The 67,214-nt window shown below is 43.7% G+C and overlaps 5 protein-coding genes and 2 long non-coding RNA genes across 9 annotated transcripts in view; 3 read left to right on the top strand and 4 right to left on the bottom strand.

The window, feature by feature from the left end:
* Positions 1–2,756: 2,756 nt before the first annotated feature.
* On the bottom strand, positions 2,757–5,268 carry adra2a (adrenoceptor alpha 2A). Its single transcript, XM_047043793.1, has 2 exons — positions 4,906–5,268; positions 2,757–4,768 (listed from the first exon to the last, which is right to left on the bottom strand). The coding sequence occupies exon 2, from the start codon at positions 4,567–4,569 to the stop codon at positions 3,286–3,288; it is 1,284 nt and encodes a 427-aa protein (XP_046899749.1). The 5' UTR covers positions 4,570–4,768; positions 4,906–5,268; the 3' UTR covers positions 2,757–3,285.
* A 1,651-nt stretch (positions 5,269–6,919) lies between these two features.
* Positions 6,920–18,163, bottom strand: shoc2 (SHOC2 leucine rich repeat scaffold protein). The gene is made up of 9 exons (XM_047043778.1): positions 18,074–18,163; positions 14,091–15,207; positions 13,571–13,708; positions 13,101–13,231; positions 12,723–12,911; positions 12,243–12,365; positions 11,509–11,646; positions 10,553–10,670; positions 6,920–10,329 (listed from the first exon to the last, which is right to left on the bottom strand). The coding sequence occupies exons 2-9, from the start codon at positions 14,803–14,805 to the stop codon at positions 10,121–10,123; spliced, it is 1,761 nt and encodes a 586-aa protein (XP_046899734.1). The 5' UTR covers positions 14,806–15,207; positions 18,074–18,163; the 3' UTR covers positions 6,920–10,120.
* A 1,960-nt stretch (positions 18,164–20,123) lies between these two features.
* Positions 20,124–29,986, bottom strand: pdcd4b (programmed cell death 4b). Of its 2 annotated transcripts, none has more exons than XM_047044000.1 (12): positions 29,898–29,986; positions 29,167–29,282; positions 28,331–28,654; positions 26,244–26,338; positions 25,694–25,807; positions 25,341–25,562; positions 23,368–23,465; positions 22,392–22,506; positions 21,989–22,096; positions 21,729–21,839; positions 21,448–21,587; positions 20,124–21,313 (listed from the first exon to the last, which is right to left on the bottom strand). In XM_047044000.1, the coding sequence occupies exons 2-12, from the start codon at positions 29,207–29,209 to the stop codon at positions 21,253–21,255; spliced, it is 1,431 nt and encodes a 476-aa protein (XP_046899956.1). In that variant the 5' UTR covers positions 29,210–29,282; positions 29,898–29,986; the 3' UTR covers positions 20,124–21,252. The 2 variants fall into 2 exon arrangements, with proteins under 2 accessions (XP_046899956.1, XP_046899955.1); XM_047043999.1 differs by lacking the exon at positions 29,898–29,986 and adding an exon at positions 29,861–29,884.
* Positions 28,659–35,487, top strand: LOC124483511. The gene is made up of 4 exons (XR_006957849.1): positions 28,659–28,740; positions 30,419–30,667; positions 31,270–31,372; positions 35,244–35,487. It is a non-coding gene; the product is annotated as an uncharacterized LOC124483511 (long non-coding RNA).
* A 5,596-nt stretch (positions 35,488–41,083) lies between these two features.
* Positions 41,084–42,583, top strand: LOC124483692 (D(5)-like dopamine receptor). The gene has a single exon (XM_047044232.1). The coding sequence runs from the start codon at positions 41,366–41,368 to the stop codon at positions 42,581–42,583; it is 1,218 nt and encodes a 405-aa protein (XP_046900188.1). The 5' UTR covers positions 41,084–41,365.
* A 3,440-nt stretch (positions 42,584–46,023) lies between these two features.
* LOC124483509 lies at positions 46,024–50,619 on the top strand. Of its 2 annotated transcripts, none has more exons than XR_006957848.1 (4): positions 46,024–46,062; positions 49,760–49,871; positions 49,973–50,072; positions 50,292–50,619. It is a non-coding gene; the product is annotated as an uncharacterized LOC124483509 (long non-coding RNA). The 2 variants fall into 2 exon arrangements; XR_006957847.1 differs by lacking the exon at positions 46,024–46,062 and adding an exon at positions 48,089–49,155.
* A 5,925-nt stretch (positions 50,620–56,544) lies between these two features.
* The window catches only part of rbm20 (RNA binding motif protein 20), a 30,875-nt gene continuing 20,205 nt past the window's right edge, over positions 56,545–67,214 (bottom strand). The window contains exons 7-15 of the mRNA XM_047044231.1: positions 62,431–62,577; positions 61,650–61,781; positions 61,376–61,455; positions 60,427–61,183; positions 60,129–60,227; positions 59,391–60,018; positions 59,200–59,307; positions 58,319–58,440; positions 56,545–57,978 (exon numbers count right to left, since the gene is read on the bottom strand). Coding sequence (XP_046900187.1) covers positions 57,916–57,978; positions 58,319–58,440; positions 59,200–59,307; positions 59,391–60,018; positions 60,129–60,227; positions 60,427–61,183; positions 61,376–61,455; positions 61,650–61,781; positions 62,431–62,577 — 2,136 coding nt within the window. The 3' untranslated portion in view covers positions 56,545–57,915. The remainder of the gene's footprint in view (positions 57,979–58,318; positions 58,441–59,199; positions 59,308–59,390; positions 60,019–60,128; positions 60,228–60,426; positions 61,184–61,375; positions 61,456–61,649; positions 61,782–62,430; positions 62,578–67,214) is intronic.

The raw sequence follows: 67,214 nt of genomic DNA, 5'->3' as shown, positions 1-67,214 counted from the left end.
TAGATGTAATCTCCTTCACTCTCTCCAACCCTCAGTCATTATCCACTAGACTGATGATGAGAGACATTACAGCTTGCCACTCCACCTCTCTCTCTCCCCCTGGCCTTCTCCAACTGTCTCTCTCTCTCTCTCTCTCTCTCTCTCTCTCTCTCTCACATGTACACCTACTCACACATGCAGCGAGACAGACAGACACAAAACACACTCCCACGCAAACAAACAGTGTTCTCACGTCCATGATCACGTACATAATCACCCCCCTTTGGGAGCGATGGTAGGTCTTGAGTTTCTGACTGCCGGACCCTGGATGGAATAAGTGTCAGTCCACATCCTTCTAACCGTCCATCATAATTACCCACAGTGCAGGAAAATGATCCTCACAGATAAAAATACAGCACTGGACTTGGTTTCTCTCCGGCTTCTCAAGGGGATTACTGCGGCTTTTTGTCCATGGGAAAAAAAATCTTTTGTTCGGTTGCAGCTTTGTTATTTGGTTTTTTTTTTTTTTTTTTTTTTTGAAGAAGAAGAAGAAGAAGAAGAAGAAGAAGAAGAAGAAGAAAAAGATGGGTGGGTGGGATGATGAGGGGGGGGTCAAGGGGGGGAGGGTCACTGCAAGATTAAATAATCACATCCCATAATGGGCTCTGTTGTCTAGGTGAGAATGATGGGTAATTGTTATCGTTCTCGTGGGCTTGCCTGAAAAATACATTTGCCTCTATACATTTTCCTTGGTGGATTCTCTAATTGGTTTTCAGTGTGTCTACTCATTCCAGGAGGCTGTGGGCGTAATGGTCTTAGACGATAACATGAGCATGAAACTTGATTACTTTTTGCTTAGGGTCTTATTCATCTATGATTGATCAGTAAATATCACAGGTTGGTTCATATCTAAAGTGACTGGTGAGATATTGGCCAGTAGGGTCATCATGGGTTTATGTGGGTACAGAGAGAGCTGAGATGATTCAGTCACTAGGTTGTTTACTTTCTTAATGTTTTATCACAAAAATAGTATGCTGCTTCGTGTCACAATTGACCCAGAAGAACACTCTGCACCTGATAAATTGCCGGTGAGTCACAGCTTTAAACAATGTCAGTCATCACATTTCCCATGATGATATTTCCAGTTAGAGGTGTGTGTCATGCTGAAGGAGGGCACAGGTTGTCATACGTGGGCTTTCCGGTGTGTTAGTCATTTTCAACCACCTCACTATGCAGAAAAACACATAACAAACACACACACACACAAACTTGTGCATACACCTACACTCACACACATGTACATACACGCTCGAGTAGGAACACACGTGCACACACACATGCACACACACATGCACACACACATGCGGGGAAACGCAACATCAAAAGGCAGCTGGGTCAAGCAACGCCCACTTCCCCAACTTCAATTCATGTGTCAAATATTGCAGTGGAAGGTAACATTGATCTCTGTGTTTGAACTGAGGCCATAGAGAACCCCTGCTATAACTGGTCAAGGCTGCATCTGAAGACTGCAAAATGCAGTCTTGATTCCTACCTTGAGGTCTTCCCTGACCTCTGACCCCTCCCGGCTTGAAGGACCTGAAAGGAGGAGTCGGGTGCTTCTCTCCACAGCTGGTCTCAGGCACGTCTGACCCAATGGATGGATGGAAGGATGAAAGGAAGAAAGGAAGAAAGAGAGGAAGGAAGGAAGGAAGGAAGGAAGGAAGGAAGGAAGGAAGGAAGGAAGAGAGGAAAGAAGGGAGGAAGGAAGGAAGGAAGGAAGGAAGAGAGGAAGGGAGGAAGAGAGGAAGGAAGGAAAAGAGGAAGGAAGAGAGGAAGGAAGAGAGGAAGAGAGGAAGGAGAAGAGGAAGGGTGTGTGTGTGTGTGTGTGTGTGTGTGTGTGTGTGTGTTTGTGTGTGTGTGTGTGTGTGTGTGTGTGTGTGTGTGTGTGTGAGAGAGAGAAAGAGAGACAGAACAATAAATGATTTTTTAAATTTTGGTGGAGGGAAGAAAAAAAACTGGATCAGCAACGCCACAACCTCTCCCTCGGAGGGAGGGAGAAAGGAAGGGAGGGAGAGAGGGAGAGACCAGTCGATGAGGTTCTAGTCCCATATCCTCCGTATGGTGGCTCATCACGGAACACGGAACACGTGGACGGAACACAGAGTCGTAAGTGAACTGTTACTTCATCACAGTCCACGCAGTGGCACCAATACTCCGGATCTTTCCACACCGAGGCCTTTCTCCCTCTCTTTCTCTGTCACTCACAGCCTCTGTACTCCATCAGCATCTGGTTTGCTTCAATCCATAAGAGGTCTGCCGTTTTTTCCCTGTTTTCATCCGACAAAATAATTCAACGGTGTTGTTTAGTGAGTCATTTTTCAGTGAGTTGTTATCCCATTCACTGTGACATGCTCTTTATGTCGCCAGTCACCCTCTCATACAGGTGCTCTTGATAAAGCTGACACTGAATTTGAATTTGTTTGATTACATTTCGGAGTGCCAGCGTGACTGTCTCGTTCTAGTGCTTTCTCTGTCTCGCTCCCTCCCTGTATCTCTCTCTCCTCACCCTCTCTCCTGTCCCCTTCTCTACCTTTGGCTTCCAGTCATTCTGTGAGCTTCTGTTTGTTCATCTGCCAGTCTGTTTCCACGGACGCCAATGAATACTTAGATTTTGTTTCACCTGACCTCACAACAGCATCTGTGAGGCGTGTGAGTGTTTGTGTGACATCGTCACTAGATGACCTTCATAAGGATATGAGAGAACAGTGAAATGGTCAAAGGGAGATGTTTATTCTGTACAAAACTCCAGTCCTTTCCCCTCAAACCTCTTGATATTATATAAAATGGCACATTATCGATGAACAATGAAAATATAGACACATATTCAAAGACTGCAATATATTACATATATAACCTCATAAGGAACGACATATACCACAAATCTCACCCACATTAAAGTCTCCACTGAGATTCATACATGAGTTTAACTACATAAAATCACAAAAGTGGAATGTGGCTTTGTAAAGTGGGCCTTTTAAAGTTGTTTTGTGTTCAAGCTATGGTATGTGAGCCAGCCTCTTGGAAAAAAGGGTGATTTGGTGACTGGCTGCATGGACTGCCATTCTTTCTGAAAGAAGCCCAGATTAGCCATAGCAGCGCGATTACATTTAGATGTCTTCACAGGAACGCAACTGATACACCACAGATCCATGCACAAAGCACTATAAACAACTTATATATATATATATACATACTTAAAGTTGTACGACATGGTATTACGTAGCATGAATAGAATGGCTGGCCCCCTCATACCCATCTTCTGTTTTCGCGCTTGCAGAGAATCTTCTTGAAAGACCTCCTGAAGTCATTGTTGAAGATGGTGTAGATGATGGGGTTCAAGGCACTGTTGCAATAGCCAAACCAGAAGAAGAACTTGAACAGGGTGTTGGGGACGGAGCAGGACTCAGAGCAGAGGGCCATGAGCGTGTAGGTGAAGAAGAACGGGAACCAGCAGACGACGAACACTCCGATGACCACGGCCAGGACGAAGGTGAAGCGCTTCTCCCGGTTCTGCCTCCCCTTCCAGCGGCTCCCCTTGGTGCTCTGGGAGTGTTTGGGAAGACCCTCCCCCGGTTTGATCTGGCTCAGCTTGGTCTTTCCCTTGGTCCTCTTCTTCTTGATGGAACAAGGGTTGCTCATCTTGTGGTCGGAGGACGAGGACTCCTCCATGTCCACGCCGTTCGCCTCTCCCTTCTCCCCTTTCTCCCCTTTCTCCCCTGCTCCTCCTTCCTCTCCCTCCATGTCCACTTCCTGTTCTCCGTTGAGCTTCTCGTGGCAGTTCCCGTCGCCGACTCCTCCTTCGGCGCCGGCGACGCCGTTCTCCTTCCTGTCGGTGGCCACGACGACCGCCCCTATCTTCTCGTTCTTCTTCCGGTCTCCCGGCGGCGGCCGCGTCCTCTTCTTGGCGATCTGGTAGATCCGGATGTAAACGAGCACCATGATGACGCAGGGGAGGAAGAAAGATCCGATGCAGGAGGAAATGATGTACCACTTGTCCTCGTTGATCTTGCACACCAGCGCCTGCTCCATGTAGCTCTCCTTCTGCATGGTGATGAGTGGCGGGAAGGAGATGACCGCGGCGATGACCCACACGATGAAGATGATGCACTTGATCCGACGTGGCGTCCGCTTCAGGTTATACTCGATGGCCTGCGTGATGGACCAATAGCGGTCCAGGCTGATGGCGCACAGGTGGGCGATGGAGGCGGTGCAGAAGAGGACGTCTAACGCCAGGTAAATCTCGCACCACTCTTTTCCAAAGTACCAGAAGCCCATCAGCTCGTTGGCCAGCGAGAAGGGCATCACCAGCGTGGCGACCAAAATGTCCGCCGACGCCAGAGACACCAGGAACAAGTTCTGAGGGGCCTTGAGAGCCCGGCTGGTAAACACGGCAATGACCACTAAGATGTTGCCAAACACTGTTAACAGGATGAGTATTCCCACCAGAATGGTGAGGGGGAGGGAGATCTGGAGAGGGTAGGGGGGGCTCCAAAGGGAGAGAGTCTCGTTGGTCGTATTAACGATCTCCATTGGAGAATCTACTGCACCTATATTGGTCCCTGGAGATCACGTGAGGTGAAAGTGGGTCGTCCACTACAAGACTGGCTTAGCTCCGCTGCAGCAGGTGGTTTGAAGGGGCGTGTCAGTGGTATTCGTGGATCTTTCGCTCCATTTCTTGGGAGTCGGAGAGTCCATGAGGTTCTGGACTGGTGCGAGGATATCACTTCACCTGTGAGATAGGAAGGGGAGAAGCAATATTTTTTTTGAAGTTTGATGTAGTTAGAGGCTCCACAGAACCAACCTATTTATCATACTGTAAACACAACATTAACAAAGAACATCGTTTGAATGAGTGAAACATCTTACCTAAATGATTGTACCGGGTCACAAGTTCTCAGATTAGCAACGGCCAATGCGTAACTTCTTTACGCACACCAGTGCCCAGAAAACCAACTGGCTTCTCGCGCATCTCCTCGGCGGAACAGCAGTGATGTGAGCTTTCACAGTTGTCTGTGTCCCTCTCTCTCTCCCTTCACAGAATTATCCCTCCCGTAGCATCTAGGTCTGCCTCTCTAGCGGGCTAATAAAGCGGTAATCACGTTACTCCGAGTGCTGCCGTGCAGTCTGTGTTCGGAGTCTCTCTCTCTAGTACTGCCCAGTCCGCCACTCCCTCTTTATAGCCCCTACCTACTAGACCGCGTTGCTTAGCAGCACCAGGAGCCACACCACGTGGAAATGGATGGGGGCCCTCTTTTTTATTACTTCGTTTTGCTTCGAACTGTCAGGCTCCAGGTCCCTTTTATGCTCGGCGATGATCCCTCGTCCAAGGCACGCACACGGGGGCCTTAGTAAAACTCTTGAGTATATAAATGATAACCAAGAAGCCGGCATAACATCTCCTACGTTTTTGCGTCAGGCAGCAAAATACAGTTTTACATTTAGTCATTTAGCAAACGCTCTTATTCAGAGCGACTTACAGTCAGTACAGGGACATTCCCCCCGAGGCGAGTAGGGTGAAGTGCCTTGCCCAAGCTACACAGCGTCATTGAGCACGCCGGGGAATCGATCCGGCAACCTTCTGATTACTAGCCCGACTCCCTCACCGCTCAGCCATCTGACTCCCAGTTTTGGGGCATTCATGCTATGCCAGGGTCTTGGCGGGCAGAAGCAACTTTACGATATTAGTAAAAAGTAAGCTAGTTCCGATGAGTTTAAGTCAAGCAAACGTCAATACAATAAGGTTAAGGTGTAACTATTTGGAAAAAATATTGTTAGTTTGCTTTTTTCAAAATCAAGCGCTTTCTTCATAATTTAATGGTCACATTTCTCCATTGAATCCTCGGTTAAAGTAAGTCATATATGATTTCATACAACCATATTCAACCATTTAGAAACAAAACATACAGGACTTTGCTGTCACAGCATGACACCTACTTCAGGTGTTTTGTGTCAACATTGGCCTACTGGTGGTTATGCTGCACGCATGAGCGTGTGGATACAGTGACACCTGTCGTTTTCTAGAAAATCTGAAACTGAAACTTTCCTGACATTATCAAGAAGGGCGAAAATGGAAAGCACCATCCTTAGAAAGCCAATCTTTAAATCATCACGATGCGTCGAAGACGTTTGTAAATGATCAGAATAGGACACCATCGTCATTTCAGCTTCAAGCCTCAGTGTTTATTGCCTGGATGACGTATTCGATTGGGGCACTACAAAAGCACTGGAGTATACATTTATATCATACTATTAATATTCTGGAGGGCAAACAGGTCTGCCTCAAAATGTATCAAGTATAAAAGTGATGTTTGTTGGAATAAAGAAGCAAGGCAGTCCAAATTAGCAGGCAGAGTTTATTTGTCTGGACCGTCGAGGAATCATGACGCCAATCTACCGGCTGGGGGCACTGTTGTACTGGAACCGTACGGAACAGGGGGCGACAACAAAATGCCAGGATCGGAGTAATATTTTTAAGCACATCTGATACTTTAATACAATCTTCAGTTGTTAAAAGGAATGCCACCATTTAGGTTTATTCAGACTATAATCAACTGATAAGCACCATATATTTCTCCACTGTTGTACTTCATTTTTTTTAAATCAGAACTCCAAATGGAGTCCAGCTAGGCCCGTGAATGTCGAGACTGCCCACGTTTGAATCCTCGAATATGTCATCTTTTTAACATCCTACCTCTCTGAAATGAGACCATTGGATTAGTCAAAACTAACATGTTCCTCCCAACACATATCTGTCCTTTTTTCTCCTGTCTCAGCACCGATCCAAGGAAGGGAACGGTTTGGAATATCAGAGAATCCAAAAAGGGAGTAGCAAACTATTTGAACAGGAAAACTTGGCCTTTAGTGAAGCAAGTCTGATCAGTTATGTCTCAGTTTTCTTTATTTCAGACATAAGCGAACATTATCCATGTCCCTCCCTCCCCGCCCCTCTTCCCAACTTGCAAATGGCACATATATGAAAAAGATTCAAACAAATTAAAGACTGGAGGGTTATACAGGTATAGCACAGCCTTTTGGCTACAATACCCAATGCACATCTCACGTTTAGGTACTCGTCGAAGGCATTTTCACATAATTCAATTTGTTTACAGCTAAACGTAAAATACACAAATCAAAATCATGTAGTACATTTTTCTTTTTTCCCCAAAGCTTATATGTTTGTAATATATATATATATATAAAACCAGGAATGCAATGCCTCCAGTGTATCGTTTGAGCGTGTAACAGAGAAAGCCCTTTTTACATTATTTTTGTATTTTTCGAAGTCTCGAGCGTAGTAACTGTTTCTACGGTAGGTTCAAATATGCACCTTGGGTTTTCCACGTCGTCGAAGAGTCCAAACGATTTGATCGGTTTGAGGGGGAAAAGGGGGACCTGAAGACCCCAACTGTCAAGGTCCGCCTGTGGATTTGTCCCAATCAAGCTACGAGTCTGTATTTGTGTAGCCTCTGCCCCCCACACCCCCCCCCCCCCACCCTATTCTTTACAGCATGTTTCCAACGTTTCAGTTCAGAAAGCAACAACAGGTTCTGCTGGTAGTGAAAAGCAGCGATACATTTAGTCATCTCGACTTCCACGCCCTTCCCACTGTCGCAGGCTGAGTTAACGCGTGTGCTGACCCGAGTCTCCTGAGATCAGTGCACACCCACCAAGAAAACCTTGCCGTACGTTTCTGACGCAAAAAATAGATACACACTCAAAAAAAAACAAAAAAATCATGATTGGGTATACAAAGTTTGGACGCAACACTTTTTTTCCATTTTTTTTTTTTTTCTTCCTTTTTTTCCAAAAGAAAAAAAATATATAAAAAGATTTGGTTTGATTACCTTAATTGGGATTTTAATATACAGTCACTTGATATAATACTAACTGAATACACATTTCATTATTTAGAAAAGTCAAAGAAAAAAGAAAATTTATTAAAACATAAGGATTAAAAATGTACATTGTAGATCTGAATTGCAATCAATTAAAATAACCATTTTGCTTGCAAAAATAAAAAGCAAGATACGGGCATTTTAATACATCTAAACATTTCCATAAACCCTTTAACTTGACAGTTACAACTGACATGAGCATGTTGCTTTACAGATTGATGTGACAAAATAGGCCATTTAACATTTGAATTGTCCTCCCCGAAAAAGTAAAAAACTTTGCGCTCATGGAAACAGATATCCTTTATATTCATTTGACACAATTGTCAATTTACACAAGAATGTTCATATCATATTTACTTCACCGTTTGACCCCCCCCCCCCCCCCCCCCCCCCCCCCCCCCATCTCCTCAACACAACTGATAGGAGATGTTATCTTCTGTTTAAATTTAAAGAGGACGCCAATATAATTGTAAAAAGTGCATAATACCAGCAGCGTTGCTGGAACAGTGTGGGACACAAGAGAGCCAAGGAACTTTTTTTGTAACTGTCTAGATTGTTAGAATCTTCTTAGATGGTAAAAGGTAAAATTAAAGTAAAAATAAAAAATAAAAAAATAAGGATAAACCATTTTTTTTCCTCAAAAGGTTTTAAAGAAAATTGTGGATTTGAAAACAAGTTATAAAAAAAGGGATGTGAAATGCCTTGGTTTCTGGAGAAGATAGGGTGTTCATCCCTGCTTCACCAGTAGCCTCAACGCCGATCATCACTAGACAACAGTGAACCTCCTTCGATGCTCTTGATATGTTGGTTGTGAATCGTTTCCAATTTGTTTTTCCACAATTCTGTACGACAGCTCTGTAGCCCAACACTGAAGATATAGCAAAAAAGTAAACATTACAATAACTAGAATTGCACTCAAGGCAATGATCAATGTGTGTGTGTGTGTTATATTACAGACCAATCACTGCCCCCCCGCAACACCCATGTCTTTTTACAGTTGTCAATACTTTTTTTTCCACCAAAAGAATTGTCTAACATGTTAGGCCACCACTGTGCCCAGTTTGTGAAGTCCAAAACTCGCTTGGTCCTTTTTAAAGCATTTATGATTTTTGCATTTCTTGTATATATTAAGTTTGTTTCACAACTACTGCCTTTTCAATTAAAACTAGTATATTTTATAACTTAAAATTTTCTTTTGTTTCTTCCCACAGTTAGAAGAAGGCGCGTATTTATATATAAGAAATGTAAAATAAAAACTGTAAAAAGATCATTATTATAAAAAGCATTCTTTTAAATTATACCTTTGTATAATCATGGACAAATGTGTGTTTCAGACAGACCAGTGGACTGTACTGGGTATAGGCACAGTTTTACAATGTAAAATCAAAAACACAAAAACTGACATTAGACCTTTTTTGTTCTCCTACGGTCAAATGATTTATCCTAACAATAACACAAGAAACAAATCTAATATTTTGTCAACCTGTGGTAAAAATAAGAGGGAATGCAGAGGAGAAAAAATATATATAATGTAGAAGAATAAAGTTGACCAAAAAATTTGACACTATGGGGTTACGGCAGCAGCAGTGAAATAGATTTTTTTTGTTTGTCGTTTCGTTTAGTTCTTTTTTGCATACAACTGTAAAGCCTCACCTAACTGAAATTTATACTTAATTACTGTAAATAGGTTGGCATTAGGAGTACGGTAGGTTTATACGGTTAAAAGAGTTTTTTTTTTGCCACTTTTGCTTACGGTAGCTAAAATATACATAATCAGTTTTGGCAAACGAGTTACATATTTCTTTTCATCATTTTACATGATTGGGAAAGAAGTGAACAGGTTGGAGGATGGGCTCTCTCAGATGGCTAGGAATCCTCTTAGGAAAACATGTAATAGTCGCAATATATTCTCCTCCCCCCTCTCTCTCTCTCGCTCTCTCACCCTCTCTCTCCCAATACATAATGGATCAAACCGGTCATCTCTTCTTCCTCTTCCCCCGCATCTACACTCAACTGTTAAGTTTCTATTTTCTTTCTTTCTGTACAGCGTATGAGACACTGTCACACAGAATGGTTGATGGACGGGCCAGAGCACGAGCGGGCCAGGTTCGGTATTGGTTTGGAACCCCACCCCACTCCAACTCCACCACCACCACTTCCTCCTCCACCACTTCCTCCTCCTCTTCTCAGACCATGGCACGGTAGGGTCCTTGCATCTTGAGGAACTGGATGATGAAGGAAGGCCCCCCTGCGACGATCTGCGGGGGAAGGTGGCTGAGTGGACAGTTCTCTATGCTCATGATGGACAGCTTGCTGCACAGCGCCAGCTCAAAGGGGAGGCTGTGCAGGTTGGGGTTGTCATTGAGGTACAGCTCCTCCAAGTTCTCCAGTGTACCTGAAAAGGGGGAGGGGGCATACAAGGGAGGGAGGAGTAGGGGAGTGATGTGGGGGGGGGGGGGGGGGGGGGGGGGGGAAATAAGATGAGTTGTGTGGTCTTCCTTGAGGTATGACGCGACCGTTATTACGAGAGCAGGCGCAGGTGTGACAATCCATTGTCTATGCCAATGACAAAGGTAACATTGGATTTAAGGCATTGTTCCATTTGAAGGAAGACCTACCGATCTCCTCAGGCAGGTGCTGGAGCAGGTTCTCCCCCAGCCCCAGGTGCGTCAGATTGGTGAGGTGACCGATCCCCCTTGGCAACGTGGTCAGCTGATTATTGGTCAACACAAGTTTCTGAGGGGAAAGACAACCCATTTCACAGGCACTGTGTGACAAACTGGGGGGGAGGGCAGAATGTCACACTTATGACGAGAAGTCTTAGGCCGAATCCCAATACTCGGTCTTACCCCTACCCCTTACCCCTAGCCCTTAGTTTTGTGCGTTCCCGTGAGAGTAAGTAGTGTCCCAGTGAGCTAGGGCTGGGATTAAGGGGTATACACCCCTTAAAACCAAGTAAGCTCGAGAGCTTACTTGAAACCAAGGGGTATGTGAATACTGCGCTACCTGCAACAATGGCAGACAGATCATCCAGAGTCCCATAAATGTAATATTTTCTGCTTAAATAATTGATTAAAATATATGAAATGTTAAAATTAATTGAAATGTTTAAAAAAATCGGTAGTTTGCTTCGCTAACGTTACATTGCTGATTTGCACAACAGTCCCACATTTCTCTGATTAGCCTTGAATGGACTCCATGCATGTCTAAAGTTTGAATTAATTTCAAACGAATTTCGTTTGATATCAGTGCATAACACTACTTGCTTTGGAGACATCGATGTACGTAACCGTAACCAAGTGGTGACTCATTTCATTGGGATATGTAGCCCTTACCCCTCAGTTTTCGAGATACAAGGGCTAGGGGTACACTAAGGGTTAGGGGTAAGGGGTAAGGGCTAGGGGTAAGGGGTAAGGGCTAGGGGTAAGGGCTAAGGGTAAGGGTTAGGGGTAAGGGCTAGGGGTAAGGGGTAAGGGCTAGGGGTAAGGGGTAAGGGCTAGGGGTAAGGGGTAAGGGCTAGGGGTAAGACAGAGTATTGGGATTCAGCCTTAATAAGGGAACAAGGGTGTCCAACCTGTAAATCTTTAAGATAAGCGATTTCATTGGGGAGGGATTCCAACTTGTTCTCTTCCAAATCCAACTCTCGCAGCTTTCTCAGATTCCCAATACCATGAGGCAACTTCTTCAGGAGGTTGTTGGACAAAATCAACACCTAAAACAGCCAAGACACAACAAAGATCATCACAAATGACGGCAAGAAACATGCAGGGATGTTTATCATTTAAGCAGCATCACAGGAGAGTGAGGGCATTGTTGCTGACTATCAGCACAGGGGTTCAGTCATAGCTGTAAGACCGCTGCAATATTAATTCATATTATTAGTATTAGTAGCTTGCACTTGCAACCAAACGTTCAGTCAATGATGGAATTGCTAACAAACAGGCTTGCATCATGTATAAGCTAATTATTACCATACCAGTAATTTAAATACAAAGTAGTCTACTTAACAACTAGATACTAAGCAAGTACTCTGTGTAAGCTTTTTATAGTACTTGGTTGTGGTTACCCCCCCCCCCCTCCCCCCCCCGCATTAGTCTATCAAACAAACTAGCCCCCCCCCCCCCGGTCTGACAACAAACCCAACCCTACGACCTTTAACCACATTTTCTGCGGGATACCCTGATAGTAATGTAGTAATTACAGTACAAGAACTAGCTCAACGCTCCGTGTGGGTTTTGACAAAGTTGGAATCTACATGCAGCTAGCTTTATATAGCTAGCTGCGTTCCTTCAACGCTCAAATCCTCACCTCTATGGACACCAATCCGCAGACGTCCTCCGGGATCTTGGTCAGTTGATTGGTCGCCAGGTTCAGCTCCACCATGCTGGTCCACGTGCCAAAGTCAAGGGGCAAAGACGTCAACTGGTTGTCCTGAGGGAAAACGGCTGGGGGGTCAGGTGGCTGAGAGGTTAGGGAGTTGGGCTATTAATCAGAAGGTTGCTGGTTCGATTCCCGGCCGTGACAAAATGACATGTCCTTGGGCAAGGCACTTCACCCTACTTGCTTCGGGGGGAATGTCCCTGTACTTACTGTAAATCGCTCTGGATAAGAGCATCTGCTAAATGACTAAATGTAAATAACAATAACAACAACAGGCAGATTCAGGAGAATCTTGGTGCAGTTCTACGTCACCCTGGCGCCATGGTCTTCCAGACAAACGGATCCCCAAACCAAGATGGGTATTGGAAACGTTCCCCTAGTCTTAAGAACCATTCCAGGCATCTGTACCTTCATGTTGAGCTTGCTGAGCACCTTAGCCCTGGAAAAGATCCCGAAGGGGATCTTGTTGATCCGATTGTGCTCCATGTTCAGGGAGTAGATGGTGGAGAACTGAGAGGGCCCGCCCACCGGGTACGACTGGAAGCAGTTCCTGGCCAACGTGAGGCTCGTCAGGTTCACCAGGCTGGAAAGGAGGCCCTGGAGAACCGCAGAACCACAGGTTACATGCCTAGATATGGTCAAGCCAGACAAAAAACTAAAAAAAGTTTTGCCTTTCGTCTAGAAAAAAAATCATCACGCTCCACACACAGACTGGGGAACGTAAAACTTCATTTACAATGAAGGGGGGGGGGGGTGATCGTTACAACAAGACATCGTCCCTCTTACCTCTGGTAACACCGAGATGTTGTTATTCTCCAGGTTCAGCTCCTCCAGCTCCCGGCACTTGGCTAACGACCGCGGTATGGCGGACAGACGGTTGTATCGGAGGCCCAAGCGGTTGATGCTCAACAAGTTACCTGCAGTCGGCACAACACACGGCAATGACTGACATTTAGGGTCAACCTTTACATGACGTATTGCTGTTAGTTCCAAAGCAGCAATGACGGCACCGTTTGTCATGTTCTCAGCTCGTGGATGTGTGCAGGTACGCTTGTCAGGTCAGGGAATAGAAGCAAGAGCTCTCGATTTGCACAACTGGGAAAAATAGGAATGAGCCTTTCGTGAGTGTGAAAAATGCAGAGTGAGAGGGAAGGGGGGCTAGAGACAGAGAAAGTGTGCGAGTGGGGAAAAAGTGAACTAGAGACGGAGAGGGAGAGACAGGGAGAGAGAACAGGGCTGCGGTCTCCGTTCCTCACCTATGGTTTCGGGGAGGTCCAGGAGCTCGTTGTGCTGTAGGTCTAGGTTGGTGATCTGTGTGCAGTTGCCAATCTCCTTGGGAAGGTGTTCCAGCTGGTTGTGGGCCACGTCCAGAGTGATGAGGTTACAGAGTTCCCCTACACACACACACACACACACACACTTTAGAACATCCACAACAGTAACCATTCCCTACCACGTGCATTCCGTTCCCATCAACCCTTTTCCCTCTCTCAGTGCATCTCTCCCACCCACAAGCCCACCCCCCTCCTAACCAATAACCCCCAGCCCTGCTTCATCTCTCCCTCCTCATCCGCATCCAAGTCTCCCCTCCATCATTCCTTTCCACGCCTGCCCCCTCCCCCCTCACCCATGCCCCCCTGATCTCACCATACATTACCCCCTCACCATGGCTCCCCCCTCACCCCCTCCTCCCGCTTACCTCGTCCCTCCCTCCCCATTCCCCATTCCAGACACGCCCCCCCCCCCACGCCTCCCTCCTCGACCACCCCCCCTCACCTATCTCAGCGGGCAGCTGTTTGATCTTGTTCTCGCGGATGCTCAGCATGGTGAGCTTGGACAGGTTCCGGATGTCCCTCTCTACAGCCGTGATGCGGTTGAAGCGCAGGTACAGCGTGGTGAGCGACGTCACCCGGTACACCACCGCCGGGATCTCCCGCAGCTTGTTGTGGCGTAGGTCCAGCATCCTCAGCTTCTTCAGAGAGTCCAGAGAGTCCGGCAAGCTGGTCAGAGAGTTCTCGCTCAGCGCTAGCGTGACCAGGCCGGACAGACAGCCCACCTCCCCAGGAAGGCTCTGCAGCTTGTTGCTGTACAGGTAGAGTTCGGCCAGTTGGGTCAGCTCCTTGATGGAGGTGGGCAGCATGTGGATGGACCTCTTGGACAGGTCAAGCCTCATGGAGTTCTCCTCACGGCACTTGTTCAGCTCTTTGATCACCTCGGCATTGCTCGACTTCTTGCGCGTGCCCGGCGCCGGGTTGGGCCGCTTTATCTTGTCGTCGACGGAGAAGGCGACTGCCGGCGGCGCGCTCCCGGCATCCTTCTTTCCTTCTTTGGCATCTTTCCCTTTGGTCTTGGGCTCCTTGCCTCCGTCCTTACCTCCTCCGAAGCCGGCAAGGGTCGCCTTGGCCTCTTTGTCCCTTTCTCTCCCTACCGCCAGACCTCCCTTCGGGTCCTTCTCTTTCAAGTCTTTGTCTTTGCCTAAAGTACTACTCATGACGACGCGGTCCACCTCCCTACGGAGTCGCTCATGGGAGTCTCTCGAGGTCGGGATTTGTATTCCAAAAAATAAAATACAAATAATATAGTAAGGAAGGAGCAGTTGGACAGGCAGCCTTTACGTCCTCATGCGTTGATACCGTAGGCCGCACGGACGTAGACAAGAAGGCTTATCTCCCTACCCCCCGAAAAATGGCCCACGATTCAGATAGTAGGTCTGGCTTTTGTTTATTTTTGTCGTCCTTCGGTTAAACCGCCAGGGCAGGTAAAACTCTTTGAAGTATCTGGAGAAGGGTGGCAGCCATACTTGTTTGAAGGGCACGCTGTCTGTGGGTCATGGGTGGACGGGGGTGCAGGCTGAAAAGCTTGCCAAAGTTGTCATCTTAGGGTAAGGTTGATGCTGAAATTAGGAAAAACTTGTTTTTAAAAAGGGTGCTAGGCCTACCTTCAATACCACAACGAATTGTCAAATCACAACCAATGAGTTAGGTCTAGGTTATTTTCCAAAACTACAACCTTCAGGCAAGATTTGTTTGCTACCAATCTGGTTTGGTTAGTTGGCTGCAGCCATTGTCTCAGAGCCGATAGCTTCTTCATGGCTCTATTGGGCTAAGCGTACCAACAGCCACCTACACAACGTGGAAAATAAACCCTATGAAACACTGGCTTCTAAGTTTTAATAACAATCATTAACAAAAGACATCAGAACACTAACACAGTACACATGACCTCAGACTGAGATAGAAACATCCTCCGACATACTGTCAACTGTTCTGTCCCACCAGTGCTAAGCCGGCCTACTCTGAATCCACTGGAAGAAAAAACGTCTATCTTCACTCCAGATCAGAGCCAGGAGAAAAGGTTAGCACCTCTGAGTGTGAGCTTTGGGGAGCGGTCTTCAAAGCCTTGGCTCCCTGGGGGGTCACACAGGTCAGGGGACCTTTTAAAAAAAGGTTTAAAAAAGGGGGTTGATCATGGTATCCCACTATTGGACAAAGCGAGGGAACTATGTCTGGTCCAGGGTAGCTGTAGGTATACTGTTCCAGTCAGAACACTGCTAAGCATCACTAACACTACCTTTCACCACCTGTCGCTTGTTGATCAAAAGGGACTTCAACACAGGAGAGAGAAAGCCTGTGACACCCACAGACATGCTCCCTCACTTGTGAGCTATCTTATTCCATCATCTTCTGGCTAATAGCCTAGGCTACAATGTTGCACATGCACAGCTTCGCTAAAGGAAGAAGGGCAAGAAAAAAAACACTAAACTTCAGCCAACTTGTCTGTGCCATGTTTGGCATGGAAAATAAAAGATCTAGACACAAGCTCTAAAGTTTATTCTTCTATTTCTTCTTTCAAATGCTGCCCAGAGGTTTGGACGACAACAAACCCGTTTATTATGTAGGTGACTGAGGAATAAATTCAAATTATAAATCTTTTTTTTTTTTTTTTAAGTGTGAATGAATATGAACAGGGTCAGAGATCAAAAAAAGTCCCCCTTGTGTCTCTTCAATAACACAACAAAATGACATGCCAAACTTTCCTTCTTGGATGCACAGAGATAGAATTTGACCAAATCTTTAACAATAAGCTTCAGATAAAAGGTGAGTAAAAAAAACAAACTGCTACATTTTATTACGCTTGGAGGCTTAGGCTATTTGTGCCTACTCACTGCCTACGAGTTGTTTCAGGCCTAATCTATACTTGAGCTTTACTATCCTACCTGACCCTTGTTGAGCCTTTGCTCTGCTAGGGCAGGAGTGTATGTGTCCTAGGAGGAATATCTATATATAAGGTCGTGACTTTCTATATATGGAGTATGTTCATTATGTGGTTCGTCTTGGTCCTCCTCCTTATGGAATTTCAGCTTTTCTACAGTGATATATTTAGGATATTAATTGTGGATTTTCAATTTAGCATTGCCCACCATCGAAATTAGAAAACGGATTTATGTGAGGAGAGTAGTCCTATGTTTGGAACTAAGTTGGATTGGTTAACCAGTACCTATCTACGTGTATGTGCGTTGAATGCTTCAGAAATATGTTGCCTGTGTAAAATAGTTCCAAACAGACAACAAAAAAACGAAGAAATAAATGGTGTTCATATTGGTGTTGATGCCAATAATCTGTTGATGAGGTGGCAGACTGGTTCCATACTAGCTCCGCAAAAGCACACAGGATGAACTAGCTACTGTCCATGTCACAGATCCGAGATTATCGATCAAAACTCTGCTTCGAAGAATTCAAGAAGTTTGCCATCATTTGCATAGTGCAAAAACGCAAGATGTGATCATGTTTCAGCCGCAGATGATAATCTTCCAGGCTTAGTTCTGAAACAGAACATTTTCGTGCTAGCAGGAGCTTTCTTAAATAGTAGTAACTAGCAAACTTACTTCCTAACAATTGCGCTTCCCACATCGCATATGATCTTCAACAAATGCTTAACACTTAAATGACCTCGCTGGGTCATGAAATCAAAAAGCGATAAACGTCGCTCAACGTTATTTAGCCAGCTACATACGTCGTCAAACGTCAGATGCTAGCTGACTAGCCACATTTTAGCAATCGTGCCAAGTCAAGAATCAACAATCATGAGCAACATTCAAAAATGTTCATCATGATCTCGTACACCGTCTAATACCTGTGATATAGATAGATGTATCTCCCTGTTAGTTTACAGTATTGGAAATGTTATTTAAGAAACATGACATATGACTAAATGCTTTCAAATGCTCAAGGAAATGTACAGTGATTGCTCGAACCCTGCTAGCAAGCTAAGTAGCTACCCTACACCCGCGACTGTGCAGTTCCCGTAGGCCCAAGCAGAGCAGCTGTCAAACGTGGAACACCTTCCCGTTCATTGCGAGCTGAAATGGGGAAACAAGCTGCTCTCTCGTTCAATTTGCAACCATGGCTTGCCGTGCGTAATCAGTCTTCTATCAAGTTGACACGCAAAAAACGGCTACATAATCATTAAATTCTTTAGAATACAGTTTGACAGTCGGGTAGACAAGGCGTGACTGAATACAATTTCGCAGCACCCTTCTTCGCTCCCATACTGAATATGAGAAAAAAGAAAACACATTCTCAAAACAGCGGCCATTCCTAAGCTGAACAAAAGAGTCCGTTCTCACCCTACAAAAGGACATTACTGCGTCACCTACAACGCTATATCGTTGACAAAGGGGTCGTTTAAAAGCTATGCTATTAAATAAGAGCATGCCACCGGGAAATATTGATAGGTATGTGAGAATTTAACTGTTTTACCTTCAGAGGTGTGACTCCGCCATCCTTGCTTCCTCCTCTTTCCTACACTGTTGTTGCTGATGGTCCCCTCCTCTACCACCAAATTGCGTCACACGCACGCATTACCAATGTATCACGAGAGTTTCTTGGGCAGAAAAAGGTTGTTTAGGATGAAATAAGTGAGTGATAAAGTGACGAAAAAGAAAATTACAGTTATTTAGGTGAGTTTTTTGGGGCATTTTGTATACCTGAAAGCCCAGTACTAGCTCCAGTTGTAGCAGTCATCAGTGATAGCTAGTCACATTTGAGAACACTGAACAAACAGAAATGATCAATTGAAAAAACATGAAATGGTATCCCAATCACCATTAATAATCAAATAATTTAAGAGACGTTTTCTATTGCCTAGTTATGTGCAAACTCTGCCACTAATTTAAAACCAGACACTACAATGTCCTGTGTAACGCATGTCTTAGGTATTTTCCTGTACTTTTTTTCTCTTCATCAAGTATTTTATTTAGTATGACTGATGATGCACAATTCATAATGTGCTTAGTACTATGTCCTCTAGATGGCAACCAAGCAAACTGATCTGGTCATTCGAACCGTAGAAGCAGAAATCGCCAGCTGACAGTCACGGAAGTGAACACGAAGCTTGAGTGTTGGCTTGGTGACCTGTTCAAGAGGTAAACGAACTATCTAATGTGTCTAGACACATTTCATAAATGTATTGTGTTGCTAGATAACATATTAAAGTACCCCTTACATGTTGTTGAATCGCAGCAACATTGCCAAGTGAATAGTATCTTGTGTGCAAGGTCGTTGCTTGTGTTGTTGGACTGCTACTGTAGAAAAGCTTATTAGCTGGCGTCTTGATAACAAATAAGCCAGCAACATTTTAATTCTTGTAGCTAACTTGAATAGACTATGCTTTGGTGTTTGACCATTTTGTTTGATAATGTCAAGTCTTGTATTGTTTGTTTTTCTGCAGTTAGTACAACGCGAAGGACAAAATGCCTGAAGTCAAATCGATATTTAGAGAAGTGTTGCCCAAACAAGGTCAGTAGGCCTATCAACGATATAGCTACTACGTCCGACGTGCAGCATGAACCCACCCACATACACTTAACGCTATGTTAACTCTCCCGTGTCACTGTGATTTCCACTGAAAACGTTTGCAAGTGAATTTCAGATAAGTGATTTTTAGGGGGAACATTGTGAAATGCTTGTTTTGCCAAAGCAGGTTGTGTCTCTACAAGTCTCGCCCACGTCAGATACTTATTTGCCACCGGTTGTTGAACACCTACACATTATTCCTCAGTCTCCAAGCATAGGAGCCGTTTACTCTTCTTACAGTTGACAATGGAGTACTCTTTAAGGTGCAAAACTCGCATGTATTAACCACTGTTATTGTGATGGATGGTCTCCATCAGAAAGTTTGCTTAGTATAATATGATTTAATGGAAAACAAGCATGAAAGCAAAGCTACATAGCTGGAACCTTTCTGCAGCCGTCACTAGAGACCATGAATAACTCCTTTGTTTACCAGAATCTTAGTTATCAGTACATAATATGGTCAAGTAATTATAACTATACTTAGTATTGTCAGTGTCTGGTTAATTGTACAGTCTTTGTTTGGATCATAACTACATTCTAGGTCCAAGTTGCCAACCCTTCTCCTGTGTTTACATTTTATGAGACAACTTAATCCAAAATGGACCAAAGCTCTTTCATCCTAATTCTCCTAATCTGTCTTGTTTGGGTTTGATCTCTGCAGGGCAGTTGTCGATCGAGGACGTCCCCACCATGGTGCTGTGTAAGCCCAAGCTGCTGCCTCTGAAGTCGGTCACCCTGGAGAAGCTGGAGAAGATGCAGCTGGAGGCCCAGGAAGCCATCAAGCAGCAGGAGCTGGCCCTCAAGGAACAGCAGCGTTAGACACAAAATGGAGGCGACACAGAGAGCCGAGCTTTGGGGTAGATCCAAAATGGATGACAGTCAAAGTAGGATGGATGGCGACCGGCCGGAAAATGTTCAGACATTCCGGTCGGAAAAGAAACCTAATATTGCAACATATCACATTGGCTTGTTTTTCTGCTAACAGCTGGACACAGTTAAATGGCTAGGTGTATTTATGGAGTGTGATTGTCGTTAGTGGTTTGAAGTTCTTCCTGAGGAAGTATTTTGTGTATAGGATTGTTTGTGATATTTTATCTTATACAGAAGTGGGCCTGTAGTTGCTGCATAGTGGCTTGTTGGCTTCAGTTTCACATAGCGTTTCAACAGCAGACCTTTAAGATCAAACTACATTCTGTTTATGCTTTCCTCGCACCTCTTGGGAAGAAATGTTGAATGTTACATTGCAACTTTTCCATTATCATCTTTTTTAGTTGTTTGTTTTAAATTAAAGTGTATAACCCAATTTCTTCCCCCCAAAAATTCTTAATACAACTACAACACACACACACACACAATCTTTCAGTTGTATTTGTCAGTTACATATTTCATTAGATTTTACTAATCACAAATTATTTGTATTTTTATAGCAATTTATTGAACAAATAAGGAGCAAGACTTGGTACATTTCACACACCAGTGTTCCCCACATATAAAAATATATCACTCTGGACACCATTTTGTGAAATGATCCCAACTGGTTTTCTTTGCATTGTACGATCGTCTTGGTTACATAGTTGCCTTCGGTAAATGACATCTTTGTGATATATTTTTCATAAAGGGGAGCATGACAAAAAGAATAAAAGGGGAGGTATTGCTTTAAACCAACTTTGAACCCTTTTTTCATAATTACATAATTACAATACACAAGACAAGTAATTCCAGTACAAACACTGCTTTTTTTTCCTTCTTTTTTTTTGCACGAAAGAGGGAGTGGCAGTGAAAAGAAAAACCTGAAGTAATACTAAACATGGAATGAGTCATAGCTGATAGGCTTGGTGGCACTTTCTGTGTTAGCTTATATAGTCAATCACCTCCTTACAGGAGGAGTGTCGTCCATTTCTTTTTGTTTCTTTTTACAAAGTGCCATATTTAAGATCCTACCACCTTTTTTACATTTTCAGAAATATACATTCTTTTGACAGGTAAAAGGAAATCTTTTTTTGTTGTTCTACCCAACCATTATGACAAAATATTGAATAAAAAGTATCTTCAGTACTCAGAACTTCTGGCACAAAATGGGCTCCTCAGTAGCTTTCAAGTTTAAAACGACCACCGTCTCCCTCGCTCACAAATCTCTTTCGCCCTCTGAGAAAAACAGAAAACAGGTAGTGAATAACTTTAGTGAAACATGCGTTAATCTTTTTTTGTCTTACGAAAAAGTCTACAATACAGAAATCAAGAAAGTACACACAACTTTAAAAAATGTACTTTGTTCTTACCGACTGGGACAGATATCTCTAAGTCTTTCACTGATCAGTCCAGCGCTGAAACTATTATCCACAAATTGCTCCAATATGAAATATGCACGAGGAACATCAATGTTGATTTCAGCAATGTCCATGTAAACTCTTTCATAGCCCTGGCAATCAGATAAACATATTATGGAAAACAATCTAATTAAAAGTGCATCACATTATTATTATAAAATACAGTAACAGACTTCTTCAAATGTAGAAAAGAGTGCAGTACTACAGAGTGACCACCAGGTGGTACACCGTACCCTTCTCATTTGGTCTGCTGTGATGACTGTGGACACCCACAGGAACTTCAGCAGCTGCAGAACCATTTTGAAGGTTCTCTCTCCTTTGGATTCCAGGACCATCACTATAGCCTGACCAACAACGAACACATGAGGATAGCTCGATAAGCTTCCAAGGACAACCAAGGAGCAACCTGAACATCCAAACTGAGGAGGGGCCCTGGTCAGTGCTTTGTAGACCTGGAGGGGATGGGATCGCCCTGCCATCCGGACCAACTCACCTCGTAGACAAACTCGTGGTGGAAGTGAGGCACTTCTAGCTCTCTCAGACACCTCTCTGCCTCCTGGGAGTCTCTTGACAGCAGGTACTCCTTCAGAAGTAGGACCATCTAGTAGCGAGAGAGAAAGAGAGAGCGCCAGAGAGAGAGAGAGAGAGAGAGCGAACGCAAGACAGAGAGAGAGTGCATGCGAAAAGGGAGTGGGAGAGAGAGAGAGAGGCATTCATATATGCAACACACACATACATAATGCACTGTCCCATTTGGTCCCAATGAGGGGGTCATAGACCTATCTCAAGGTGTGAAGGGTGATGATCTGATTTGTCAATACAAATGAATTCGGATTGTGTGTGTTGTCCTGTGTGTTTGCCTTAGGCTGAGCGGTGTGTGTGTGTGTCCTCCTCACCTCTTTGATGAGCTGTGTGACAGGTCTCTGGCCCCCGCCTGCGCCCCACAGGTTGTCTATACGGAGACCCCCCATGCTCATCCTCAGTAGCACCACAGCTCGGTCCAGGGCCGCCCTGTGGTACGCAAACAAATACACCCCACGTTAGAGGGAACAGGTGACATGTCTGTGACATAGTACCATCCAGCAGAAACAATGTTATTTGTAGTTGAGATGTTATCTCTGCACTGTGGTCGAGATGTCATTATATGTTCACCATGTCTGGGAGATGCGGTTCCTTTGCACTGAACTTGATAAATACAGACCTTTCCTTGACTCTGTTAAACTATCCACTTCTGATCCTTGATATTCTGCTGTGCTTTCAGTTTGCACCATTTGGTACATTCACAAAATTTATAATTCAACCCCTTTTCCCCATTCCAGCCCCTCTCCTCCCTTCTGCAACTCTAACTCTCTCAGTACTACCCTTGTTCAGCTAGCTTGCCTGTGTGTAGATTCTCCTTCACACTGTGTCCTGATGCAATACAAAAGACAGGGTCATTTTATGACATAACCCTCCACACTCCACGGCAGTTAACCTGTAGACTCAGGCCGCCCCACCCCTACACAGCATCTTCAGGCCCCTCCCTAAACACCACGCACTCCACAAACACCGTCAAACACTGTGACGCAATCTCAAAAACATTTCCATGATCCTACCACACAGAAATGTTTATGTGAGATAGAGAGAGAAATAGAGGAAGAAAGAGAGACACGGAGACAGAGAGAGGGAGGTAGAGAGAGAGATAACAGAAAGTGAGAGAGACACAGAGAGAGAGAGGAAGTGAGAGAGAAAGTGAGAGAGAGAGACACACACAGAGAGAGAGAGAGAGAGAGAGAGAAAGAGACAGACAGACAGACAGACAGACAGAGAGAGAGTGTAAGGGAACAAGGGGGTTTGGTTTGCGTTGGGCAAACATCACGGGTGCTGGCGTACCTTGCGTGTTCACAGTCGACTTTGCCTTTGTATCCCTCAATGTAACTTTTGGACAGGATCCGGTCCATGACGGCTCTGGCAATGAATTGGCCAACCAGCTAAAAGACAAACAAAAACAACACACACATTGTAACAAAGTTCCTAGTCCAAGAAGAGGTCTTTTTTTTTTTTGCTGCTGCTGCTGCTGTCAAATTTCAAATAAGACGAGGTGAGCCATTTGGACTGACCAGTCCAACTTAAGAGTAAGGCTGGAGATAACTAATGATCCTTTAGGACTCAAGGACAATAATCCCTGTCTAACAAGTTTACAAAAAGTGCAATGTAAACAAAACCAAAAAGCGCAACGTCAATAACAAAGTGTATTTGGCTTTTTGAAACACTGCTGGCTGTTAGGGACAAGTGACAAACACTGGCCTTGTGATACGCTTGTTGACAGAGAGAGTATGATACAAACAGAGAGAGAGAGTGCAAGAGAGAGCGCGAGAGAGAGACAGACAGAGAGAGAGACAGAGCGAGAGACAGAGAGAGGGGTTATACAGTTCTACTGCATACAAAGCCTTTGTTTGCTTTTGATTCTGAGCCATCAAGACTATTGACACTCACTCTTGATTCAAGAGGGAGGTTTAAATCATACGTCAGGGGCAGACTGGTGGAGAGGAAAAGCAAGCAAGGGACAGAGAAAGAGAAATGAGAAGTAAATAGAAATGAAAAACAACAGAAAATGAGGGGTGAGAAAGAGATAAAAGGAGACAGCGAGAACTGGCATAGTGAGAAAAGAATGCAGAGAGAGAGAGAGAGAGACAGAGGGAGAGTGAGAGAATAACTCTTTTTAGCCTCCTACGCTGAGCTAGCAGTTTGGTAGTGGAGAAAGACAATGGAGAGATCTCTCGTGAGAGATCAGAAACACACACCCCTGCTACAGCCCCTGCCCCTGCTACAGCCCCTGCCCCTGCTACAGCCACTGCTACAGCCCCTGCCCCTGCTACAGCCCCTGCTACAGCCCCTGCCCCTGCTACAGCCCCTGCCCCTGCTACAGCCCCTGCCCTGCCCCTGCTACAGCCCCTGCTACAGCCCCTGCCCCTGCTACAGCCCCTGCCCCTGCTACAGCCCCTGCCCCTGCCACAGCCCCTGCCACATCCCCTGCTACAGCCCCTGCCCCTGCTACAGCACCTGCCCCTGCCACAGCCCCAGCCCCTGCCCCTGCTACAGCCCCTGCCACTGCTACAGCCCCTGCTACAGCCCCTGCCACTGCTACAGCCCCTGCTACAGCCCCTGCCCCTGCTACAGCCCCTGCTACAGCCCCTGCTACTGCTACAGCCCCTGCTACAGCCCCTTACCCTTCTACAGCCCCTGCCACTGCTACAGCCCCTGCTACAGCCCCTGCCCCTGCTACAGCCCCTGCCCCTGCTACAGCCCCTGCCACTGCTACAGCCCCTGCACCAGCGGCAATGTTGTCGGGACGTCGGATATTTATTTCTGAACAGCATGTGCTTTTGGTAGTAGCTGGTAGGATAGGTTGGTTTTTTTTGGGGTCGCAGCCCAAAAGTTATGTTATGGAACATGGTGTTCTGTTATGTAATGCTACAGTGTGCCTCTGGAACATACGTCTCAGACACAAACACACCCCCAATGTACACTGGCTTTGCTAGTTTGTGTAAGAACACACACTCACATATCATGCATGCAGGAGGACAGTCACATTTGCTTGCCTAGAACATACTGTACATACTGAGACCCCCCCCCCCCCACACACACACACACTAAACATCCAGATCACCCCCCTCCCCCCACAGACTCTCCACCTCCCTTCCCAGACCCCCCTCCCCTCCCTCCCCAGACTCTGCACCTCCTTCCAACCCTCCCCTTTCCCAGACTCACCCCGCCCTCCCCTCCCCACTACCCCCCCCCCCCCCACCCCACCCTCCCTCCCCAGACCCCGCCCCCCCCCTCCCTCCACCCCTCCCCAGGCTCACCTGCGGGGCTCCCGGGGTGTCCAGCACCAGGTCGGGCAGCTCCCGTAGCAGCTTGTCGAAGGACTCCTCCACGTCCCCCCGGGTGAGCACCGGGCCGCACAGGTCGGCCAACAGCCTGGAGGTCAGCTCCCGGTGGCTGGCCTTGGCCTCCAGGGCCAGGGACACAGCCAGCATGGGCACCCCGCTCCGCATGGGGCCCAGGTTCAGCTCACCCAGCAGCTCCTGGAGACCAAGGGGAAGGGGGGGGGGCTCATGTGTCAAGAGGTTGTAGGGACGGTGTGTTTCTGTGTGTCCGAGCGATATGGGCGTGTGTGTGTGTCTGTGTGTTGAGGTTTTCGTCTCGGCCCGCTCACCGCTACTTCGTTGGTGTCTCCATGCTCAAAGTACTCCTGCACGATGGGAGTGAGCGTCTTCTCAAAGTCACCCTCCTCCAGGGGAGGAACCAGAGCCTCGTAAACGCAGCTCTCCTGGCGCCCCGCAACAACAGCAGAAACAGCAAGCACAGGCACACAATCAGCCACACAGTCCGACAGGTCAAAGCTCACATTTGAAAGTTTGTTTTCAAATGTGAGTGGGACAGCTTTTAAAAATATATATATTTTAACGGCTGCGTATTTATAACTAAATACGCAGCCGTTCAAATTTTCTAGGGGTGGGGGGGTTAACAGATTTACCGTTTTCAAAAACGAAATAATAGCACGGCAAAAAAACCTACACCCCGGACTCAAAGGTCGAATTGCTTTCCTTGGTTTCAACCTCATTGTTCACTTAATCTATGCCTTGCACAGCATTCGCTGCACATTCCTATGCAAACACGGCAGGAAGCCGGCCGCCCGTACAAACGCTGGTACGTGTGGTTCCCCTCGGGAGGCAGACGGGCAAACAGCCGCGTGGGTTCAGTACCTGCGCTTCGTCGTAGTTGGGGTCTTTCACGTCCACCTCCTCCAGGTCGTACACTTCTCCAGGTGGGCCCCACACACCTTTGCCGCCCGCCCCACCTACAGACAAACCACAAGGGCAAAGGTTAGGGTTAGGGACTGGGGCAGGGCTGTAACCCTTTGGACAATAACAACAACAACATCAATGGTAGTCTGGATGCCTTGTATTCAACAGATGAATATGACCTTTCTACTGTATGTGTTCCCCTGGAACTAGAAACTGGATTTAGAAAGCCTCTGTGCCTGAGTTTCAGTACGAAACGTGCTGCGCTGAAAATGCTCACGGTCGGCTGTGCCCTGAGAACCGAGAGGTGCTCTCTCACACACAGTACTGTATACATAACATAGCACTCTATAGACTCTTGACAGGATGTCTTCAACACACTGAAACCTCAGACCACAGAGAACTGTCTACCCAGATAGACATGCAAGGGTAAGATAAGAGAGAGAGAGAGACAGAGAGAAAAAGAGAGAGTGTGTTTTTCTTTTTGTGTACACAGCGTCAACTTCGATACCGAAGAAGCGATGCAAGCTACAGACCTGTTCAAGGCCTGAACACAGTCAGCAATCACTTGGCGAGCTTCTCTAGTCAACAATATAACAGTGCACCCACTTTGGGGCTCATGTGGCCGGCTTAAGCCCCAGATTAAGCAGAGAGGGGTGGGAGTCACAAGTGTTATACAGAGCCACATCTGTCGGTGTCTGACGGGGGGGGGGGGTGGAAAAAACAGACTGCTGACTATGTAAGATGCCCCCTTGCCCACCCACATGCTGGATGGCATGTTACAGCTTCTCACTAAGCCCCACCCATCATGTGACATCACGCTTAGTCCTCTTTATTTTTACCGCGCCCCCTCCCCTCCCCTCCAGCCCCCTTGAGCCTATATTACTGTACAGCTCCTGCACGGAACATAGTGTACCTCTCCACCTCCGTCGCCTTTGGAGATTCCAACCGCCCCCCTAACGCGCCCCGCCCCGTCCCCCCCCACCACCCCCACCACCACCGCCGCAAAATCCTAAACATACTTCTGTTACAGTACAAAATCCACTCAGGGCTTTTTCTCATTCCTTGCAAGGAAGGACAGAGGGCAGACAGACGGCTCCAGCAGGGCTGGGGATCTGTGCGTCAGTCAAGGCAGTATAGAGAGGTTACACAACCAAGCCCTGACTGCAGAAGAGTGCCAAGGGAGAGGGGCGTTCGACATTTCCCACTGACCCAGTAACGATTGCACAACTTACATTACACGTCCAGTTTACTGACGTGTCAGCGTTATTTATAAAAAGGTGATTAGGAAGGAGGATTCTGTTTGTAAACAGAAGGTGCCTTGGAGCTTATTTTCAGTTTCAAACAAGTCCACGTGCAAAGTAAACATGGTCGTGGCGGAACTAAACTCACTGGGTGAATGTTGACAGCTCAAGGTCACAAAAAAGGCAAAGCAATTCTCAGAAGACACAGACACAGTCTATTAAGACACTGTTTCCAACAGGGAGCATCGTCTCTGTTATGAATGCCCAGCTTGAGCAAACCACACGAGCAACTGGTTAGAAATGAATAACCAAAGATGCCAGTGGGGAGATATTTTTACAATTGTGTCGTCAGCCCCACAGTCTCAGTCAGTGTCTTCATCAAAACACACATGGACATTTCCAGAAAAGCACAGCAGATTCCAAAATGAGTTAAGAGTGCTTTTAAGTAGGCATGGCCATTTGTTTGTATGCTAATTGGATTAGCACTGGCCAGTAGGTCACACACACACAATGACTCGTTTGTATATGTCATTGTTAATATCACAATACAGTGTGGATATGTAGGTTACATGTGATTAGAAGCCCAGATTGGTCTACATGTGAATGCTACATGTTGTTGCAAGCTCTTGACCGTTGGAGTGATTGATTAACGACAGAAAGTAACCGACATCCTTAAAACACAAAACAATGCCAACAAACAAAGTTCTATTACATAACATAATTTTTTTTTTTTTTTTAAAGGTCTCCCAAATCAAAATAACCGACATTGGCAAAAACAACCAGTTTCCTATAAACTGTGTTTACCTTTCTTGGGCAAACCTCTGCCCTTGCCAAGACGAGACTTCCTGTCCAACAGCTTGCTTTTGGGGCTGGTGGGGGGCGCGGCCGACCCCCGGGAAGGGTCCCCGTTGTCGCTGAAGGAGTCGCCACGGCCCGAGTCCCTAGAAGAGGTCTTCCTCAGCCTCCGCTTGGCCTTGGCCTTCAGACGAGCCTCGTGGAGGCTGGAGGTCGGAGCCAAGTTGCCGTTGATCTCGTTGATTTTTTCGTTGTTTTTGGTGCCTTTGGAGGCCGTCCTGTTTTCACCGTTCTCCTCGCCGGACAGGAAGGAGTCACTCAGGTCATCAGCCTCTGACGATGGGTGAAGTAAATGGGATATTAAATGAGGGAAGAATTTGACAACATTATGGCCTAAATGACTGATTCAACATAGTTAGGTAGGCCTATGTATCAATCTTTGGACACTTGTGTGGTTAGGCTGGAAAAATAAGTGAGGATGCATGTAAAGTCTGAGTCCACAAAGCTATGTTACACTAATTTAATTGTTGATTGTTTTTCTGACTAACTGTGAAAAACCGTAATAAGGATTTTCAGATGTTTACAATGTGACCCTCACTTTATCGCACCCTGCACTTATGGCGAACTGATTTGAGTATTCACTGGATTATTAAAATTGTACCATCACGCTGAATCAAAACATGACATCACGTTTGTTGTCGAATCAATACGTGAGCTACTGCAAATGAGTTTCAACAACACTGCAGCATTTTTCTTCCGCAACAAAAATCGAATGGGTCTGACTGCAGAAATGTAGCTAGACAGCTGATGAAGCATTTAAACTCTGACTGTTTCAAAACACTTACCCACGGGGTTTGCGTTCAACCATGTCTCGCAGTCAGTTGCCATTGTGTTTTTTTCAAAAGGGCAAATAAGAACTTGCAGCGGAAATGCTTGCAATTTATAGAATTTCTGCCGATATCTGAAATGATAAATGAATTAACATGCATCCCCATGATACACGACATGCCCCGACATGCAGACCGAGCTAGCTCACACACACACCTCCTTCCCCCAAGCATACATTGATATTCAACAACAGCCTGTTTGACACTCAATATGCTAATATGGTTGAACATATGCTTGACTAATATAGCTAGCTAGTTAGATGCAGTGTTGTGTAGCTGCATTAATGTACAGGCAACAACGCTGCGCTGCAGACAAGACGTCGTTGTTGTTGAGTACTAGTATGCACAAATGAATGGCAACGAATCACACAAATACTTAGCGTTAAATTGGTAAAGTAAGCTGACGAAAACGACGTCAAATTAATTTACGATAATGCATAAGCGAGTGAAGGAGTAAATAATTTGCATTGTTGGACCGATATGACAAAAGTTTGCTGACTATGGCTGTATTGTTTTTGTCTCGCAACCAAGCGACAGGAAAATGCACAACAAAAACCAAGATGATTTTTTCAAAAAAACTCCTGATAAATTTCAGAAGTGCAGAGCAATATACGTATTTAAACTAGTCTACCCGTCGTTGCCAGCTTCATACCTCATGCTTTTGAATGACCAACAGGAAAATCACTGACCGTGTCTGTCTGAGTTCCAGTCCAAGTTGATGTGAGTGCTGTTGTTTTGGTGTGATCTACCCAGCAACATTGTCACGTAGGATGATATTGACTATGTCTGATTGGTTCACTTGGCGGTGGTACCACCAATGGAAATTAAGAACTACGTTTGGCTTCTCGCATTTTCTGTTTGGTTGAAACGCAACCACAATGTGCTGCCCCCTTTCGTTCGTGCAGAGGGACATAATTGACTTTTATGTAACGAAAATGTACATTACTGTACCATAAGAAGAACTCATATTTATGCAGTTATGAAATGGAGATGAATTAACATGATGTATTTTTGTTGTTCACAACACCGTATACATACAAATATAATGTGTACATATATGTACATCTATTTGAGATCCTGCAACACATTTGAACATTTTGTTCACTTTCCAAAGCCTTTTAACTGAACATTATGTCCAGGACAGTATGTGAGTTGGAAGTCTACCAGCCCACACGTAATGAATAACGACACGTCATTGTACTTCTTATAGTTACAGTCAGGGGCGGTTCTACACATGGGCCTAAAGCGGAACTAATGGGACTCAGCGTTCTACACGGATTAATTACAACGACGCATCCAAAGACTACCTTGCCAAATGAGAGATGAGAACGGCAGCAACAAGTCAAGAGAGAAGTCAAAAGAGGAGCTACTAATGTATTGTTGCAAGAAGAGGTTGCACGTAACCTTGTTACTGTTCCTATCTAAGCAAACTCATCGAAGCAGAAGTAAATATCCGAATGTCAGTATCCTAGCTAGTTCTACACAATGTTGTAACGTTAACCACGTAACTTTATCAGTCTTTGCTGTTGCATTTCGATAAATAATACATTTATTGAATAAAATAATAAACAGTATATGCCCGTGTCAAGTAGGGAGGGATGGTTACTTGTGAAATGAGACGTAGGCCTATGCCTCTACGTTGCTTTTCTTCTTCCAGTAGTCATCATCATGAAACGAAGAAAGGAACTTTGCAACCTTTTTTGCCCCAGTAAATAAAAAAGTGAGAGAAACATGTCAAGGTATTGAGAGAGCTGAAGAGCTGGAAAAGCTGAAGAGCGAGAGCCAGAGGTGTTGGTGGAGGTTGGAGAATAAGGCAGGTGATGAAAGTGAGAACACTGACACAGAGAGGGACACTCCAGAGGATGAGGACATTTAGTCATTTAGCAGACGCTCTTATCCAGAGCGACTTACAGTAAGTACAGGGACATTTCCCCCCGAGGCAAGTAGGGTAAAGTGCCTTGCCCAAGGACACAACGTCATTTGGCACGGCCAGGAATCGAACCGGCCACCTTCTGATTAATAGCCAGATTCCCTAACCGCTCAGCCAATCTCACCCCCCAGGATGAAGAAGAGGGCGAGGAGGAAGAAAACACATAGGGACAGTGAGAGGAGCAGCTAGAGGGACAGCAAGTGGATCCATGTGGATCAAGTACTGCACCATCAGGTTTGTGATGTAGAGAAGGTGTTCTTGTACATGCCATTTGCAAAGCAGTGTCATTACAATTCATAGTAAAGTATGTCCATAAAGTGGTGCTCTCTGCCATAAATTTTTTTTTTTCATTGAGATGTGATTCTTATGTTAAAAAAACATAAACGAATACTTGGCCTACATTTTAAAATACATGCATACATAAGTAAATACATGTTGTTTATAGTTGTGCCCTATGTTTACGTTGCATCTTTCCACAAATATCAGCAAGTCCAAGAACGATGTAGCAGTACAGCCCAAGTTGAACACATTCAACCACTTTGATGGGGGACAGATGACGGAGCTTTAGGCCAAAGTGGTTAGACCTTCATCCATGGCTTGAATATTCTGACATGATGGACCCCACTTATTGTTATGCATGCAGACATTTTAGCATCCCAAATGCCCCAGACACTGTTTTTGTCTCAACACCTGGCTTTAGGAACTGGAAAAAAAGCAACTGAGTGAGATGCAGGGTACATGCAAAATCTGATCGCACAAGAAGGCCTATGCAATGATAGCATGGAGGGATTATCAAAGGGCTGTTATGTCAAATGCTGACCACAGATACTTACTTACTTTGATACTTTGCTAGCACAGTATTTGTTGAAGTACAGTATTAGTCCAAGGACAAAGAAAATGAGTATTAGAACACTACATTGATTTGTTCGGGTTAGAAATTGAACCATTTATTGTCCACACAGTGAAATAAGGATTTGTAAATATTTGTCAACACACATTTATTGAGCACCTTTATATGCTTCCACTGTAAGATTAAAAAACAATAGTAAGGACAGATCCTCCCTGCATTTCAGGGAGTCTTTGTTATCTAGTAGGCGACTAATGGTGTAATTATGGATAATTGCCCCATAGGCACTTATGTGCCATTAAGAACCCGCAGGTGGTTCTTCAATAACCACTCCATGATTGAAGATCACTGGTTTGCAAAATAATACTACAAGCAGAGCATTTGCCATATTTGAGATATCCTACTGTACTTCAAAGTAAATTAAATGAATTCTCAATTGGCTGGCGACAACCAGCACTAAGCGTCGCTATCCAACCATGAAGAGCCATGTGAAATACTTTGAACCTGGTACACGAAATACATTTCCTTTGGTAATTATAGCTGAGGTATTTCCTCAAAATGCGATGTCGTGGAGTAAGAATGGTTCGCGTTTGTTACTACTATTGGTTACATCTGTTACTTACATAGGTAACCGACATTCTTCTCTTGAATTTTACAACAAAGAATAAATGTGAGACTTCAGTCTCCACTCCGGTTGGTTGCGAATTTAAGACGAAATATTTCACTTTTTGATTCCGAGTGGTTCCAAAGAGCCGTGCATCGAATGGCACAACACCGGTGTTGCACCGAAAGCTGTGACCCATCAGAAACTGTGACCGCAGCTGCACATCGTCTGCCCCAATATTTTGAAGTTTAACTCCTTTAGTAAGCAGTTACAATGGGGTCACATATTCCAACAACTTATCTAATGTGCTGGTCCATTAAATATTGTGTTCTTTTTTCTTTACAGAAGAATATGATATTTTAAAGTTTTAAATGTAGGACTATAGTTCAAGTTCAAGTCTTTTATTTGTCAGGTACACAGAATAACACAAGGTTAGACTGGGCACTGAAATTCTTAAGACAAGACAACGCAAGCACCTGGCATAACATAACATATAAGTACACGGAACACAATTTACATCTATACTGAGCTTAAATAAGTGAAACTTCCTAAATATACAGATAGCAATAAATAATCGACTATACTAACCCTAATACTAAAACTTCCTAGTGTAAGGTTTTAGGTAAGTTATTACAAATCTAGTGCATGCAGTCAGAAATAAATATGACAGGTTTAGTGATGAGGAAACTCCCACTGTTAGCAAAACTAGACTGACAGCTGCTCCACGCAGACAAAACAAACTGTATGTTGAGGCCAGTCATAGATATGTAGCGCTATTTGTGCGCACAAACCCATTACTTTCAATGCAGGAGCGCGTCATGCTCCCACACTACCAGCAGAGGGCACCAACCGCGCCACGTCATACATCCGTTTAGTGCTTGGGGGGCGGCACCCCTTTTTGCGCTCCCGGGTGGGGGGGTGGGGGGGTGAGGGTGCTGGTGATAAATACTGCTTGAGTTGATACACACACACACACAGAGAGTTACACGGACCTGAAACGGCCTGCATTTGACTTCTGTGATCTGACTTCTGTATCAAAGACTCTGTAGCAGTGGTGAGTATTATTCACATGCTTTTGTTGGTTACTGGATGTGTTTAAACAAGAGTTGATTAATTTTTCAACCTGGTGATGATGATATTTAACAAACATTGTGTGCAAAGATAATTGCTGTAATTCCTTATTTCCTAAAGGTTCTAATGTTCATTTTTTGTTAAAACTATTTCGGAGAGGTGTTCTAATATTTAGACTCAGTATAACACACAATAATTAAATTACAATAAATACTGTATTTTTACAAAAATAATTTTAAAATAATTTGTTGTGACTGATATCCTTAAGGATCACAACCTACAAGTTGATGACTCTTTAGTTACAGAAATCATCACAGCAGTCAGCTCATCTAACCCTGTTTCTATTGAAAAAGGTGGCCCTCTTAGTACTTCATATCAACGTAAACAATATTTTGACAAAAAAAAACAGATACTTACATACTTGATCCAAAAAAGAAACACTTGTTGAAATCTTTGCAGCAAATTTTAAATACTAAGGCCATTCTTGATAAGGTGATTAAAAATCAAAGAAGACAGAAGGACATAGAACTTGACCTATCACTGGAATTCAGGTCCCCTGAAGATGAAAATGGTTTTCATTTGAAGGAAAACAGCTGCCTAAATATATCAGAATCAGATTTATTCACCATGAAAAATTTGCACAGACAAGGAATTTACTTTGGCAGGAAGGTGTATAAGGTTATGTAACAAACCTAGTCTTGCAAGCTCTGTAAGAGATATCTGGCTAATGTTCACCCCCACGGGGAGTCGAACCTGCCACCTCTCGACTTCCAAGCGCAACCACTACCAACTACACCACTACCAACTACGTCAAAGAAAAGCTAGCTATAATTGCCACGGGTGGCCAAATACATAACTGAGGAGCGAGTTTCACCAGTTCACACCGGTTACAGGTGCATACAATAAACATATAGGAATCTTACATTTAAATATGTGGTCTAACTACACTAAGGGTACATAAGCTAGCAATACTAAGTGGAATAGAATTACAAATAAGATTTACAATAAAATACAATATAAGTTGCCATAATTTACAATATAAAATACAAGTATTACAGAAGATACAAATGGTACAGATACAGTTTTGAATGTAGTGCAAAATGCAAAGGAGTCACAGATATCGCTGCGTCTGTATATGTGGATGATTATGAGACCTGCAACCCTCTCGGCACTTCTAGGAAAAATCACAAGCTTAGTGGTGTTTATTTGATTCTAGGTAACCTGCCACCAGGTTCATGTTGCTTAATTTGTCATTTGTTTAACTACATGCTCTCATGTTTCTTCCCATTGGCACTTATTTGCTCATCACAATGTATGCTCATGTTTTGGCTACCTGCAATGTTTTTGGGGCTATCTCGTTGTTTATGATTATTGACCTTTGCACTTTTTGTAAAGTTTTATCTTGGAAGTCGCTTTGGATAAAAGCGTCTGCTAAATGAATAAATGTAATGTAAGCAATTATTCTGTTTTGTACATACAAGTTTGGTAATTTGGAGAGTATCATCACATTTATTTTGTCTCCACACTGGCTGAAAGATAAGCATTCTGTTTTTTTCTCAATGTCACTTTTTTTCTCTTCACAGACTGAGACGTAGAAAGATGAAGGCCCCAGCATTTCTCAAAGTCATTCTAGGTGACAGCTGCCAAAGGATGACTTTCCAACATGGACTTCCTAGATCTGTTAATGAACTTGTTAGCGAGGTACAAAGATAGCGTGGACTTGACTTTAACTACAGACTTCAGTTTATGGATGCACTATTTGAATTGAATTGAATTGATGTTTATTGGCCATGAAAGTTTGCACAGACACAGAATTTACTTTAGCAGGAGAGCCTACCTAGGCAGCCATTAGAGGCGCCAACCAGAAAGATTACAGCAAAGCATAACATGAGGAGAGAAGAGGAGAGAAAAAGGCAACCCCCATACAATGCTCTTTGGAAATGAGTTCATGAATCTCACTTCAATGGATGAAGTACAGGATAGAGGGACAATCAGAGTCAGAATCATAGTTAGACGTGTTTAAACTTACACCACTTATTTAAGATGTATATGTTGAGTGTATGCACCTTCCTGCCAAAGTAAATTATTTGTCTGTGCAAACTTTCATGGCGATTAAAACCCTTTCTGATTTCTGATTTCTGATACTGAAACACACATACATACATAAATTTACTTACATGCATACACACACAAACACATACATACTTATATACATACAGCATATTTTCAACACTGCTTTTATAAACTACATCCTTACAGGTGTACCCCAGTTTATATCAGTGTGCAATGTTCTGTTTTAATAAACTAGAATTAACATTTTGAATTAAGTCGTGTCATTTTTCCACTGAGTAGTCAATGTGATGTGATTTACTGTACATATTAGATGACCCAGGTGGTACACAGCAAGTTGGGAGTCAGATGGCTGAGCGGTGAGGGAGTCGGGCTAGTAATCAGAAGGTTGCCGGATCGATTCCCCACCGTGTCAATGAAGTTGTGTCCCTGGGCAAGGCACTTCACCCTACTTGCCTCGAGCGGAATGTCCCTGTACTTACTGTAAGTCGCTCTGGATAAGAGCGTCTGCTAACTTACTAAAATGTAAGTTGTATTTTAGTAGCTATCATGGCTCTGGGAACTTGGGTAGCTGATGGTGCTGCAGAACCCCCTGACAGCACGAGAATTTAACAAGTTTCCTAAACTCTTAACACAACATCCGTTTGTGTACGCTGTACAATTAACACATTTCTTGTTGCTTTGACACAAAGTGCACAGAGTAAACACAAACTTTAAATGCTTGAACTTCTTTTACACACACGCTCAACCAAGACCAAAACAATCGATTTTTACTGCCCAATTTAACAATGCTTTCACACTGTCAGCAAAACAGATAACATCATGTTCAAAACCTAAATTATTGGCTAAAGTCAAAGTGAACAGCTGTTTATATTGTGAATTGAAACACAAATATATCTCCTGTATTTTACTGTATTCCATTGCTACTGAGAAACAGCTGAAGTTATGAAAATACTGTACATCACAGCTGATTCCTAACTAGGAAACACTCAGGTGTTGAGGTTCTTTCAATTGTATGACCATATTGTATAGACAGTAAAGAGGACCTCTTTGGGCTGATCTGGTGTGTAAAAAGAACAATATAGATATACAGTAATATACACGAAGAAAGTACGAATACAGTAATGCCTGCATAAGGGAGAGGGAGAAAAGTACCAGGACAAGGAGAGGAAGACAAGTACCAGGACAAGGAGAGGAAGACAAGTACCAGGACAAGGGAGAGGAAGACAAGTACCAGGACAAGGAGAGGAAGACAAGTACCAGGACAAGGGAGAGGAAGACATGTACCAGGACAAGGAGAGGAAGACAAGTACCAGGACAAGGGAGAGGAAGACATGTACCAGGACAAGGAGAGGAAGAAAAGTACCAGGACAAGGGAGAGGCGTGGGAAAAGGGAGAGGAGTTAGAATGTGTGGTGGCGCTCAGAGAAGGGCCAGAGCTAGGGTAATACTGTAAATGGCAGCTATATTGCATATTTCTTGCGGTAATGTCCTGTTGCAAATGAAGACTTTACTCCAGCAATTATGTTTCTGTCTTCTTTTTTTCAATACAGTAACCGTACATTCTATAATGCTATTGTGAGATGGGTCATTCTTTTTTGTTCTGAATTTCTGCAGCAAAAGAAACTAAATGCGTGCATTTACTAAACCCAACAAAACAAAAATGTAGAGAGGCTTCAAAAGAAACTGCATCGCAAACACAAACCATAATCTATATACTGTGAGACCTGACACATAAAGTAATGTAGTTTCTGTAATTCCATCTGTTTTTTATGACATTGTGCCATGAATGATTAAATGTTCCTGTTGAAACAGATTCTGTGTTAGTGTTTTGGTAGACATGGTGTAATGTTTACTGTATTTTTGTGTTACTATGACAATTAGTGTTTGAGTTTAGTTTATATTGTGTAATTTTGAGCATGAAATTAACTGTTTTGCCAATTGTGTGTCGTAGGTGTGTTGGCGCATTAAGAGTTTAGGAAACTTGTTAGAAGTATTGAAAAAAGTATCATAGCGATTGTAAAATAACTGTAATTGTAGTAAATGTAGGTAAAAGCGGGGAGAGGGTTGAATTACAAACCAGTAATTTACTTTGATTCATTTAGCAGATGCTTTTATCTGTAGGGTTGTTTTGGCAGCCCCTTTGTCACTGGTCACCCAGACACTCGTCTGGGACAGTTGTTGATTTGCATGAATGCTAAAATGACAATCACACCTTAATGACACACCTCTGGAGAGGTGGTCTCAACAGTTGAAGAGGAAGGTGGACAGAGGAAGACTCTGACTTCCAAGAAAGAGCTTTACAAAAAGTGCATAGGTCAATTATCATAAACAACTAGATAGACCCAAAAACATTGTAGGTAGCCAAAATATGAGCATACATTGTGATGAGCAAATAAGTGCCAATGGGAAGAAAACACAAGAGCCTCAAAAGTGCAAGAGTGTACCTGTAAGAAAGCAAGCAACAACAATATATTTTACAGCGAGAACAAGTAGTTAAAGCCATGACAACTAACCAAGAAATTGCAACAAGTCCATCAATAAGTGTCATCGTGTTCCTGGAGGAAAATAAATTAACGTTCGATCCAACAAATCTTTCTTACAGTAGGTACCGTTGTACTAGCTTACGTTGTACGTAGCTTTTTCTTGAAGGTGGGGAGACAGTCAGTGTCCCTGATGGAGGCGGGGAGAGGATTCCACCATGGGGAGGCTTGAGCTTGGGTTGGGGGCAGGCGCTATTAAGAGCCACAAGATGGTTTTCATAAAAACGTGTTTGGAAGACTGCAGGAGGGACTGGATTTAGGCTGGTGCAATCTGCTCGGAAGGTGAGTACTAGGGTCTTGAATCTGATTTAATTTAGATTTAATTTGTTTTTTACAATCACTATGACACTGTAATAGTCAATACTTCTAACAAGTTTCCTAAACTCTTAACGCGCCAACACACCTACGACACACAATTGGCAAAACAGTTCATTTCATGCTCAAAATCACACAAAAACATAGGTAAAAACAGTTCTAACAGCATGCATCTGTAGTAAACACAGTGATTTACCATGTAATGTTTTTTGTCTACTTTACTGTTGTTTTTTGTCACGGCCACAGCCGTGCCCCCCTATTGTTTTTGGTTTTGCCCTGCCCTAGTGTTTCCCTGTCATTGTCGTCACCTGTCTCGTTCAGTTGTCGTTAGTTTCATTGTGTTCACCTGTGTCTTGTTTGTTTCTGTGTATTTAGGTTCCTGCTTTGTGTCCAGTCTTTGTCTTAGCATTACCCTTTGTCCCTGCGTGTACCCTGTCTGTTTCCCGTTTTGAGAATTAAACCTGTGTTCCTCGCTATGCCTCGGTACGCCCCTGCATTTGGGTCCAACCCTACCTCACGTCGTGACAGTTTTTATGGTAAAATAGGCCTAATATAATTTTTACAAAGCAATGCTGCAAAGTTAATCAAACTTTCTTGTATTTACATTTACAGAACGTGTGTGTGAATTCAACAGTTAATACATGTTTTATAATGAGCAGTTTTTTACTGTTGCTACTTTAGTGTTTCACCGTTAAAATTGTTTTTTACAGTGAAATAATGTAGTTTTTACAAAGCAGTAATGCAAAAGTTATCAAACTTTCTTGTATTTACAATCACTGTACGTATCTGTGAATTCAACGATTAATTCATGTTTTATAATTAACAGTTTTTTACTGTTGCTAATTTACAGTCTTTCACCGTTAAAGCTACAGATTTTTTTTACAGTGTGTAAATGGCTGCTATATTGCATATATCTTGCAGTAATGTCCTGTTGCAAATTAAGCCTTTACTGCAGCAATTATGTTTCTGTCTTCTTTTTTTCAACACAGTAACCGTACATTCTATAAAGCTACTGTGAGATGGGTCATCTATGATCCAAATACATTTACATTTATTCATTTAGCAGATGCTTTTATCCAAAGCGACTTCCAAGAGAGAGCATTACAAAGTGCATAGGTCACTGATAATAACAACAAGATAACCCCAAAGCATTGCGGGTAGTCAAAAACAAAAAGCACACATTGTGAACAACCAAAAAATAAGTGCCAAAGAACCATAAGAACATGTAGTTAAGCAAGTTACAATTAAACAACATGAATCTCTAAGTGCAAGTATACCTGTAGAAAAGCAAGCAACAGTAAAAAATAAAATAAAGAATAAGATTAACTAAAATAGAATATTTCGCAGCGAATACAACAGTTTAAATCAGTTACCACTAACCAACAAGAGCAACAAGTCTCTAAGCAAGAGTCATTGTGATCCTTGAGGAAACTAGCATTGGGTTCAGCAAACCATTCCTAAGTACTGTTGTACTATCGGAACAAGTGCGTCTTGACCCTTCTCTTGAATGTGGAGAGACAGTATATGTGTCTGATGGAGGTGGGGAGTTGATTCCACCACTGGGGGGCCAGGCAGGAGAAGAGCTTGTGTTGGGACCGGGCTTCTGTAGCCTTCTCTTGAAGGTGGAGAGACAGTCTGTGTCTCTGATGGAGGTGGGGAGTTGCGGGCCGTGATGGGTAGCCAGTGAAGGGAGATGAGGAGCGGGGTAACGTGGGAGCGTCTGGGTAGATTGTAGACCAGGCAGGCCGCTGCGTTCTGAATCCTCTGAAGAGGGCGGGTTGCACATGCTGGGAGACCGTTGCTGTTTTTGGACGCTTTTATATAGGCCTTAGTGGTTCCCTATTTCTGTATCTGCAGTATCTTTCCCGAAATTCAGCCTTGCATAATTACAGCCACTACCAGCATTCCCACAATGAGCTTTCCTCAAAACGCTGTTTCTGTGTCTGTAGCACCCCAAATGCCCCAGACACTGTTTTGGTCTCAACACCTGGCTTTAGGAACTGGAAAAAAAGCAACTGAGAGAGATGCAGGGTTTTCACTACAGGAAAAATCTGATCGGCACAAGTACTGTATGCAATGATAGCATGGAGGGATTATCAAAGGTCTGTTACAACTGATGCAACACTGGCAGAAATCCAAAACAAAGAACACACTAACCAAGTACTGTTACTTACAGTTACACAAAACATAGCGCAAAGAGTACATGATGAATCTGAGAAGTCCAATAACAAAGGGAACTTCAGGGAAATTCTTAGCACAGTTCATAACCATGATGACAATTAGTGTTTGAGTTTGGGTTACATTGTGTAAATTTGAGCATAAAATTCACTGTTTTGCCAATTGTGTGTTGTAAGTGTGTTGGCAGGTTAAGAGTTTCGGAAACGTGTTAGAAGTATAGGAAAAATTGTCATAACGATTGTAAAACACTAACTGTTTTGCCAATTGTGTGTGGTAGGTGTGTTAGTGCATTAGAGTTTAGGAAACTTGTTATATGTATTGAAAACATTGTCATAGCTATTGTAAAAAAAACTGTAAAGAAAAGCATTCATTTAACATAAAAAAAATCATGTTAGTTTAGCAAATGATAATCTAATATACAACAACAAATAAATGTTTAAAATTCATCTAAAAAAGTTGTTTACCAAATAATAATTTGATGTATAGAACATGAATACATAATTTTGTGTAAACAAATACATATTCTTTCAGTGTACGTGCGCTTTGGATGACTCTGGAAACTGAACATTTTGAACCCTGCACAAAGAAAATTACAAAGTAATGCCAATGGGGAAGTTCTACAGCCACCACCAAATTCATCCCTCTAGCGATGAAAGTATGCCAGATTACACAAGTGGCCTAACCAGCGTCCGTGTGCTTACCGGGTGCGCCCTCTTCATTTTGATTGTTTCCACGCTTTTGGGGAACACACTTGTGTGTGCTGCGGTCATCAAATTCCGACACCTGAGGTCTAAAGCGAGCAACTCATTTGTCATCTCCCTTGCGGTGTCTGACCTGTTCGTGTCCGTCCTGGTTATGCCTTGGAAGGCGGTGTCGGAAGTGGCAGGATACTGGCTCTTTGGTGACTTCTGTGACACCTGGATAGCTTTCGACATCATGGGCTGCACTATTTCCATCTTCAACCTTTGTATCATCAGTATGGACAGATACTGGGCAATCTCCAGTCCATTCAGATACCAGCGTAAAATGACCCAAAGATTCGCTTTTGTGATCACTGGGATGGCCTGGACGCTGTCTATTTTGATTTCATTCATTCCAGTTAAATTGAACTGGCACAAGGCAGAGACAGAAAACTCCATGCTGGACAACCCAGATAAGATAGAAGTGTGCGACGCAAGCCTGAACAAGACGTATGCTATATCCTCTTCACTAATAAGTTTTTACATCCCCCTGGTGATCATGGTGGGAGCGTACACACGCATTTATAGAATTGCGCGGACCCAGATTCAACTGATATCCTCTTTGCACAGTGTTGTGGAACACGCGCAGAACCAGCAATACACTAATGACGAAAACTCATTAAAAACGTTATTCAAAAAAACAACCAAAGCTTTTAAAACACTTTCTATCCTAATGGGAGTGTTTGTGTTTGGTTGGTTGCCCTTTTTTGTTCTTAACTGCATCGTTCCTTTCTGTAATATTAACAAACTTGGGGACCCGCTGTGCGTTAGCAACACCACCTTTAACACTTTCGTCTGGTTCAGGTTGGCCACTTCGTCTTTGAACCCAGTCATTTACGCATTCAATGCTGATTTCAGGAAAGCGTATTTGACGATTCTGGGTTGTAATATATATCATTCTATGCCTACTGTCGAGGCTGTTGACTTCCCCATCAAGTTAGTTTCGTACCACCACGATACCACGCCCCATGAAGACCCAACCGTCACCCCGGCTCAGCGCCCCATCATTGTCCATCACAATGATTTGGACATTCCGTTCGACAAAGTCCCCCCCGGTTTTTCACAGTACCAAATGTAGGCCCTTGCTAAGATTAAATTTACTATTGCATTTTCGTTTGTTTACTTTTCCTATTTCAATGTTGTAAACTAATACTGTTACATTACATACAGGGTTCTAAATTAACTTTTTTGATCACGAGCCAATTTAGCTGGTAACTTTCTAAACTTACCAGCCAAACAGAATTTCCACTAGCCAAATTCTTTCCGGTGAAAATAAGAACAATTATGACTTTCACTGAATGCATTTGATCATTTTATAACATTGTTGGCATGAAAAACACAGAAAATGAAGTAAAATGAAGCACAGAAATATGATGCAAGGGTATGTGAAATCTACGGTGGCCCTGAAGTGCAAACCACACCCCCTAATATGAGTACATCCCCCAAATGAAAATACTCCCCCCCAATACGAGTCAACTCCCCCCAAAACGGATGACTTGTTCACCTCCCCCCAATACAAAAACCTGCTCCCCCCCAATAGAGTCAACTCCCCCCAAATCAGATGACTTGTTCACCTCCCCCCAATACAAAAACGCGCTCCCCCCCAATACGAGTCAACTCCCCCCAAATCGGATGATTTGTTCACCTCCCCCCAATACAAAAACGCGCTCCCCCAAATGGAAAACGACATTACATTAACTCAAAAACACATTACATTAACTCTGAACGGAAAGGGTAGGTACTACACTTTAGCGCTGATTGGATGCAGTAGGCTAACTAACAAGAAATAAGAAATTGATCGACAGAAGTACAAAATGCAATAGCCTGGCAGAGTTACGTGCACCAGAACATGTGTTTGGCTTTAGAAGAATGTAGCAAATAGTAGGGTACTTAGGCAAAAGTATTTCGAGTTAAATGTAAAAATCTATAGCCAAACAACTATCCTGGTCCACGTTACTCTGTCATTGTGGCATTTCATTCTTCTGTAGTCAGGGCCGTACGCAGGGCCCAAAAAATACTGAGGTCATGAGTCAGAACTTCTAGGCGGGTTCGGGGGCATGCTCCCCCGGAATTTTTTTAAATTACATTATTTAAATATGGCCATTTTCTCTTATTGAGTCTTAAGGAGCAAAAACATCATCATTGTGACTTTTGAATATGGGGCGGTGTGGAGCTTTTGAAATTTTGAGGTAAACATGGGGCATTCTGAGGCTTTTTGAAGGACCTTTATGGGACTCATGAAGTAAGGGCAAGTTACCACAATTATTATTATATGGCAACGACGGTACGAGCGTTCTGATTGGATAATGAGTAGTCACCCCAGCCGCGTATTGCCCTCCTCGCCGGTCAATACGGATCCGTATTGCCCTCTGACGTCAGCTTCAAAATGAGCGATATGGACAAGTCAGCTGCTGAGTTTTACTATCCAGATGATGCTGAAAAGCTTTGTCATCGAAAGTGAGGATGAAGACCAGACTCTTTGAATCACTTGTGTCGTTATTTTGTGATGAAATTAAAGCCATTTTAGCAGAACCATGTTGTCAGCTTTCTATAAAAAGTAATGAGTTGCTTGGCAACACATGAAACACACCGTGAGAAGACTTGAGAGCTAGCTACAATTAGCCTAAAGGTACCATTTATTTTCGTTTACAAAATGAAAAGAATCTAAAATTGCCATATAATAAACTACTTACTAACCTCGACCGTTCGGTCATGCCGGGAAATATCAAACTGAGGCTGGAACGTATCGACCGAGCCATAGCGAGTCAGTTTGATATTTCCCAATTGCCACTGAATTTCATTTTCAATCAATCACATCAATGACATATCAATCGCAAAATGAATGTTGATTCAACCGGTGGAAATTGATTGACAACCGGTACTGACGGAGTTAACCCAACTTTGATTTGATGTTTCCTTATCCGAGTGCTGCAATACAAATATTTCCACATGAAAATGAATCTTTCTTCTCACAGTCATCTGCCACTTAAACTTCTCTTAACCTACATGTTTAGTTTGCTGCGCTCCTCTTCCAGTGACTGTAACTAACATAGGCTATTCACTAACAGTAGCGGTATGTCTATGGCAGAGCCATAGAAAAAGATTCTGCAAATTCTTTTTCTATGGCTCTGGTCTATGGCGGTAACATCAGCGTCCGACTTGTGTTTGGTGGTTACCATAACGACAGTACGTTTTGTTGATGACGCGCAGCACGTATGTCCAAACTCTTGAGCTACTCGGCTCTTCAAGTATAAAATCACGTTACGGTTTGTGGGAGACCAAGATCATCGTCCTGCAGTCAGTTTCACGTGTACTTTATTTTGAGTTTATATACCACGATTTAAGCACAAAAAAAACTGAAATACGAAAAAAAATACCGAGGACACGACCTCGGTGTCCTCAATGGTAGTTACGGCCCTGTCTGTAGTGGACTATTAGGTTTTTCTTCTGTAAAGTCCTGCTTCCTTCAACTGCGTTTTTAGCGTGCGCATAGGCTACATATTGTGAAACGTTAACAGCATATCTAAGATTATTTCATAGGAATTACCCTGATTAAAATAAGAGTAGTGTAATGACTCTGAATTGTAAACATGTTTCCTCTTTCCTTCCAATCAAAACGATTAAGTTCATGATAATGACAGAGTTACTTGGACTAGTTGGCTATCGATGTTTACGTTTAACACTGCAATTTATGCTTTTGCATACATAGCCTATGCTACATGCTTTGATACCCAAATAAATGTTCTGGTGCACGTAACTCTGTCAGACTATTGCATTTTGTACTTCTGTCAATCAATTTCTTATTTCTTGTCAGTTAGCCTACTGCATCCAATCAGCACTAAAGTGTAGTACCTACCCTTTCCGTTCAGAGTTAATGTAATGTGTTTTTTAGTTAATGTAATGTCGTTTTCCATTTGGGGGAGCGCGTTTTTGTATTGGGGGGAGGTGAACAAGTCATCCGATTTGGGGGAGTTGACTCGTATTGGGGGGGGAGCGCGTTTTTGTATTGGGGGGAGGTGAACAAGTCATCCGATTTGGGGGGAGTTGACTCGTATTGGGGGGGAGTATTTGTATTGGGGGGATGTACTTTTATGGGGGTGTCATTTGCACTTCAGGGCCACCGTAGAAATCACCAACACGTGACTAAGTAAGGACACGATTTATTGTAAATGTACGGTGGCCGACATGTGCAAACGCGCTGCAAACTAAGAAAACACATGCATACAGACAAAACACAAGCAAATTAAGAAAACATCTTAATTAATTTGACAACACATGCGTAGCATTCAGCAAACGCGCTACAAATACGCACAACACAAATACATAAACACGCTGCAAATACGCGTTGCAAAAACGAAAGCACGCAAACCAAGAACGCTGCAGTACATAAACGCGTTACCAAAAGGAAAGCACGCAAACCAAAAATGCTGCATCCAGTTTTCACAACGGAAGTTTTCCAGGCCTCTAGGGGGAGATCCAAGTGGAACATCTTGATTTTCGGCCCCATGGAGCGAGAGAGAAAGAGAGAGCATATGAAAAGTTTGGACCAACATCGAAGTAAGTCTTTTGAAAAACTGTAAAAGAGGAGGGGCACGTGTAAAAATGAATACTAATATTTTTATTTTGCCTCTTTACTTCGATTTTGGTCCCCTTATTCAAAACAAACTTCTCACCTGCCCTCTCTGGTTCGAAAATCACGCTCTTCCACTTAGCGCTCCTACTAGAGGCCTGGAGCTCTTCCGTTGGGTTATCTGGATGCAGCTTTTTTCTGTTTGCATTTGTTTTCGGGGTTTGCCTGCTTTCCTTTTTGCAGCGCATTTCTATATTTGCAGCGTGTTTATGTAGCCCATTTGGTTGTGTTGTATGTATTTGCAGCGCGTTTCTATATTCGCAGCGCGTTTTGCTGAATGCTGCGCATATGTTGTCAAATACATGAAGATGTTTTCTTAATTTGCTTGTGTTTGTCAATTTGCGTGTACTTGGTCTATATTTGCAGCGCGTTTGCACATGTCGGCCACGTATAAATGGCTAAAACGTCAATTCGCATCATGATGAGATTGACTCCTGCCCATGCATTTACAGTAACGTTTTGTCCAAAGCAGGCTTTAATTAAACTGACCCAATATACTCTTTATTAGGAACAGTGTATATACATTACACTAGACTGTGTCAGTAAGCAACATAATTTTCTTATGCGTAGACTACATGCGGCAATCCTTACAAAACATGACAACATTTTCATTGTCAAACACAAGCCATTCCCGACCTGTCAGACATTTGGCATTACATTTTCTTTTCTTCGTTTCTCTAGTGCTATCAATATCCTCATCCCCTGCCTCGTTCCTCTTCTCGCCCCCAGAACTTTGTCCTAACAACCGCCGCATTAAGTTAACTTTTTACTTTACTACTCTAGCTAGCTCTTATTACCTCCTATGATCCGCTATGCTTCGTTTGACTTCTTCCTTGTGTTTTCTGGTGGAAACTCTGTTCGTTTCCACGGTTTCTCGCGCTGGTTTCACTTCAACTGCGCGCAGCCAATGGGCGTATAAAACGTTATCACGTAGCATTACGGCAGTGTTCATGGGAAACTCAGGAAATACTGCCAGGGGGATAAATGACCGACCGAGAACCATGCCGAAAACAGAGCCTGATGTATCATTCATGTAATGCCTCATGTATCACCGGCCAAACTGGCTAGTGAGTTTTTATTTACACCCGCCAAAATGAATTTTAACCCGCATTTGGCGGGTTGGCGGGTGTTAATTTAGAACCCTGATTACATATATTTTATATAATTAGGTCTGCTGACAGTCAATATTTGGATTTCAGTTTATGTAAGCTTATTGGTTGATCCGTTATTGACCCTTGAGCTGATGTAGGAAGCAGTAGCGGCTTGTTAATAAAGGGCGCTAGGGAGCCTCCCCCATAAAAATTCCAGAAAAATGCATGTATACTTAAACACAAAAATAATATAAAAATAAAATAGTTTATTCATACAATGTGTAGTAATCGCCTCAGTGTTTAATAAAAATGGGTTTTAATCAGTAATGAAAAAACAAGATGTTTCATGCGGTTCCATGGGCCAGGGTTTGATGACCGGCACAGGAAAATGCTCGTCTGACGCCATTCGTAGCCGATTGTGGCGCTTACAGGCGCTTGCAGCCAGTGTGTCCCAGGCATTCTCGGCTGCGACTAACGCAAGGCTGTTCACACCAGACACGCATTTCTCCGCGCAGGTCACCAAGCCTTTCGGCTACTCGGAGCCTTCCTTGACGCTTAAATGGTACATAAACATGGCATCAGCTATATCCCAGCAATGATCCTTATCTACATTGTCCTTCAACTTGCCAAGCATGACCACTACCAGCTACGCCAAAGAAAAGCTAGCTATTCGTTGACGCGGGTGGCCTGTTACATACCTGAGGAACAAGTTTCACGGTTCTAACTCTGTTACACTGGTCCTAACCAGACTTTCGTACATTTCATTTGTACAGAGAGTCTGGCCTCGCTCCATTGACAAGCGTTGACTTCCTTGTAGGCGGGTACTCTGTTGAAGTTTAAAACTATTGGATCTGCCCAGAGCCACTCTGATCTACCATAACCAATCGCTAGCGTTCGACTTAGCCAATTCCTTCACCACTACTGTAACGGAGCTAGCTGCCGTAGCTGGAAAATTAAACTGTTTCCGAACCCCATGGGGAGCAGGGCCACAAAATCATGGCCACCAACAAAACTCAGCAAAACTTGTTCTTGCTCCGGCTTTAGCTTATGGATATTTGGCAGCGTTGCTACAACGGACTGAATGGCTTCGCTCGCATCCTTCTCCGCCGCCATTACGGAACTACAACACAAACTAGCGCCACTCCCTCGGTTCGCTGATTGGCCGGTAGAAAATTAACCGGAGACATCTGACTTACCCTCATGGCCAGACCTAGTACAGAAGAAATATCAAAATTGAGCGGAAGTACGTAGGAGGACAGAGCCAGGCTACGTACAACTCCCTGTGCTTTTTAACTTTGAGAATTAATTTGATGTCGTCCATCTCCTTGAATTTCTCGGTGCTTTTAGATAATCGACTTAGGGGGTTCTCTCTCGGTAGGCTATATCTGCACTTGTGTGTGTTGTGTGCAATGCGGGACAACTCGTTTCTCTCAAACAAACAAACAACATTGGTGGATTTGCCCGTTTTTTTTTTCCCCAAGTCACCCAAGCGGACGTGTTTTCTGGATAAAGTGGTTGCCCATAGACTGCCAAGATCCAGCAACGTCAGATGAAAATTTCATAACCGTGCCAATAATGGCATGTCTTTGAGCACAGAGAGGATCTCAGTCACAGTCTCAGAGCATACAAGAGTCAGGTGACTTTGACCCCATACTGTCAACGAAGCAGGAGCCCTGGCAATGCTACTGGAGGATCAGGATTTTAAGTTGTTTCCAGGGCCGTCATTGATGGGTTCCTCTTTTGAAAATGTGCGCGTAACGTTATTGTTCACGAACTGCAGCAGCAGCCAGCTGGTTATCAATAGAGAACAGAAAAAGACAAAACAGAAACATTAATCGCAACAGCAAAAATGAGAGGAGAGGAAGAAAAGACAGGCCAGGGCCACATCAGGAGCCCAGAATATCAGCCAAAAAATGTTTTCGAAGAAAGGTGAGTGTTAAGATAGCTGCACAGGCGCTCAGTGGTTCACGAGAAATAGCGTAGCTCGCCTTGTCCAACGTCACGATGTTGAAGTGACTAATGTTAGGAGCTAGCGCTAGCCAGCTACTAACATTACTTCGTTGACTGAATGACACTAACGTTTAACGTCACGTGTGGTCAGCAGTGTAAAATAATCGCCTGACAAGGCTGACTTTACAAAATTATCCACTAAATATCATCCACAGAAAAGATCAGTAAGGTTATAATTCGCCAAACGCTGTCAAAAAATTCCAGTAGCAGTAGGACACAATTTTCCATTCTTACATGAGTGTTTACTAAAACTAAACTGCTATGGTAGCCTGTTGACATGAGTCTTGTTACAGTTATGTTAAGCAGGGGCTAATCTTACAGCTTGCCATCCTCATACAATAATAAAGTGAAGCTGTTTCTCTAGAGCGATGGCATTGATAAGCCAATTTAGATTTTTTTTTATGTTAATTCCAAGACTAGGTATGTTAGTTTTTCATCAGTTGTTCCATAAAACATAACCATAAATGTGTATAAAAAGCAATATGAAATTAAATAATTCAACCTTTATGTGCTGCTACTCCAGAATCAGCTGTAGCCTCCTCTGACCCCCACTCCCATCACCCCAAAGATGGGACCATGTTGATGATGGTGACTGAGTGAGGTAGACACAAAGTGAGGTAGATACAAAAGATCAGGTAACTGTATTCCTCTAATATGATCATTATTTGCTTTCTCTTTCATTATTAAGTCTTTGTATTTTGCCAACATTATAATTCATTATCTTTGTCCTTTGCAGAAACTTTCTCCATTCCATTAGTGAGCAAAGCAGTGGTTCTCGGCCAACAAAGAGGCGCCGAGTGCTCAATCCAGGAGACCGTGAAAGGATTGAAGCAGAGGTAAGTTTGTTATAGAAATCAGTCAAAATAAAATTTTACATTTTTGTTGTGCTGCAGAGGTGTCCTGTCCACATATCATATAGTACAGACTCAAGATTATTTGTTATTTTGTTTGTATAAATCCTTACAAAAATCATCAAAAGTCATTGCAACAGTGACAACTAGTGACCTTCTCCAGGCTACTACCTTACATTTATTTATTTTTGATGATCTCTATAGGTCTGTGACACCATCCTGAAACACACTAGGGAGCGTTTCTCCTTCACAGATCACCTTGTTTATGCCACCTTGTTGCAGGGGGACAGGTTTGAGGAGTACAAGGATAGCTTTTCCTGAAGATGCATTCAGCAGCACCATGAAAGCTTACCCGATGCTCAGTGGAAGCAAGCTGACAACAGAGCGCAGTCTCCTTTACAGCAAGGAAGAGTTCAAAGCAGGGGCGTAGCCACGGGATAGGCCTGGGAAGGGAAGGCACAGGCCTACCCAATTTGTTCTAAGGCAGAGGTCGCCAACCTGTCGATCGCGATCGACGTGTCGATCTCGGAGACTTTCCCTGTCGATCTCCAAAATAATTTCAGAAATACTGATCTCCGACTAATTCATGAACGCGGAGGATTCTTAAACTGAACGCGCGTTCTCTTGTACCTGGATTTGCATATTGGCCTGTGCGTGTTGCAAAGCAATTCACCGACAGAATAAATGGGCGTTTTTTCCCGAAGACGACCTTTGAGAGACCTGCTATCCCAGGATACCTGTGGGCGTGGTTGCCGTTGGTTTGTTTATTTACCCGGCCGTGTTGTCCACATAGTGTTAGCAAGCATGGCAGAGGCACCACGAAAGAGGGCGAAAAACTACAGTTTCCATCATGAATGGGAGGAGGAATTCATCTTTACCTTGGTAAAAGACAAGAGTGTGTGTATGTTGTGCCACCAGCATCGCTTATTCAAGGCGTTATTGGATGAGCTCGATTCGGCGTATGGAGACCTGCTTCTGCATGCTGATGTCAGGTGGTTGAGTCGCGGAAAAGTGCTGCAGTGATTTGTTGACTTGCTGCCTGAGATTAAGACGTTTCTGTCGAAAAGGAACGAGGAGCACGAGGAACTTTCAACGGATGCGTGGCTACTGGACCCGGGGTTTCTGACGGACCTAACCGGAAAACTGAACTCGCTCAACCACGAACTCCAGGGAAAAGACCGGCACCTCCTCCACATGATCAGCGCAGTGAATGCGTTCAAGGCCAAACTCTGTGTCTGGACCACGAATCTGAGGAAAGGGACGCTGACACACTTTACAAACCTGGAAAAAATGTCACAGTCCATCAAAGACTCTTCTGACTTTCACGCTGAGCAGTACTGTGTGCACCTGGACAAACTGGCAGCGGAGTTCAGTCGACGTTTTGGTGAGTTAGAAATCATGAAGGATATTGCTGCATTTCTTTCAAACCCATTCCTGCCTATTAATACAGAGGAGGTTGCAGACCAATTCGAGAAAGCATTTGCTTTGCCAAGTGGAGTGGACATGGAGATGCTTGATTTGCAAAATGACATTGAGCTGAAAGCCAGGTCAAGGGACAGTGACTTTTGGGGACTTGTCAGCCGAGAGAAGTTTCCTCTCCTCAGTGCATGTGCACTAAAAGTGAGTGCCTACTTTGGATCGACCTACCTCTGTGAAATGGCATTTTCACAGATGAAAATCACCAAATCCAAGTACAGGAGCCGGCTTACTGACAGACACCTCACAGACTGCCTCAGACTGGCTGTCTCTGCTTATGAGCCAAACTACAAGGCACTCACAGACAGTGTTCAGTCACAGCCATCACACTGACTTGTCACATGAGAAATTTGTCAGTGTTGTGTTGTAACTTCAGTTTATAAATAAAACCGTTCATATCCAGCCTGCTCATTGCAAAAGTGTTTTTTCTTGTTCATATTGTTCACAAAGTGTTTGATTTCATTCAATTACAATAAGGCCATATATAAAGTTAAGTTGTAAGTTCAGTCTGGAGTCTGTTCTGTCTCTCAACGCCTCAATAGGTAGATCTTCGGGTCACCAAGGCAAAGGTCGGTGATCTTTGGCCTAAAAAGGTTGGTGACCACTGTTCTAAGGCCTACCCAAAACGAAAATATTTCCGAAATCTTATGCACCGGGGGCACATCGCAAAGTAAATAAGGAAAAAAACCTAAAAAGATGCCTATCCATATTTTTCTAGGCCTACCCAAAAATATTATTCTGGCTAAGCCCCTGGTTCAAAGCCTGCTGTGGTGCTGTGGACCTCTTCCAGCTCTTTATGGAGAATAGTCTGGAAGAAGTATTTTCCAAAACTGTGACTCTCCTTAGGCCGTGTTCACACTTGACTTATTTTTTTTAATAAAAAATCGCTGCCTTCGGCGCCTTTTGAGCGTTTTCAGCGCGAGAATTCAGTCACCTTAACAATGGGAATCATACATTCTAGCATTCTATATAATAATATACGTTATTTTCTGTTTGTTACTTGTTGACAGCTATCTACTATGGCAATTACTTGCTTTGGCGTTTGAGTAGGAGGGTGTTGAACAGCCAAGGCACCGGTAACTAAGGTAGGAGGTTACTAAGGAAGGTACACACGTACCTACTCTCCTCGTCCTGATTGGTCAGCTATCAGAAAGGCACTTGACGTCACCCAGCGCTGAAAAGTTGAGAAAACTGAACTTAAAAAGGCGTCGGGCTCAGCGCTTTTTTAGAAGTTTTTGAAAGGCGTCCACTTTTCAAAAAGGCGGCTGCCTTTATCCTATTCCCATAGGGTTGCATGTTAAAAAGGCTCTGAAGGATAGAATAGAATGACCCACCATGACCCAGGAGAGGCTGAATGCACTGGCCATGCTGTCCATGGAAAATATACTTGTTAGTAAGATGACTGACTTTAATCAGAGAGTCATTGAGAAATTTGCTTGCCAGAAGAAAAGGAGAGCGAAATTGATGTTCAAGTAGTTGACATACTTTTTGGTAGTGGGTGGGAGGATATGATTAAAAACAAAACTCTGTCAGAGTCACTATCTTCTTCTTGTCAGAGTCACTATCTTCTTCTTATCTTCTTATACATATGTTTGTAACTTGAATTGAGTATTGTATTGTCTTGCTGTTCTTAAATACATAGTTGTTTAATCAAAGAATCATTGACAAAATGTGCTGGCCAGAAGGAAAGGAGAGCAACATTTATGTTCAAGTCGTTTACATGCTTTTTGGTAGTGGGTGGGTGGATATCGTTTTCAGTATATCAGTCAGTCACTATCTTCTTCTTGTTATTATCTTCTTATTTTCTTTAACATTTGTTTGTAACTTGAATATTGTATTGTATTGTGTCTTGCTCTTCTTAAATACATTTTTTTTTTTAAGTGCTGCCTTCTGTTTATTATGGTCTGTTTATCATGGTCCTGGGGAAATAGGTGTAGTCCTATGACCCTTTAGGTTTAACATACTCAATTATTTTTTGTTGTTGGTATATTTAGGAGGTTTATTATATTATATGTTTTCTTGTCATAGGTGTAAACCTGTTCTGAGTACTTACATGTCATGTTATTGCCTTGTTCTGAGTACTTATATGTCATGTTATTGCCTTGTTCTGAGTACTTATATGTCATGTTATTGCCTTGTTCTGAGTACTTATATGTCATGTTATTGCCTTGTTCTGAGTACTTACATGTCATGTTATTGCTTTGTTCTGAGTACTTATATGTGATGTTATTGCCTTGTTCTGAGTACTTGTATGTGATGTTATTGCCTTGTTCTGAGTACTTATATGTGATGTTATTGCCTTGTTCTGAGTACTTGTATGTCATGTTATGCCAGGTTGTTTAGCCTTGTCTTGTGCAGTGCCCAATCTGACCCTGTGTTGTTTTGTGCATTGGACAATAAAAGACTGAAACTTGAAACGCTGTTCCGTTTTTATTATGTACCATGTACCACTATGTACCATATGTAGGCCTAATTGAAAATTGCCTCTTACATTACCTCTAACATTGCCTCTTACATTGCCTCTTCCATTAAGGAATTGCCTCTTACGTTAAGGACTTGGGCATTGCCTCTTACATTAAGGAATTGTCTGTTACATTAAGGAATTGCATTGCAAGGGAAGTCCACTCCATAAAGCTCCATGCCAGCCAGCCTGATATTACAGCATGAATTTGTCTCCGCACAAAAATAATTTCTGTAACCAACTAAATAGGCTACGGCAAGTGCATATGCCCAAGAACACCTGGCGGCGAACGGTGACAGCGAAGCTGAAGGAGATGAACCTAACCTGGGGCGAGGCACAGCATGCGGCACAAGACAGGTCCAGATGGAGGCAGATCGTCGAAGCCTTATGTCCCACTAGGGATGAAGAGGATTAGTAGTAGTAGTAGAGTGCAGATGAACCTCACACATCTAAAGCTAAGTCAAATCAACAGATGTGGCCAGGGCTGGACAAGGACAAAAAATCGTCCCTGGTATTTTTGGCCCAGGTGGTCCACAACCACTGTGATTGGTCAGACACATTCCCTGCAGACAGTCCTCTTGTCTATATATGCGTGCTTTCTATGATATGAGTTGCTTAGTTCAAGAGGGGTCTCAAGACCTATCTGTTGATCTTACTCTTAAATAATTAATTAATTCTTATTTTTGATTTGTATATTTATGGTATTTTAATATTTGATATTGTATTGCCATTATTGTTATTATTACTTATTTTGCTTAATATTGTCTCAGCAACTTTTAAAAACAGTTTACTGTTAATTTTAACAATTGTAAGATTCATGTTTTGTCGCTTTTGGACAAAAGTGTCTGCTAAATACAATAACCACAACCGTTCCCAAAAGCTACAATAAAGCTGAGAAGCAGTGTACTCACTCACTTGTTATTGACGATTTGGAGGCGATACAGTACACAATGTCGTAACAGTGGAAAGCTGCATGGCCCAACACTGGATTATTACCATACAGATACATTTTTCAGTTTTTTTACATAGAGTACCTCCACAATGGCCGCACATCCAGGTTACCGCCCAGAACGTGACGTCGGTGAAAATATAGATGTCTCATCCGGAGTCGAACGTCCGCACATGGCGACCATCTTGCTACAGTGAACTCGCTCACCCATAACATTGGGTTGGTGCTACATGTACTTTTCAAATAACCATAACTTGCTCAATTTTCAACCGATTTTCATACGGTTTGGCTTGTTTGGCAACGTCAGATATGTAGCTATGCCATTGACTACTTATTAATAATTATGTAATAAAAAAAATAGAAGTATGCAGTGGCATAGAAGGGCATACCTAGGTTTGAAAGGAGAATTGAGAAGTAGCCTTTAAAGTCTACAATCCATTAGTAGAGAATAGAAGGTGAGAGTAGGGCCAACTAAGTGGTGAAAGAAGGATGAGGGTCTCCTTAAGGAGAACGTGTGTTGATCAGGAAGTATGTTTTTTTTCTCTTATTATAGTTACACATTGCTGAATAAACACATCAAGCTCCCTTGATTTGAAAGATTATAAAGATATTCTGTCTTCGACTAAGTTTTGAGAATCCTTTTGAAACCAATTCTACAAAATACACACAATCAGAAACTTCTCTGCGGGTTCCCTTACCTGTCAGCAGACGTATCAAACCACCTGTACTTAAGTCTTACACAAGTGTTCTTCATTGAGTTGTAGTAAAACCTCTTGTCAGAAGTATAGGAGATGGGGAGCTAGATACCTGCTGTATGGGCCTGGAGTCTCTGGAGGGGCTCTCTCTGAGAGGAACCTTCCCAAAGAGCTTTTCCCTCTCTTGCTCTCTCCCTCTCTCTCTGTTTCTGTCTCTCTCTACCTCTCTTTATCGCTCTCGCCCTCTCTCTGTTTCTCTCTCTACCTCTCTCAAACTCTCTCTCTACCTCTCTCTTTCTTTCAGGAGTCCATGCCCACCTTTTGCAGCATTGTCCTACTATATTAAATTTCTTTCAAAATTAAAGTATATAATGTTTAAATATAATTTGTGTCCGTTTATTACGTGCCCCCCTGATTAAACACCAGTAAAATGTGTCTAGAACCGCCTCTGGTTAAAGTAACTCACGACCACACCCAGCGACCTTGTAGTCTAGCCTATTTTTTAAATACTGCAATACTTTTATGCATCTCAAGGCAACTTTTCCAACACAGGATGTAATAAACTCAATAAAGCACAAGTTATCAATGGGATGGCGAAATTCAACCTATTATTTTGCCTTGGCACTTGCGGTAGTTGTCTTATGTTTTAGGAGTGACACTAATCACCTCCCCTCAACAATTACGTACATTTTACACAGACATGTTATCAAACGTTTCCTCTGACGGAGAGGAAGTCCGATTATTTAAAATAAATTAATGATAAAAAAATCTGATCACACTTCAAATGTCCATAATTCTTGTTGAATTGTTCCATTTTCTTTGAATACTTGTGCTTTGTGTGCTGTAGTTTTAATAACAGTCAACACATTTCCTTATTTAGAATGTTTATTCATCAGAAAATGTCATTGGAAAAGATTCAAAGAATAACCGTTAAAACCGTCAATAAAATTCAAAGAGAAACAAGATTATTCACAGTGTAGGCCTATAAAACAGCAACAACAACTAACAGCAATAACTTTCCTCGAAATTCTATATTTCTGTCTCAATATTAATGTCACACTTTAATTTAAAACTCAGATACATTCCACATGGTCCAGTTCAAGCTCCCTTAAAGTATGAGTAAAGGTACATATGCATGACATATATTAAACCTGATTGGGCTGGGCTGAAAATGTGATTTTGACATTGAAAGGAATTTATTTTATTTCATCAACAACATCATAAGTACAGAACATTGTCAGTATCTTGACTCAGGCCTACTGAATTGTGATTACAATCTTTGGACTGTGGCTGTAGACACATTGTGTATTTTTATTGATAAAAGGCACAAAAGGTGCAATTATATTCAAAACTACACACTTTTGAAATCAAAATGTGTTCAAACAAACCAACATACCTGAGGATGTCTTCTTACATAATTCTCAAAAGGCACTTACTGTTTGCATGTATCTTTTAGTCTGATACTTATCCTGTTGAACAAAACACTCTCTATGCTACCGCTTCCATTTAGATAGAGTTACTTCTCAGTAAAACCGGTGACCTGAGCTTGTGTTTTTCAGCAAACTGATTTCGCGGATCGGTTTCGTCTTCCATCTTCTCGTTGACTATAAGGCTTGTCTCACAACACACTTGTTTCGGTTTGTCTTTGGAAGTGACACGAGAAACGTTTCACCTCGTCAACGTTTCGTGACGCAACGTTTGACGTGACGTTTGTGTGTGAGTCATTTAAGATAATTCGACACAAAAGCTTTGCTTTGTAACTTTCATCGCAATAGGTGTCTGTTGTCAGAATAGACCACACCAGCTCCACCCACAGAACAAGTGTAGACTTACGTAAAAGTTAAAAAAATGGCAGTTCCAAACAACACGTTAAAAACCTGAAATAGGATTCAGTCTAGAGACTCTTTCCAGCATGTTATTTTCTTGTATTTAGTGGTTTTGATTAGCAACGTTTCTTTTTTACATTTACATTTAGTCATTTAGCAGACGCTCTTTTTATGTACAGGACACTCAGCAACAATCCTGTCCATTGTTCATCCAGGTAAATTCCCGAACATTTCCCAGCACACCTCCCTGAAACAGGTGCTCCTTCCACATAGAATGTAAACCTTAACAAGACTTCCATGTGTTGTGGGTGCAGTAGTTAGTTACCAGCCTGCAGTGAGCACATGACTGTCACATGCACGCACACAGGAGACGGCATCCTTAAGGCCTTCAAAAGGTTAGAGGTCATAGCTGAGTTTGAGGTCACTCAGAGGAGGCAGTGAGGTTTTCCAGTAAACTCTCTTCTGCCAGCTGAGAAAGATACCTCTGCAACGGAGAAGGAAAGAGAGACAGAAGGAGAGACAGAGACAAAGAGAGAGACAGACAGAGAGAGAGAGAGACAGAGAGAGAGAGAGAAAGCGACAGAGACAAAGACAGAGACAGACAGAGAGAGAGAGAGAGAGAGAGAGAGAGCGAGAGAGAGAGAGAGAGAGAGAAAAACAGTGTTTTGTAATTAGAAAAATACTGAGTTGTGTGACACAGTTACAATACGTACGTTGTACGTTTGCATCATCATCAATGATGCAAACCTATTTATTTTTTTCAATCGCAAATCATTTTTCAACCTTTCAAAACTTTTTTTCTTGTGTATAGTATGTTTACCTACCTGCAGGTTCCTATAGTGGATGGTGCTGCGACAGTGTGCGGTCTTGGCTGTCTCCTCATTGGTGTAGAACAGCCCACACAGCTTACAGTAGAAACCTGTCTGCGGAACGATGAACTCCACCCCTAGAACACCAGCGGGCCAATCAGAAAACAGAGCTTGATCGATCGGTTTGTTCTCCTCTGATTACATTTTAGTTTAGCTATGATAAAAGGTTGGTCCTTCTGACCCACTGCTGGTCTTGGCTTCATGGAAGACAACACTGTCACGATCACACCCAGACTGGTGAGTCTATCAGCCATGACAACCTAGGCCACTGTTGACTATTCTGTGTCTGTTAGCCACACACTCTCTCGTTTTTTCTCTCTCTTACACTCTCTCTCTGCCCCTCTTCTGTATAACTATGTGTGTGTCTCTCTCTCTTTTTCCCTCTCTCTATCCGAGGACACAACGTGATGAAAATCGCACCCCTGTCCATGGTCAGACAAGACTGCTGTCTCCAGTATCATTCCATCCTCTCACTCCGTGTTAGATAACCTATTTTGTGAAGCAACATTAGCCTGTAACGCCAGCTATGTGCTATCCTGTTAGTACCTAGTAGTAATATAAATACTGTACATCCCAAGGGGGTATTTCACAAACCCTTCTTAGAAACAGGCCGGGCCTATTGAGTTCAGCACACTCCAACCCACTCTCCATTCCTGGCAGAGTAAGTGTTGGTGTACCATCAGCACGCAGGATTCATAAATGATCATTGAGTGGTATGTTCATGGAGTGGCAGGTTGCTCCTAACCTATGGTATATCAGGATGCCACATAGGCCTTTGGTGAAGGACTGTCTGGTCATGCAGGGTTGCTAGTTTACGTTCACGGCTAGTTTTGTACCTAAGGGAATGCTGTGTTCGCTGATGACCTTGTCTTGTTCTCGCGTGGGAGTGAGAGCCTCTATGTCTGCCTGGCTGGACCCAGGGAGGACTGCTGCACTCTGGGCAGCTGGAAAAGAAAAACACAATCACTTGAACCGTGAACCTAGTATTTTTAAACGATTTAATGTTGATCCATGATCATTTCCGTACCTCGTTTAGGACTTTCAGGTCTATGTAGGGGCTCCTTGCTGTCAGTTTCTGGCATGGTTCCTGTTTTCCTGGCCTCCTCTTCATTCTCCACATCTTGGCATTTACTGCCCTCACTCGCTTCAACGTGATTGGTCAGCGGCTCCTGTGTCAGTGTCGCTATTTGCCCATTCTTGGAAGCATTGACCTCTGACCCCAAACACGTCTCCTCCAACGCAGCCTTGAACTCCTGAGTGGGGAAGTCCATGAAGTCTGAACTGGACGGTTTGGAGGGTTCTGGATCGCGGTCCGGTTCGTCCGTGTTCTGATTTGTCGGCACTTCCTCTGTTTTATCCTCCTGAGGTGTGTCCGCCCCCTTCCCTCCTCCCCCCTCCCGGCCGGTGTCCTCCATCTCGGAGCAGGTGCTGGACTCGGGGGAGTGGCGAGTCGAGTCGGGGGCGGGGCCCTCCGCTTCCTCCAGGGCGAGCTCTTTCACGGGTGACGTCGTGGCTTCCTCCGTCAGGCCGGGGAGGTCGGGCTCAATGATGGAGTCGTCCTCTCCTCCCACTTCGTCCACCGTCACCAGCTCCTCCATGTTGTGGGGGTACCAGCACTCGCCCTCCGTGTCCTCTCCGCTCTCCCATCCCTCCGCCTGGGCAGAAGAAAGAGGGATGAAGGATGGGTTTGCTTGCTTTAAGCAAGAGAAAGCTACAAACAAATATTTTTTAAGCATGAGAAAGCTCATTGGCTACGGTCACTCACCTCACTGTCTTTGTGACGTGCTGTGGCCTCTGTGGGATTGTGGCTCTGCTGAGAGGACTTTGACTTCTCCTTAGATGGATGACCCTCACATGCTTCTCCCTGCGGCAGTAAAAACAAAACAAAACAAAAAAACGTTTGAAATTGTAATACCGCTAGTCGAAGATATATTTCATTTCACACACAGTCTCTATGGAGTTGATGTCGTGAAGTCAACACAAGATGAGGGTAAAGACATGATGGGAGACAACCTGAGAACTGTTCAACCGCCACTCGTCAGAGCAGATCTCCCTTCACTCACGTCATTCTCCGCGTTGATCTCCTTCTCCTGTTTCTCCTCGTGTCTCCTCGTCGTCTTTCTGCTCCGCCCCTTCGACGGCGAGCCCTGCCTCTTGTCTTCTGCCGACCTGACAGGAAGTGGCTCGTTCGCCATCTCCGCCTCCGAGTGCCGGGACCTGCCGTAGTAGTCCCCTTCGCCTCCGCTCCTCCTCTTGGACTTCTCGTGACCCCTCTGGTACGGTGGCCTGGAGGGCTTCTCCGACTTGTACATCTGCTCTTTCATGTAGAACTCTTCATCCAGGTTCCTATAGGGGGGGAAGGGCATTCCCTGGGGGCTGCCCCGGGGGTACCAGTCTCTCCCACCCCTCATCCCCTCGCCTCCCGCACCGCCCCCCCCACCTCCTCCTCCCCCCCCTCGCTCATCGGCCGACCGAGGGCTGATCCGGTCCGAGGGTTTCAAATACAGTTTCCGCCTCTCCGGCGGCAAGCGTCCGTTGGGGCGCTCGTCGTCGCCGCCGAGGCTCCCGCCTCCGTTCCTCCACGGCGGTTCGTCCCTCTCCCGGTCTCTCTCCCGGTCTCTCTCCCGGTCCTCCTCGGCCCTGCGGAGGTGTGAGGACCAGTCCCAGGAGCCGCGTCGGGGCCCCAGGCCGTTGCCGGGCCGGCATGGCGCCCCCTGGGGGCTGTGTGCAGAGCTGCAGGAGGTGAAGCTGGGGCTGTGAGAGCGAGGGCTCAGGGAGCGGCTGATAGGACTGCGGGAGCGCGCTCGCTCCGGGATGTAGCTGAGGGAGGAGGAGGTAGGAGGGAGGGAGGAGAAGTTAGGAAAGAGACAAGAAACAGGAGAAAGGAGCTAGGAGACAGTAGATAGGTGATAGGAGTTAGATAAATGAAAAGGTTTAACCAGAAACTTTCAGAAGTAGACAATTGAACGGCCTGTATCAGTTCTCTCCTCTATGTTGTAAACAAAGACATACTGGTCGACCTCCTGCATCTCATCTCTTTCCCTCTGAGAGTGGATGTCCTGGATGATGGAGTCCACATCTTTACCAGGTTTCTACAACAGAGGAGAACAACCATGCACATCTGTAAACATCATCTCTAATGTGAAGAAGCCACAGACATTAAGAGTCCCCGGTCTACAGACACACAAGAGTTTTTTTTTTTTATACTGGAAACTGGCCCCAAATGTCTTAGGCTGAAGGAAAAGATAAGGCCATAAAGGAAAAGACAAGGCCATGACTTGGTCACCTTAAGCTGAAGCTCCTTGTATCTCTTGGACATGCGTATAAGCAGCTTCTGGTCGTTGATAGTGGCCGGGGTCAGCTGATAGTACTGGACCATGGCCTGGGCCGCCTCCACATACGCCATCTCCAGGAACGCCTGGGGGGGAGGAGACAAAAACAACCAATCAGGAGGTGAGAAGAGAAGGAACAACCAATCGGGAGGATACTATTTTTAAAGCCTCTCAATAAATGAGTCTCTAGGACGTCTCCGTGGTATACTTTTAATTGAATCTGTTTCTTGATAGCTTCATCTTCTCTCTTTCGGAAACAGATGACCAAATGTATCACAACAAACAAGGGGGGAGGCCAACTCATATTCAACCTTCACACCCACATCCCATTTCATTAGCACAGTAAATCACCGGGACAGTTACATAGCGTGGGCTAATCCCTTGTAACCAACACCATCCTTTTAGTATCCAGGAATCTGATAGGCCCAATCTGAAAGAGTCGTCCATATATCTGTGATCATTAAGGGTCTTGAGTGAGATGTCAAGTTCTTAACTGTTGCTGAGGGAAATATCGTGAGGTCAGGGGTAGGAGAATACAGACAGAGGTTTTTTTTAAGTATCATTCTTTTTGTCAAGGTTAACACTAACATCAAAACTTGTAAGCATAACACACCAGGACAATAATCGCCAGAACACTAATTGAGCCAAAAGGCAATTGTGAAACGCTTTGTGAAATTGCTTGTCCAAAAAGGGCTCTGCAAATAAAGATTGATTTGAATGAGAGAACCGCCGTACCTGGTGAGTGGAGCGCATGAGGATGTAGTTGGTGACTTTGCCAAACGGCAGTCCCAAGTTGATGACATCATTCTCGGTGCAGCTGCCCTCGGGAAGGTTGCAGATGTGGACGACTCTTCCTGTTACTGACTTCCTGGGAGGGAACGGCTGTGAGAGAGAGAGAGAGAGAGAGAGAGAGAGAGAGAGAGAGAGAGAGAGAGAGAGAGAGGGAGAGAGAGAGAGAGAGAGAGAGAGAGAGAGAGAGAGAGAGAGAGAGAGAGAGAGAGAGAGAGAGAAAATAATCAACGAGGGAGCTAGAATCGTGGAGGAGGGTAGAGGAACACGTACGTCAGAAACATCAACGTCCTCAAGTAACGTTTGGAGCTCACATGACTATATGAAATGACTATTTGCTTTTTTTGATACAAACATGCTTTTTTCGTTTTAGATTGGTTAACTATTATTCTTATTCCCAGATCGATAACGTGAAATCCATAATTAATATAAGATAATCCTTTTTAGGATTACAGCAGCGCAGAGATAGTGCAAACTTAACAAACAAGAGTAAAGAAAAATAATACATGTAGCTGAATAAGTAATAAGACAGTAGGTATATATATATTGAACATATTTTGGGGGTTTGGTGGTCTACTGGGAACACAGCTGGTTGTACAGCTTGACAGCAGCAGACAGAGAGACAGAGCTGCTTGGAGCAGCCAGGGTGTCCCGCATGGGATGTGGGGTGTCCATCATGGATGATATTACACGTATTACTGTAAATCATCATTACATAGTGGTACATTAGATGTTATTTCTGTCCCTTGTGTGACAATGACATCATCCCAGCTTCAGTCACCTCATCCAAAAGCTTCCATGTGACTGATTCTGTCTGGGTCCACCAGCCTCTAACGATGTAGTTGCCAGCGGCAACCCTACACTATCAACCTGTCCAGTGGGCATTTTTCTACCCTGCATATCGACCCTAACAGCTCTATTACAGTTTTTCTCAATTGGTTTGGCTCATTTCACGAAACAGAAATGACATTCTCAAAACAACACGTGCAAACCTCCAAACCGCTGGGCACTTGTTCACAACAGATTGGAATTGTTCATTCCTTTAATCAAATTGCAATTGTATTAGCACAACCTTGTAAATGACAAGTGCATTGCCTACAGTTTGCACACATTTCAAATGATTTGGCACATCTTTGAAATGGTTAGGTATGATTGCCTTCAATTAGGCCAACTATCAATTGAAAATATCTTGCTGGTCTAAACTGACTGTTGTTTCTCAGTCAAGTGGTTGTTCTCTGCAAAACATATTGGCATAATTTCCTTGTGTACATCATCACCTGCACGATAGTTCACTCCACTGTCAAAATCTTTCAGGCACATAATACCATGAAAAACATAATGGTATATACTGTAATATGGATCTCTTGGATCATCTGCTTACGGTCATACGGTCAGGTGCAAGTAGAACTTTACAAAACAAGGGGACACATCCGATCACCAATCACACAGTAAGTTTAGTTAGCTGACAGGAGCTATCCAGCAGTATCAATGCTTCCATCAAATATATAGAGCTTGTCCCAGGCCAGCTCGGGGGAAACATCACTGTTTGTGCTGCCATTTCAGGGAATGGTGTAGTCACCCACATTCCCAGTCTTGGCCCATACGATACCCAGACACTCCTGGTGTCCTTGGACCACCTGCACTCCGATCTTATCCCTCTACATGAGAGGGGTTTGGTAGGGCCTCACTTTCTTACATTTGTCGAGGATGAGCAGGAGAGTGAGGACGACAACTAGTGAAACTCCAGCTTTGCTTTACTTTGCTTTACTCTGTCTGTCTGTCTGTCTCTCTCTCTGTCTGTCTCTCTGTCTCTCTCTCTCGGTCTCTCTCTCTATGTCTCTCACTCTGTCTTTCTCTCTGTCTCTCTATCTTGAAAACATGATTGAGACTATGTTGGCAAATGCCCAGTAGTCGCCCCCGGCCTGACAGACAGGCCCATGTGGCGAGGCAAAGGTCGAGGCAGAAGCGAGGCAGAGGGGTGATACACCAGAGAGGGGTGGGCCAACTTCCAGTAGCTGAGTTTTTATAAGGAATTTGTTGGAAGGAAATCCTGCACTAACAGACATGTCACACTCAATACTGCGGGTCAGAGAAGAAGGGAGGGGGAGAGATTTGGAGAGAAAAAAGTCAGTCTTGACAAAAGTAAGGACAGATTAATCTTCTGGACACAGCCGCTATGCATAGGGGTTCGGGGGTTCAGCGTAATGTCGCACATCAGGAGCTAATATGATCTTAAGTTGATCTTTAGAAAATCTTGAATGTATTTAAAACTCTTTCATTCTCTAACCACTTTGTAATTTGCTCTTCAACAAACGACTTGGTTCACTTAAAAAGCCAAAGTTGATCACATGACACTGGATCCCTGCGCTCGGCGTCCCTGCAGAGGACAGCGTGCGCGTGCGACCGCTGGCCCGGTGAACACGTCTCCTAGCAGGACGTTAATCCCCCGGGCCTGCCCGCCTCACGCCCTCTGACCTGCGACCCGACGTTAACAGGGCTCAGATGCTCCGGTGATAATTCTATTAAAGGCTCAGACTGTGTTCAGGGTACGTTTCCCTTTCACTCCACTAGAACACACACACATACATAGGAAAGGTCATGACGGGTGCGTCCCAATAAACAGATTCAGAAATAGCCAGTTTCATATCGTTTATGGCCTTGAGATGGAAGAGAGAACAAGAGTGGTTCCATCAGTGTGTGTGTGTGTGTGTGTGTATGTGAGTGTGTGTGTGTGTTGCTTGTTCATGGCTCTACAGCGTGTCCATCCCACATTACATGTAACAAGGCAGGCTCGGAGTTGGAACTGTATTGGAGGTAGAGAGGGAGAGAGGGGAGAGACAGCTACAGGGAGCTATGTGTCTAAAGGAAGATGGTATCAACATTACACAGAAGCCTAAAGGTCTATAACTCAGTAACTGTAGTCAGAAACTAACTGCAGTTTTGTGTGTTCAAGTACTAGAGGCCCTGCAAATGTCACAAGACATCACATGACACACACAGCATCTGAAATGAAGCCATGTGCCACAGTCCTTTCAACATTAAAACCTCGATCTAAACTGACATACTGATCTCAATCGTTTTTAATAGCTATAAGTACTTATTGCAAAACTTTTCATTTATCCTTATGGTTTAAAGCTGAGTGTTTATTTGCCATTTGGGACAAGTTTTTTTTAATCCTTCCAAGACAGGAATCATCACGCAATCGAACTATGACTTTCGGACGGCCAGTGTGTGACCCTGTAGGAGGGACATGTTCTGATTCCAGCCTGTACAATTTCTCTACATGGTCACGTCTGAGATCACATTACACACACACACAACACATGTATAGTACACACACAGCGCACACCATCTTGCACACACACACACACACACACACTGCTGTATGAAACTTAACTCCCATGAGGCCTGGACTACTCTGCCAGGGAGAGTATGCTTGAGGTTGCAGTTCTAATGAAGTTATTTCAATCAGCCATTAAATATAATCCCGTGTTTATTTCTGTTTGAATATTTTCAACATGTCCAGATACTGGTCAATTATTCAGAAACGTGGCAGGGAATGTGTGTGTGTGTTAAATGTCCATGTGTGCGCTTGTACGTTAGTCGTTGTGCGAAAGTGTTTGTGCCTACTTGGGAGGATGGAGTGTACGATCGAGTGTGTGTTGTTCCCAGGCTGTGCATTTAGCTCGAAACAATAAAGGATCCATCTGTCGCTTTGACACACTCAAGTGTGAGTGTAATGAAATGTGTGATAAATTTTGCTGCAGGTTACATTCACATTTACATTTATGCATTTAGCAGACGCTTTAATCCAAAGCTACTTCCAAGAGAGAGCAGGGAGAGAGCAAGGTTCAACCTCGCTACCCTTTTCAGAGCTCTTGTTAAGAAAGGTTGCGGTGAGAACTATAATAAATGAACCAGAGGTGTGCACGCTTGCGTCGGTTGCAGGTGGGTGCGTTGTCCCCTTAAGTTTTTCCCTTCAAGTGATATTTTCAAGCATTTAGCCTACTCATATTGCATAAATCATTAAGAACCACCTTTAAAACAAGCTGAATCCCTTTTTAAACAAGCTATTGTAGCCAACAATGTTGTCATGGGCAGTATTTCAGATGGAATCGCGATTCAAACAGTAGGCACCTACCATCTGCTACCTGAAAATGTGCCCCCAAAAACGTAAATAAGATTGACATTTATTTAGGGGGAAATGGGTAATTAAAAATAAATTTGCATATGCGCAAGGTAGCTGCTGTTGCTAGCCAAACTTCACTGAGGGGCAGGGTCGAACTGGACATCGGGAGAATCGGGAGATTTCGCGAACGGCCGGTCAAACAAACGGCCGCTACGGCCACGGCACTATCAAGAAAAAATCCTAATCGTTAACGCTCACTTCGAGAACGGCTTTAATACCATTCAACTGTTTAACTGGAGCGATCCAAAATCCAAAGGGTGAGGGTGGGCATTTCCCCCGTGTAAACTTGAACGGTGCACTTGTCCGTCCATTTTACAGATCACGGTTGGTCAAAAATCTATCGTTTTCCGAGTACAGCCAATTAGTTGGAGCTATTTTAGCTAACATCGTTGTTTCTTTAGCAAAGAAATGGAAAGTAAAAGAAATTGAGAAAAACGACGGGCACTGCAAGCAAATGCCGCACAATGTAGAAGTATAAAATACATGTTTATGCCGTCAAAAGACGGAGAGAGTTTGCAGCCCGAAGATGCGGCTGTAGCCT

This window comes from Hypomesus transpacificus, chromosome 21 (genome assembly GCF_021917145.1).
Source record: "Hypomesus transpacificus isolate Combined female chromosome 21, fHypTra1, whole genome shotgun sequence".
Lineage (NCBI taxonomy): Eukaryota > Metazoa > Chordata > Actinopteri > Osmeriformes > Osmeridae > Hypomesus > Hypomesus transpacificus.
This window is presented reverse-complemented; position numbering and strand designations above follow the sequence as displayed.

What these genes read in the sequence shown, in the direction of transcription:
- LOC124483692 (XM_047044232.1), top strand. Translation starts at nt 41,366, where the DNA reads ATGCCAATGGGGAAGTTCTACAGCCACCACCAAATTCATCCCTCTAGC.
- adra2a (XM_047043793.1), bottom strand. Translation starts at nt 4,569, where the DNA reads ATGGAGATCGTTAATACGACCAACGAGACTCTCTCCCTTTGGAGCCCC.
- shoc2 (XM_047043778.1), bottom strand. Translation starts at nt 14,805, where the DNA reads ATGAGTAGTACTTTAGGCAAAGACAAAGACTTGAAAGAGAAGGACCCG. An exon ending in ACAGCTGCCCGCTGAGATAG is followed by an intron (nt 13,709 to 14,090) that starts GTGAGGGGGGGT and finishes GTGTGTGTGTAG; the next exon opens with GGGAACTCTGTAACCTCATC. An exon ending in GGACCTCCCCGAAACCATAG is followed by an intron (nt 13,232 to 13,570) that starts GTGAGGAACGGA and finishes TGCCGACTGCAG; the next exon opens with GTAACTTGTTGAGCATCAAC.
- pdcd4b (XM_047043999.1), bottom strand. An exon ending in GTTGAACGCAAACCCCGTGG is followed by an intron (nt 28,655 to 29,166) that starts GTAAGTGTTTTG and finishes ACCCATCGTCAG; the next exon opens with AGGCTGATGACCTGAGTGAC. An exon ending in GTCGACTGTGAACACGCAAG is followed by an intron (nt 22,507 to 23,367) that starts GTACGCCAGCAC and finishes TGCGTACCACAG; the next exon opens with GGCGGCCCTGGACCGAGCTG.